Here is a 72,089-nt window from a genome sequence, read left to right as displayed (position 1 = left end):
GAGTAATATAGGAGTCGAGCAAATAGAAAACTTAGTGGATGCCAAGTGAATCCACAGTAGGTGTTGAGAATTAGTAAAATGTAGTTGATGCTGAGTAACATAGTATGTGCCAAGTACCAGAATTTCAATAGTGTTGGGCTACTGCATTATTTCAAAAGTTGAAGATTCACCAGATCTGAGCTGATAGAGTTGTTACCTAGAATTTTGTGCACTAGTTGGAGGATAAGGATGATGAGCTGGTGGCACAAAATTCTATGTAAACCATTTTTGAACAAATTCAAGAGGATTCTTCATGATGTTTCTAGAAGGAACAAGATGTGGGTTAGATTCAATGAATCCTACCTAATCTATTCGAACCAAAAGTAAAGGAGGGAAGAATCGAGTGGGAAAAGCAATTTTAGACTTCTATTCAAGAAGTCATAGACCAAGAAGCAAGAGTTGTTGGAGTGCCAAATTGTGTAGTGGTTGAAGGGTTTCAAGGAGAAGACATCAAGGAGAAGGAAGAATAGAGAACATAGACTCTACTTCAATAAGTGGTTAGAGAGATGATTGCACTGGTACATTGAGCATGAACACTCAAGGAGACAAAGCTTGAGAGGAGGACAAGCTATCTGAGCTATAGAGACTAAAAGCCAAGCAAAGTGTGAAGAGATGAAGAGTGATCTGAGATCTACAAGATAAGTTGTGAATTGTAATCAGGTCAAAACTACTTATTATTACTCTCTAGCAATTGTATCAATTAGAGTTAAATCCTATGGACTTAGGTTGGTTTAATAGCCATTTGTAAATCCTTTAACAGGGTGGCATTCCAAGTGAATGTGCTAAAGTCCTCTAACTAGGCCCACTTCTAACAGGGTGGATAAATCCTTTAACTGGGTCACATTTAATAGGGTGTTGTAGCCTTTAATAGGGTAGGCCTTTCACATGGCATCACTTCAGAATAGTGAGAATTGAGTAGCATGTTATTGGTGGTTTTTCCCAAATTGGATTTCCATGTAAATCACTGTGTTATGTGTTGATTTTTCATGTGTTATGCTTGCATGTTGATTTACAGTAACTTGCTAAGTATGAAAGTACAAGCTTGGATGAATGAATAGTTTGATGGGCACACTTTAGATGATAAAAGGTTTGAATTGAATATTTGGACCTTGAATAACTGATTCACCCCCCAGTTATTCTAAAGCATTTCTAATAGTATGCAACATCTTAGAGTATAAAAAAAGTGCAACAACCATTTGTCCAAATGTCTGGCGAGAGATGCCACTGAAAGGGATGTTATGATTGTATAATACTCAAAAAATGGATGACTAGAAACCTTCATTGACTACCATGTTCATTTAAATCGATCTCTCGAAGTCTCACTAGAGAAGTCAGTGACATCTTTCCAAATATGTCACAACTAAAGAAAATGCTTCTATTGAACAACTATCCTAAATCAAAACATTGAGAAATGTCATTCCACTCTGATCGACTATATGACTCCTTTCACAAAGTCAACAATTGCTCATCTCTCAATGATTGCCTCAATTACTTAGATCTATCAGACAACTTAATATTTGGCATCATATTGAATCTAGTCAAATAAAAAAGAAGATCAAAGGATTTGATTCTGTCAAATAACTAGCTAAACAACAAATATGGTCACATCTGTGATGCAACTAGATTTGTCAAGAAATATAGTAGAGGTTATATGCTGAAGAGTTTTGATAGTTGAAATAAAAAATATTGAGTAACTTTATTATTTTTGATTAAAAATAAATATTTTTAAATATTTTTTTGTGTTTTCTTATTTTCTATAAAGTAAAACTTAATACAATAATACATTGGAATTCAAATGGGAGACATATTTTGAGAAAGTGTATTTATGATATAAAATAATAATTTTTGTACATATATGTTTATGTCATTAAATCAATTTACACGTCCATATTCTATAATTTGAGAAAGGGACAAATGGGGTGAGGGGAGTTCAATATCAATCCACATTCCTTCAAATATTTATCGATCTTGTACATTTTGTGATATGTGAGAGGAACTAAATGGGCATTCTTAGATGCAAGTTTGGTTAATCTATGAAGAACTTTGTTTATAAATGAATGATTGATAAAATAGTAATAATATGAATATATTTAAACATTTATGAAAAATAAATTTAAACTAAAGAATGATGAAAATTTACCTTAATATACATATAATTTATCCTAAATTTGTCTTAGTATAGCATTTGACTTTTTAATTGATAGATTTTGGAATTAAGCTAAAACATTTATATTATTTAATCAATACATAAATCATAACTTAAACTTTTTTTAAAATCAATAAATATAAATTTGAAAAAAAAATTAAACAAAATGAAAATAGTTAACAACATATAAAATATAAAGAATGATGAAAATTTACCTTAATATACATATAATTTATCCTAAATTTATCTTAGTATAGCATTTGACTTTTTAATTGATAGATTTTGGAATTAAGTTAAAACATTTATATTATTTAATAAATACATAAATCATAACTTAAACCTTTTTTAAAATCAATAAATATAAATTTGAAAAAATATTTAAGCAAAATGAAAATAGTTATATATATATATATATATATATACATATATATATACATATATATATATACATATATATATATACATATATGTATATATACATATATATATATATACATATATGTATATATACATATATATATATACATATATATATATACATATATATATACATATATATATATATATATGTGTATATATATATATATATATCTTTCTAAATAAATAGATAAATAAGCCTTAAAATTAAAGCTAAAAATGTCCACAACAAGGAAAAAAATGTGGAATCTTCATTTAAAAATTAAAAGCTATGATGGGAAGAAACTTGTGCTCTCGATGCCTAATCAATATGCATGGGTAAGATTTTAATGTTTTCAACTTTTCCTATTTCAATAACAGACAGGAAGTTCTGCACTTTGCCTGATTTGGATTGTGATATGTGCATCAAGATCTAAATGGCTTAACTGATTCTTCATGCAGCAGAAATGCAAATTTCTATTGATCATATTCTAATGGACGATTCTACATCATTTGTGAGATCATTATATAAGATGTTTATACACTTGTCTTACTATTTCATATAAAAGTATTAACATGTATTTGATATTTCTTAACGATCATACTACTATTTTATATTAAATCCAATTTCACATCATCTTTATACAATTACGAATCTATATTGATATTTATTTTGCCTAAAACTAAAGAATTATGAGTAAAGGCTGAAAGATATGTACTATCATAATCAACAAGAAAAAACTAAATAATTAACATAAAACGTTCCAAGAAAAATGAAGCAAACTATGGTAAATCCCTATTACTAAATAATGAAAAATAAAGGGGGAAGAAATAGATGGAGGAAGGGAGAATGTCTTATTCTAAACAACTATTTTGGTAGCCTTTTTTCTCTGTGTAGTGTGCATTTCCAATGCATAGTCCTTCAATCATGTATGGGCACTTGGTTCTATTTAAAGGCCATTTGAAAGATGTTGTAGGTATGCAGTAATATCTCCTTGTTAGACTACAATAATTGCAAATTGGTGAAGTGATAACTTCAATCAGGATATGGGTCATTTTTTTTCAAGAAGTCCACGAGAATGTTCTAGTGGTGACAATCAACATAGCCACCTTGTGTCACTACTATGGAGAGTATTTAGATTGCTACATCAATAGCTTCATTACAAGTGGGCAACTACAAAGAAATCAAATTTTTCCAATGGTCATTCATTTACTTGTGCAAATAGCTCTACTGTTGATGGCATATTAGAGATTCTTGATTTTAGATAAGATCTATATGTAACTTTGATAAATCTAAAAAGAAGATCGACAAGTATATAGATAGGCAATATTTTTATCAGCACATAGTTGAAGTTGATTTTGTTGCCGACAATTTTGAATAAATAATATTGGCTGGTGGGGATTCCATTGATTTAGATGCCCAAACATCCTCTTAGGATTATCATCTAGTAAAACAAAAGAATTCAATTTCATTGCATCTCTATGAAGTAGGGGTATTGGGTCCTCAGCCACTCTGATGGTGTTTATTAGGACATAAAACAAGGTGCATGCTCTAGTGGTGGAGTTAGTGTTTGAGCCATCTTTATTCATGGAAATCCTAACATTGCAAAGTACCTATCACATCATAAATAGTCAAAAGATAAACTCATATTCAATGCATCTAACCTAAATTATTTCCAATCGGATCACATTATAATGAACGGTTAAGATTATTTCGATGGTAGTCATTATTTCTCCATGATTGGTGACTGTTGGATGGAGAATTTGGCTCCTCACATTCAAATAGGGAATGCCTATGACATAATAAGAAACTTTTAAATAGAATATTTTTATGTCCTAAATCAATCTTGACTTAAAGTTATTGGGTTTGACGTTATCTTAAATCAAATTTAAGGGAATGTTAATAGTTTTATTTTAATTGTTTGTTTCTCAGATAAATAAAATATATGGATTTATAGGTAAGAGCCTATAATACAACAGTAGATTGTGAGCCCTCTTATCAAAGAGGTCTTGGGTTCAAATCTAATCTGTTGAGATATGATTGAAAAGATCATTTGAGTAGAAAGATTGTTATTGTTGTAAGAAGTATTTTCAATCATTGTTTTGTCACTGATGTCAAACCTACTATATGTTGGTAAGATAATTACTTATATGTTTCAAGCACTATCACTCAGTTGATTGATGAAGAAAATTTGATCAATATGATGTAACAAAATTACCTAGAGGAAAGGTTGAGTTATGATTATGTATTGACGTGCAAGAATTAGTTAAGACAATGATAACATAATGTATTGATCATCTACTTAGGGTTACAAAATGTTTGGCTACACTTGGAAAGTTCAAATGAAAAAGGTTGGAAAAAGTTCATTTTCTAAGCTTGACCAAGTTGATAGAAGGTGCCAAGTAAAGTTAGTGCAAGCTGAGAAAAAAGTTAGTTGGAGCTGAGTGAAAGCAATTTCTAGTGGATGCAAAGCAAACTAATAGGTGTCGAGCAAGATAAAAGATGCTAAGTGATTTTTAGTATGTGCTGAGCACCAGTAAAATCTAGTTGATGTTGAGTAACATAGTATGTGCGAAGCATTAGTAAATTGATAATGTCGAGCTACTGCATTATGAAAAAGATCAAAGGTTCACCAAATAAAAGTCAACAAGCTTGTTTTCTTGGAACTTGTGAATCAGGAGGAAGATAAGATTGATGAGCTAGAGGCACATAATCTTATGTAAACCATTTTGGAGGTGAATTCAAGTGGATTATAGGAGAAGTTTCTAGAGAAGACAAGATATGGGGTAGATACATTGTATCCTACCTAATCCATCGAAAACCCTAATTTTTGAGATGGATAATGAATGAGAAAAGGAGTTATAATTCCCTATATGTAGAGATGACTACTCATGAAGCAAGGTTGGTGTGAGGTCATGAAAATTTGATGAGGTGAAGGAAGAGGGTTTGCTTCAACAATTGACAAAGAAGAGAAGTCTGCAATGGTGAACTAAGCAAGAAGGTTAGAGAAGGATGAATGCTTGAAGGGTGAACAAGTTGTCAAAATTGCAAAGATTGGAAGCCAAGCAGAGTTGAGGACTGAATAGTGATCTGTAATCTACAAGTAAGGTTGTAAGTTGTATTAGATCAAACTCTACTATTACTCTCTAACAATTGTATCAAATTAGGGTAAATCCTTTGGAGAAAGGTTGACTTAATAGTCATAGGAAAATCCTTTAATAGGGTGGCATTCCAAGTGAATGACCTAAAAAGTCCTCTAACAAGGCTCACTTTTAATAGGGTGATTGAAATCCCTTAACAGGGTCACATTTAACAGTGTGTGTTGTAACCTTTAACAGAGCATCACTTCAAAAGAGTGAGAAAGGAGTAGCATGTTACTAGTGGTTTTTCCCAAATTGGGTTTCCATGTTAAATTATTGTGTCAAGTGTACTAATGGAGGTGTTGTGTTTTATGCTTTACAGTTTTGCATATTAGTTAGACAGTAACATATCTGTTTTGGTTTACACACAATGAATGCATGCATGGTTAAGAATGTTATATGGGTTCACTGAATTGTGAAAAAGTTCTATTTAGACATCTGGACCTTGATTAACTGATTCACCCCCCCAGTTAATCTGAAAGAATTTCAACATAATCATGCTTAATAAATAACATTAATAATTAATCACAACACATAATAATTAATCTTGGCTTTGGCCTCTTACCAATGCAAATGTGTGTGTGTGTGTGTGTGTGTATATATATATGGATTTTAGTAATTCTCTTTTTTTCTGTTTTCTTTTGTAACTAGATTTTTATGTCTAAAACTCCTATAGATATATATTACAATGAAGCTCTAAAGTCTTTTCTTGAGAATCAAATGTGTAAAGGGATATCGATGTTTTTTCTATAAATATTATATGACTAAAAGTGATGAATTTCAACTATATATTGAATTAATTTAGAATTGCATAAAGATATTCAATTGATTTATGATCTTTAATTTGAATTAAAAAGGTTTTTTTTACCAAGATCGTTATTTCAAACCTTAGCTAGTTGAGTTTTCACAATTTCTATTTGTTTTCATGTAAGATTTTATTGAATATAGACCTAGGGTTTTAACCTCTTTAATGAAAATACCATTTTCTCTTAAATGGATTCTAAAGTTTGAAGGTCTAGGCTTTTACGAGAATCTTCACAAAACCAAAATCAACCACTCTTCTTCTCAATTTTCTCAAAATAATAGCAAAGTCCCAAAACAAATTTTATCTTTTAAAATGTCAAAGACATAACCATTCATTATTTTCTACCATCATATCAAGGACAACCTGACAAACACAAAGAAGACAATCCTTTCAAAAGGAGAGATTTACAAGGTTTCCAAACCCTACCTCAAATGAATAGTTGAATCTTGAGGTAATGCGGTTGACACACGCAATTTAGAATGCTTCCAAACTTTCAACAATTCATTAACTCTGATCCCCTTGGCTTCTCTCCCAAAAACTTGTTTATCTCTAAAATGACTAAAAAATGTCTAATAAAGAGCTCTAACCCTAACTAGGTTTTTCTAATTCTTTTTAATAAAAAAACCTCTTACTTTTAATTAAATATTAGATAACTTAATTTATTAAATCTTTTCATGCACACTCAAAGTATTTTTAATATAAAATATTATTTTCTTTCTTTTCTCCACTTTAATTTATTTTGCATGATACTTTTATAATCATAATTTGTTATTTTTAGTAATGTAATAATTAAAGTCCACTATTTAAATGCAACTCTAATTTAATTATTATAAATTAAATACTTATAATAATTTAATATTTACTCTTTAATATTTTAATTGTCTTTCTACTCAATTTTCTAATTTAGACTTTTAAATTAAGTCTTTAAATTAAATTAAAGCATATATTTAATTAATTTTTAAATCTATTAAGTATCATTACACTTTAATCTTTTCCTTTTTAAATCAAAATATTTAATAATTAGAATATCATAAGATTAATCCAAGCATCATATTAAACCATTTATCAAGCAAATCACATAGTCAAGCCCACATAAAAGTAACATAAGAAAAACTAACCAAATTCAAAATCAAACAACACACAAAGAAAAACTCACAGGTTTAAAAAGGGTAGTTAGTCAAATAAATGTCCTCCTTCTCAAGACAAGTAATTAGGCTTTGGCTAGGATTGGACTTGAACATTGTCTCCCCATTCTTACCATTGAGTTATTATGATAGGGTACACTCATCCTAGCAATTCAGAGAAGTTGATGTCTGATACCTACAATCTACATAAAAGATGAGCATGTACATGTGCATATATATCTAATCTAAATAGGAAATAATAGCGAGTGGTACATTGTGTAGATCCTAACTCGCATGTGACTACGACTCCCTCTCTTAACCACATTAGGCACATCAAATAGAAATATAAAACAAACACACACACCATACACATGCAAGTATAAAGTAAGTATAATTAATAAAGCATGACTGTAAATATCATCAAATCCTAACATATTCAACTCATCATCAGGAAGATATGGTAAATACCATTTGAAGATATATCATATGACATCATTATGAAAGTAGTCACACTCATTAAGAGAAATTAAAGCATCATCTTTGCAAGTAAGTAACCATTGTTATGTGTTGTAATCAATTATTCTACATAGCAAAGTATTGTATTTCAAATACCAACTAAGGGCTAACATGCTCATAGAAGAGTCAGATAGAACTTTAAGAATTAAGTCAACAATGATAATAATGGAGGGGTATTACAATCAACACAATAACAAGTTTAGTTACCACAAATGCTGAAAGTCACCAATCTCAAGATAAGCTTGCAACCAAGACCTCCAAAAATATCCAAGCTATTATAGATATAAGTGGGGAATTAAAGATGTGGAAAATAATGTAAAGGTGAATGCATAGAGATTAGAGGAAAATATAAAGAGTATGAGCCCCAAGGATAACAACATAGGAAAAGAAAGGGAAGTAAGCATAGACGTGGAGATAGATGTAATTTCTCTAGGAAACAAAATTGGCATTATGGATAAGCCCTTAAAAAATATAGAAGAAATCAGAAATGCCAAAAGAAGTAGAATTAAGGAAATAAAGTGAAAGCATTATAAATTCTAGTAAATAGAAAGCAATGATAGAAGTTTTTTTGAGGACATGGAATCAGAATTACCCCTTTAAAAAAAAGGGAAAAAAGTGAGAGACACAACAATAAGCATTCTGATAGAATTTGGTATGATCATAAGTAAATGTGGGTAGCTAAACCTAGAGGAACCAAATCAATTTTTAATAGAAAATAATCTAAATTGGGAGGAATTAGGAGTTCAAACATCAGCTAGTGGCACACTAGACCAACACTAGATGGAAGGATCTGAGACCCAAAATGAGGATGAAGAAGTAATGCCCAAGGATGAAAGTAATAGAGAGTAACATTTAAGTGAAATAATGATGGAAGAAATAAGAAATGAATAAGTAGATAAAGAATACTTATCAATAGTAGTCAACATCTTTAATGCAATTTGTAATATGGACAAGTTAGGCCTACCTGCCAATTTAGAAGGTATAGACAAGGCCTTATGTGGTAAGATCTCTAAAAAATGGGGTATTGAAATAAGAACTACTACAGGAATGACAGATAATCAAACTAAAATTAAGGATATCTTGAAAACAGGGAAGGGAAAGAGCCTTCCCAAGGAAACATGAAGCTCATTACTTGAATGCTTGTAACAAGAAGCACATTCTTAAGAGCAATTTAACTCTTTTTAAGGTAGAAATTATTCTACTACAGGAAACAAAATTTAATAAAGAAGAAGGAGAAAAGTTTTTTAAAAGATTGGGGCATTGGAAATGTGAATTATTTGAATCAACAGGTGCATCCAAATAACTAGGGATCATTTGGGATCTTAGAAAGGTGAATTATCCGCATTTAACAACAAGTAACAATTAGATGTTAGGCAATATTAAAAGTTTTGAAAATGACTTACACTTTAATATCATAAATATCTATGGACCCACACCTATGGAAGACAAAAAAGTAGTTTGGACAAAAATCAACAACTATATGGATAGAGATCCACTAGAAAATTATTTTATAGGAGACTTTAATGCTATATTAAACCTAAATTGAAAATCTAGAGGGCTACAATTAGAATCGCAAGTTATGTTAGATTTCAAAGAGTGGTTTATAAGGAATGCATTTTTTTGATCTACCTACAGTTAATGGAGTCTACACTTGGAATAATTGAAGAAAAGGTTTCTACAATATTGTAGAAAGACTTGACATATTCATCTTCAGAGTTGATCTAAAGTCCTTTAATTATGTAATGAACACATCAATTCTACCATATGTAGGATTAGATCATTACCATATTTAGCTAGATATGTTAGAGCAATAAAAGCCAACTAGAAATCTCTTTAAATGTGAAAAAAAATGTGGTTCCTTGACAACAACTTTCTAGAGAATATAAAGCAGTGGTGGATAGAAGAGGAATTTGAAGGCTCCAAAATATTTTTTTTATGGCAAGATTAAACACACTCAAAGCAAATATAATAAAATGGAACAATGAACACTTTAATAATATATTTAAATAAAAATGAACCAATGAAGAAGCAATAGAAAATTTTAATAAAGAAGTTATAGAGAATGGAATGGATAATGATAAATTTAGGAAAGAGAAAAAAATATTAAAGAAGAAAGAAACAATTTTTCTTTGATATAAAAGCAGCCAAAACTAGTTGGCTAGCCCTTTACAACAATGATGGCACAACTAGCAAAAACTAGCTGACAACTAGTAGAAAACCACACACACCTCCCTAATGAATTACATCAAAAACATAAGTAACAATCTAACAATAATTAAAAGTACTAGAGATCCTACCCTGAAAGCCAATAGAGTTTAACAATTTAACAAAATGCATATATGTGGTCATCGCATCGTACCACCTACAACCCATAAACAATTGTTAGATTAATAAGATATTGCCATATTAATTAAACCATTTTGATTTAATTATTAAGTCAATTATTATCTCTAGTTTACTTAAGCTAAACTTTAGGCATATAATAATTTATTATTATTATGCAACCTAGGATATTTATCGATTAGGGTTTTGATCTCCTTTATAAGGATTGATCTTTTTGTAATTTATTAATTCACTTTTGATAATAGAAATTTTTGTTTTTGCTCAAGAATGTCTCATCTATGGATCTAGGAATTCTAACCTCCATAGCTTTTGCTTCTCTATTTTTGTGATAGGTGTTTGCATGCAAGTGATTTTTGGGAGTTGTGGGCTTGATATTTCATCAACTTTTACACAGTATCAGAGCTCTAGATCTTCATGCCCCTGTTCTATTTATGAGAGGTTTGGCTTGGCTTTCAGATTTGTGCTTTTTCTTTTAAAGGGTTTCATTTTCTAGAGTTATTCTATATTGAATTTGGGGGGTCACTTTGAGCCCAAACAGACATCATCGTTGAGCTCACAGCACCCAAAAAACCCTTATTTTCATATAAAATTTGTCCAATTTGGACATAGTTGGAATTTGAGGCAAAATAATATTGCTTCCAAATTGGGCACATTTCCTAAGGCGATGATTTTTTCCCATGTTTCTCAAGGCTATGGTTTTCTAATTTTTGGCATGCAAATTGAGATTTTTGGTTCGAAAATTGATTTTTGCATGTTTCCTGAGGCAATAATTTTCTAGTTTTTGGTACAAAAATCAAGATTTTTAGTTTGAAAATCAAGAATTTGCATGTTTCTCATGTTAGAGTAAATAATTATTATTTACCCTTTTACTTAAGTTTACTTAGTTAAATGCATTTATTTATTAGTTGTAGTCTAGGAGTTGTTGACAACACGGCAGTTTGTTCCTATCTATGTCATACTTATCTGCTCACCTTGATCGAGGATATCCCACCTTTTGTGGATGTATGCCTAGTTATCAACCTTATCTCCTAGCACTTTCTAGCTTGTTCTACAAGCTTCCTAGAGGGCTTTATAAATAGGTTCTCCCTTTGCATTTTTGTACAGCAATTTTATTTTCACATTGTTGCAATATAATTTCTCTTTGTTGCTTCAAGCTCTTGTTCCTTCCTTCTTCGATTTCTCTTCAGCAGGTTATTTGCATATAGGTGATCTTGGTGCACTGTGAAGTTGGCTTTCATAAACTTTTACATGGTATCAAAGCCTCCCTGCTACTTCTTGATTCGAAGGATTTTTGAAGTCGCGATTCAGAGACACAAACCCTAGTTTGTTTGTATTTTTTCTTCAATTGAGAGGAAGAGCAATTTTTTGGGGCACTTTGGGCCTAAATAGATGTTGTTGATGAGTTTATAAGGCTGGTTATAGTCAAGATTCATATAAAATTTTCCATTTTTGGTTTTCGTAGCATCTGGCCAATTTTTTTAACCCACTTGGGAGGTCTTACAAATTGTATGGACACAAAAACATCAAAAAGAAGCCATTGCCATAGCAGCACCATCATGTCACTGCGGTACCAACCACACAACACTACAATTGGTCATGCCACCACAGTGACATTGTGGTGCCACCTACCTATGGCCACCACTCCACATCCACTATCATGCAACTCTAGCATCTCCACCATCGACTGTGCCATCGGCATTCTCTGCCTGGGTGCCACCTTCACCAATGGTGCCACCACCAGATACCCTATGCAAGCTTATGTCACTCTACAACTAGTGACATCATTTTTTGGTGTGTGACATCAACTTTTCCAACTGCCATGTCAAGATTCTGGCCAACCACATTAGTGTGATGTCATCAACTCGATCTACTTTGCTAACATCATTTTTCGGCAAGGTGATGCCATATTCTAGCTATTGATGTTAGCATTTTGGCAGTTGCATTTTTTTGGTAATGTCCAGTTGATGTCTGTACTACTGTCAAATTTTTTGGCATGCCTATATTTTTCTAATGAGCTTGTCTTTTGGAGCAGCAGTTGGTTTTTTGGCCATAACTTGAGCATACAGAGGTATTTTTCCAATCTGAAAGAAGTGTCAAAAAGCTAATTCAGAGACAGAGACTATGGTGCTAGTTTCATTTCATCATAGATTTTTTTTGAGCTCCCATTTTTGGTGTTGAAGTTGAGGCTTCTATTTCCTCCTTTGCATCTAGAATCCAAGTTCTTTTTTCAGTTTTTATGCTTTCTATGGTTGTTTTCTTTAGTATTTGAGGGATATCTTTATTAGTTTTGGAGGTGCATTTTATTTTCTATAATTTACTTTAGAATAAGACCCTTCTACTTCCATCTTCTTCTCTTAATGTTAGATCCTTCTATGACCCATCTCACACCACACAACTATCACACCTACAAAGCACAAATGACTAGGCTTCTCATGTCACGAGGTCTATGGTCATGTCTGGATGAGAACCAACCTATCCTATAGTGCCTTTTTGAGGTTTTTTAGTATAGAAAAAAATTGGATGAGGCCATGGGATTGATTGCAATAAAAATTTTAGATAGTCTATTGTTTCACTTAGATGGTTTGACCACTCCACGGGCTATTTGGACCAAATTTTAGATGTTGTTTGGCATAGTGAATGAGTTCCAAGCACTTCATCTTGAAGCAGAGTTGACTTCTTTGTCACTAGCCAACTTTCCCACCATTGAACACTTCTTAATGAAGTTCAAATATTTGTGTGCAATTTTGCAAGGATGTGGGGAAAACAAAACAGATGATGAGTGTATTTTTTAGATACTGTCAAAGTTGTGAGGATAGTATCAGATCTTCTCTTCCACTTTTTACTCCACTATGGATACCTTGGGTAAAAAACATCAAATTCCTTCATTTGAGACATTTTGTGATCAGTTGATATGGGAACAAACAAAGATCCAATAGGTGGATGCCTCTAGCTCTTTTAGCCAAGCATTGGTTGCCCAATATTCTAAAGGGAAACCAAAGAAGAAAGCCAAATTGAAGAAAGATATACTAAAACTTGATCCTACACCTCCAACTAGCCCTCTAAAGGGTAAAGATTCTTTGAAGTCTATTGAGTCTACTTCCAAGACCAAGAGGAAATCAAGTGAGACCTATAGTTTTTGTGGCAAGGATGGACATCCTATTTCTAGGTTTTGGAAGCATTTGGAGGCTTTAGAGGAAGCCATGAAGGAGTATCATATATTTTCTCCTAAGTCATTATCACACCTATAGGGAAAGGTCATGCTCTTTCTGCTTGAGCTTTGACTTTAGAGCCTACCTATATTCTTGATTTTGGTGTCTCTCACCATATGACAAACACTTTGAATTTTCTTACTTCACTTGCTCCTTGTGCTACCTCATAGATTGATGTTGGGAACTCATCATAGTTATGGGTTCTAGTTCTATTGCACTAGTTAGGGGCTCTCTTCAGGATGTTCTTTGTGTCTTTTAAATTTTAATGAACCTCTTATCCCTCTATTAGATTTGCTACTTTGGCTCTGGTAAGAAAGTTGAGTTCTCACCACATGATGTGGTTATCTAGGACTTACATGATTCTAAGATGATTGTAGCTACTAGGAGTGTTGACTCTGCATCTCACCTCTATAGATTTGATGGATTTGAGTCTTCTAATGACATAGGTTCATGTCTTGTTGCACATTAAAATTTAGTAAGTAGAATTTTGCATGAGTGTTTTGGCCATGTCAATTATAGATATCTTCAGTAGATGAGCACACAGGCACTTGTTCTTTGGTTTCCCTAGATTTCCTGTACATATGGTGTTTGCCAGGGTTGTGCTCTTGGCAAGTAACATAGGGGTTCTTTTCCACATGGATGAGCCACTCGTGCTTTGGCACCTTTGGAGTTGATTCATAGTAACCTAATTTTATTTCCTAATCCTTCTTTTTTGGGTTCCAGATATGTGCTTACATTCATTGATGACTTATCTAGATGCACATGGGTGTACTTTCTAAAGTACAAGTCTAATATCTTTGATTCATTTTGAGTCTTCAAGACATTTGTAGAGAAGTAGTCTAGTCTTTCTATTCAATGGATATGTATGAACAATGGGGGGGAGTATGTGAACCAAGCTTTCATGGATTTTTCCTCTAAACATGGTCTATAGCATCAATTTTGAGTGCCCTACACTCCTCAATAAAATGGTGTGGTAGAGAGAAAGATCATAACATTTCAAGAGATGGCTAATTGTATGATTTAGTCCAAGTCCATGGATTCATGTTTTTGGGTAGAGGTAGTCAATTGTGCCAATTATATTTAGAATTAGATGCCTCAAAAGGTAGTTTGACATATGACTCCTAAGAAGGCTTGGTCTCATGTCAATCCTGATGTATCGTCATTCTGAGTTTTTGGGAGTGTAGCATGGGCATTTGTACCTGATGCTCAGAGAAAAGCAATGGAATGGAAGAGCTGACCACTCATTTTTGTTGGCTATTGTGAGGATGTTAAGGCTTATAGGTTGTTTGATCCTGATTCCAAAGAGGTCCTATTTTGAAGAGATGCCTAGTTTGATGAGACCCCTCGTACAATTCACACCTCACCTCTAGCACCTACTTCACCTCACACTACTCCCTCCTCTCTTCTAGTTTGTCTCATGGATGACGAGGATGATGATCTCAATGATCCCCATTTACCTTTACCATAGGATCCTCCCTAGATGCCTAAATTGTCTTGAGATATAGTTGAGGCTACAGGATCTCTAGCTGGTGACCCTTCCACTTCCTGTCGCACTTGTTCTCATACTGTAGGTTCCAGTCTTCTTAGTCATGCTATTTGTGATGATCCTTAGACATTTTTAGAGTCAACAAGACATTCTAAATGGGGTAGTGTAATGGAGGAGCAATATTATTCTTTGATGAAGAATCATACTTGGGATCTTTGTCCTCTTCCTAAGGGAAGAAAGCTAGTGCAATGCAAAGGGATCTATCGTACTAAGTATGATTTTGATGGTTTGATTGATAAGCACAAGGCTCATCTTGTTGTGAAGAGTTTTTCATAGGTTGAGGCTATTGAATACACTGAGACATTTACCCCTATCACCAAGATGAACTCTATTCACTTTGTCTTATTCCTTGCAGCTTCACAGAGATGGCCTATTTTTCAAATGGATGTGAAGAGTGCCTTCCTAGGTGGTGATATCACTGAGGATATTTACATGGAGTAGCCTCTGGGATTTATGTAGGATTCCTCCTTTGTTTTTAGACTTCAATGCTCATTTTATGGTCTCAAACAAGCCCCTTGAGCTTGTTATGAGATGGAATATTTTCTACTTTCTATAGGCTTCACCCGCTGCCATTCCAATCCTATAGTGTACATTCAATTTCTTGGAGATGAGATCTTGATTCTTGTCCTATATGTTGATGATCTTATCCTCATGGGTAGCTAATCCTCTATGCTCAAGGATGTTAACCATGCATTGATGGACTAGTTTGAGATGACTGATCTTGGTTTGCTACACTATTTTCTTGGTGTCCAGATTGTTCAGTCCTCTACTAGGGTATTTGTTTATCAATAGAAGTATGCTCTTGATATGATCCAATGCTTTGACATGCTTAATTGCAAGCCTACTCCAACACCTTTTTATTCGAGTGTCACCTTGTCTACCTCCTACTTTTCACCTTCTATGGATGCTACTTTGTATTGGTAGTTGGTTGGCAACTTCTTTTACCTTACACACATTCATCCTAATCTCTCCTTTGTAGTTGGTCTTGTCTCTTAGTTTTCTCAGGACCCTCACAAGAGTCACTGACAAGCTGCCAAGTTTATTTTGAGATAAATTTAGGGCACACTCATGTATGGCATTCATTACACCATGGGGACTCCTCACATTTTTGGCTACACTAACTCAGATTGGGCCAGTGATATCGACGATTGGAAGTCTACTTTTGGATTTGTGTTTTTTCTTGGCTCTGGTCCTATCACATGGTTGTGCAAGAAGCAACATGCTCATGCACTTTCATCTATAGAGTCTAAGTACTAGGCTACAATACTTGCTATTTAGGAGGCTTTATGGCTTTGATAGTTGATGAATGATTTTGGTTTTCCTCTAGCTCATCCTGCTATTTTATGGTATGATAATCAGAGTGTCATTCACATTTCTCACAAACCAATGGAGCATCAATGTACCAAGCACATTGAGCTACATATGCACTTCATCTATCAGCTGATTTAATATGGTGTTACAGCATTAGAGTGCATTCCTATAAATGCATAGGTTGCTAACATCTTCACTAAACCTTTTGCATAGCCATACTATCTTTAGTTGTGGTCTATGGTTGGGGTTATGAAAGTTCTCCTTTGGGGGTCTTGTTGAAGCCTTCCTTCCTTCATGTTTTTTCAGCATGTTTGTACTTACCTCTTTTTGGGGAAGGGCTTTTCCCATGTGGTTTTCTCTCTTTCCCCATTTTTAGAGGTTGCATTTCTTTTCATTTGTTCATGGGTACCTAACATGGCCTAGTTGTCAAGACCCATTCTGCATTTCATCTTAGTTCTTAAGCTTAAGTGTATTCCTCTAAGTTGCACTTAAGGGGGGGTGTTAGAGTAATAATTATTATTTACCCTTTTGCTTAAGTTTACTTAGTTAAATGCATTTATTTATTAGTTGTAGTCTAGGAGTTGTTGACAACATGGGAGTTTGTTCCTATCTATGTCATACTTATCTTCTCACCTAGATCGAGGATATCCCAACTTTTGTAGATGTATGCTTAGTTGTCAACCTTATCTCCTAGCACTTTCTAGCTTGTTCTACAAGCTTCTTGGAGGCCTTTATAAATAAGTTCTCCCTTTGCATTTGTTTACAACAATTTCATTTTCACATTGTTGCAATATAATTTCTCTTTGTTGCTTCAAGCTCTTGTTCCTTCCTTCTTTGATTTCTCTTCAGCAAGTTATTTGCATGCAAGTGATCTTGGCACACTATGAAGTTTTCTTTCATCAACTTCTACATCTCGAGGCATCAATTTTCTAATTTTTTATGCACAAATCAACATTTTTCAATACACAAATTGAGAATTTTGCATGTAAATCAATATTTTTGTACACAAATTGAGATAATTTTTGTACAAAACTAGCACACTTTCCAATGTAATTTATGTTTTTGGTGGAAAGTCAATTCGATGCATTTGGCACAGATCCCAAGCTAGTAATTTTATTTTGGGCCCTTCCCACTCTGTTTTGACCTGCATGTGGATTTTTAGCCATAACTTGCTCATCCAGACTTCATGTTTTACAAATGAGATATCATTGGAAAGATGGTTCTAAGCCCATCATGATGATGTATTTTATTTAGACTTTTGATGCTATTTGGTTTCTATTTTATGCAAAAAAAATTAGAAGTTCTATTTTACACTCTGGGAGACATATCTTGAGACATTCTATTTTTGAGATTCTATTCTAGGCACATCCCATTTAGTTTTTAATTTTTTGTATTGTGATGGATATCTTGGTTATTTCAAGTCCAAAGATAAATTTTGTTGTTTTAGATAATTTTTCATGGGTTCTACTATCTATTGTATCAACCTTATGTCTCTTTTGATCTTTGTTGACATCCTTTTGTAGTATTTTTGCAAACACACTAGGATAAAGTGCCACTCTATTGCATTTCAAGGTCTTGCACATTTTTTTGTTTTTTTGTACTCACACTACATTATAAAGTGCCTTGGGGGGTTTCATGTTGGTTGTATTCACCATCTTCCTTTTTCAAGTGAATGTTCCTTCCAGACATTAGCCTCATGATGTGTTGATGACACGGCCATTGTAGGTGTTTGTACTTCTTTTGCACTCTCAATGTTCCTACTTCTTCTTTTTGTAGGAGATATTGCATTGATTTTCAATGTTCATGTCTTACCTCTCCAAATTATAGGGGGTTTATGTTGGTTCTATTTTCTTCTTGGTTCAATGGAGTGAGCTATGTATTTAGTATTTGATCCTATGTATTAGATGATTGCAGTGGCTAGATACCTATGCATTTCGATGAGATGGATCACTTACCATATAGACATTATTTCATTCATTTTTTTTGGAGGCCATGAAGATACCTTCCATATTTGATTTATTATCTCTTCAAACTTAGTCTTCTCTACTTGGTCATGTTCTATACAATCGAGGTTCTTTAGATTAGCAATTTGGTAGTGTTTGCAACTTCATGTTTTAGTGGTGTTTTTCATTCATCACCTATTGTTCCTATCTTCTAGGACATTCCATAGTTTGGAGGCTTCTTCAATCCTTCACTCTGTCCTTTTAGCATTATTTCCATCTCTTTTTGGAGTAGGGTTTTTTCCATGTGGTTTTCTCTATTTCTCCTCTTTTCAGAGATTTGGTTGTGCTCGGGTACCTCATAAAGCCTTGTTGTTAGGACCTAATTTTACTTTCAGTAGTAGTTTCTAGGTTTTTAGCTACTCCCTAAGTTTATCTTTAGGAAGTGGGGGTGTTAGAGTAATAAGATATTTCTTATTAATTAAATCATTTTGATTTGAATATTAAGTCACTTATTATCTCTAGTTTACTTAAGCTAAACTTTAGGCATATAATTATTAATTATTATTATGCAACCTAGGATATCTACCTATTAGGGTTTTGATCTCTTTTTATAAGGATTGATCTCTTTGTAATTTATTAATTCACTTTTGATAATATAATTTTCTCTTTTTTCTCATTGAGAATGTCTCATCTATGGATCTGGGAATTTTAGCCTCCATAGATTTTGCTTCTCTACTTCTATGATAGATATTTGCATGCAAGTGATTGTTGGGAGCTATGGGGTTAATCTTTCATCAAATTTAACAATAATTTTAGCCAAAAAAGAAATTTATTGGAAGCATAAATCAAGAGAGACATGGTTAGGTTAAGGAGACATAAATACAAAATTCTTTCACAAATGCACATTGAATAGACGTAAAATAAATTGAACTAACAAAATTAAGAATAATGATAGACTAGAAACCAAAAACCCCAACCATATAGCTGAAATATTTGTTAAGTATTACTCAGATAACCTTAATAATTATGAATACTCAGATCTAGACACACAAAACAAAATGATAAGATCAATTTCTAGGATACTTACTAATGAAGATAACAAATATCTCAATAAAAAAAATTCTATGGAAGAGATTAGAGAAGCACTCTTCTCTCTTAACCTAGATAAATCACCTAGACTATATGGGTTCTAGCCATTTTTCTTCTTTAAATGCAAGGATATTCTAGGGAAATACTTATGGGAAGCCATAGAAGCAACTAGAAACTTAGGATCATTACTATTAGAGATTAATAACACCTTTATTACATTGATCCCCCAAAAGTCAGAAGTATATTCTCCTAGAGATTTTAGGCCCATAGCACTCTACAACACTATTTACAAAATATTATCAAAGGAAATGGAAATATGGCTCAAAAAGGTTATCCATAAATTAATCTCAAAAGAACAAATGAGCTTTGTACCCAATAGATATATTTATAATGGAGTAATCATTATCCAAGAATTGGTTCACTCAACACAAGAAAATAACCAACCTAGTATGTTGATGAAGTAAAACATTCGTAAAGCATATGACAAGGTGTACTAGAGGTTTTTGTGTAAACTTCTGAGAGCCCTTGGGTTTTTGAACCAATGAGTTGACTTAGTTTTTAACTGTATTCAAATCCAAAGATATCCTTGTTTATCAATGACACATTGGAAGGCTTTTGTAATATCTCAAGAGGCATTATAAAAGGAGACCCTATATCATCCTTTCTCTTCATAATTATGCCCGACACCTTTGGTAGGGCAATAAAAATAGCCCAAGCAGAAGGAAAAATTAAAGGTGTTGAAGTAACTAATGATGTGGCATATATTACTAATTAAAAATTTGTCGATGACACAATCCTACCAAGAGAAAGCACCAAAGAAGAAGCACATCAATTCAAAAACATTATTTTACTTACACGGAAGTCTTAGACCAAGAAGTTGATACAAATAAATCTAAGATATTTTTCCTTTATATGAACCTGAACCTTGAAAGAAACATATGCAACATCATGGGATTTTAAAAAGGGGAGTTCCCATGCAAATATCTAGGTATATATTGTTGAAAGGAGATTTTTGAAGTGAAAAAGATTGGTGAAACCTATCATGGAACGATCATTATTTTGTCACTAATGTCAAATATACTACTTGTTGGTGAGACAATTTCTTGCTTTGGTCTGAATGCTATCATTTGATTGATTGATGAAGAGGATTTGAAAAGAAAGGATAACAAGAGAACCTAGAGAAAGGTTGAGTTATGTGGTGTATAAAAGGAGCACTAAGACCAAGAAAGATATTGGTGATATAGTATGTGTTTTATCTACTTAAGGGTATAATGAAAGGATACTTGAGAAAAGAATAGAAGAAGGATAAGTAAAGAAATGTGTCTACCAAGCCTGACCGAGAAAACAGTGGAAGTCGAGTAGAAAGTCAGTGTAGGTAGAGCAAGAAGTTAGTTGAAGCCAAGTGAAGGAAGTTTAATAAGTGATGAGAAAAGAAGGCACTGAGTGAAGCAATATTAGTATGTGTTGAGCATCAAAAGATGGAAATAGTAATCAAGAAAAAATAAGTGTATGTCGAGCAACCTAGTGTTGGTCGAGAGTCAGTAGAATTTTTTTTTGAGAAAATAATTAGTTATTGTTAAGTGAAGATAAAATGAGTTACATCAAAGATTTGATGAGTCTAAGATAAAAAAGTTGATTTCTTGAATTATGTGAAGTGTGTGGAAGATAACTATGATGATCTAGTGGCACATAATTCAAGATAAAATATTTTCAAACGAATTTAATGAGGATTATAGAGGAAGTTTCTAGAGGGGAATAAAATGGAAAAGATAGGTAGATTCAATGAATTTGAAGACCCTAAAATGGATGATTGTGGCTAAGTGGAAAAAGATGATATAGCAAGATAGAAGCAACTATGTCATGTGCAAGAGCTTGAGAAAGACAACAAGTCTAGGGTGTTGCTTCATATGGTGGTCGAATGAAAGAGTTTGCAGTTGGCATACTAAGAAAGAAGGCTTAAGGAGATGAATGTTTGAAGGGTGAACAAGCTGTTAGAGATGAAGATGATGAATGCCAAGAAGAATGGAGGACTAAATGTGAGTTCTTTAATATACAAGTGAGTTATTTTATTATCAGATCAAGTCCTCTTATTACTCTCTAATAATTGCATCAATCTAGATAAATCCTTTGGACTAAGGTTGACCTAATAGTCATTAGTAAATCCTTTAATAGGGTGACAATCTAATGGAATGTTCTAAAGTCCTCTAACAAGGCTCACTCCTAATAGGGTGATTGAAATCCTTTAACTAGATCACATTTAACAATGTGCATTGTAACCTTTAAAAGGGTTGGCTCCTCACAAGGCTCACTTCAAAAGAGTGAAAATTGGTAGCATGTTACTAGTGGTTTTTGCCAAATTGGGTTTCGATATTAAATCCTTGTGTCAAAATGTGTGATTGATTTTGTGGTATTGCATGTTTACATTTCTACAAAGTTATTTTGACCTAGGACAACAATATACAAAAGTTTAAGATATTGGATGATCAATGCATGCATAAGTATATGTTGAAGTACTAAAAAGTTTTAATTGTACATTTTAACCTTGGATGACTTATTTACCCCCCTCCCTTTTAGTTATTCAAACATTCCAACAATTGGTATCAAAGCATCAAGTGCTTGTGAAAGAAAAAGTTTGAAGGTACTTAAAGCTAAAAATCAAAATGTATAGAAAGGAGGTTGATGAGTCCAAAAAATGCCTTTATTTTGTTATGTTTAAGATACTTTATGATACTCCATTTATCCTTGTTTTAACACTTATAAACCTATGTTTCATAAACCTTTGATGATTTATGGGGTAGAAAAACTATGTCATCCTTTGCCTAAATTATATCTAATATGCAGTATTTCATATAAATATCCAAACGTGTGTTCTTATGCTTGAATTTAGTTTGATAGATGTTTATTTGCAAATATGTCTTATATCATAACTAACCTGATGATAAGGATTAAAGGATGAGCGGAAGAATCCAGAAGTTGGTTGCCGATAGCATTCAAAGAGAAACGAGCATCAAGGAACAACTACAAAAAGGAAGGTATAACCACTCCAGGAAACATGGCAGCGAATAAGGAGGAGTTTTTATGAGCCATTACCTTCTTTGCATTTACATTGTAACAAGTGGATGCCATGACTTCATTGCTCCCTCCTCAATTTTGTTATCCTTCCTTTTCGCTTTCAGTTATTCTCCTATATTCTCTCCTACGGACTTAACTCAGGATGGTTACTTTTTTGTTATGTAATAAAGAGTAGATTCCCTATATATGTCAAGATCAACTCCTGTGTGTGAACTTTTTTAGTTTTTGGTTTTTGATAAGTTTTATCGAGTAAGAGAGAACACTAATTCATAGTTTGTTGTAGTTGTGTTTTACAATTCTAAATTATGTAATGACTAATTAATGAAATTAATTAGTTCTCTTTAGTTTCTATCCTGCATTGGTAGATTACAGAAGCTAACCAAGGGGGCCCACTTGGAAGGTGAATTAGATTAGGATAGAATAGATTCATTTTACTAAGCATTAGCTGTATTTTAAGTAAGACGTAGCTAGTTAATTCCTTCCTGTAGCATCACACTTTATGAACATTCCTACAGCATCTGCGAGAACAGTCTAATGGATGAGTCAAGATGGAATCTCTGTTATCTTGTCATTGTGTTTTCAACATTCATAGATTTAGTAGTTTCCTTTCCACAGAAGTAGTGTAGTTTCCTTCCTTTGCATTTTTACTTTCCTGCAGCACAAGTATAATGACTCATCAAGGTACCTAGTGCACATACTGTGCCGACCATTTCAAGTATACATCCTTGGGTTGACAATCTAAATACACCTCATGGTAGGGGAAAAGTAGTCCTTAGCTTGAATAGATTATTCCTAAGCCAGGCCTAGCACATGACTATGGAACACCTATTATGAGGTGGTTCATTTTTGGCACCACTACCAAGGATGGTGTCAAGATAGGAGCATTTTTGAGTCGTAGTTTTTAGATTAAGTTCTTTTTACCAGTGTGGAAATTTTAGTTGCATGCATCGAAGAGGAAGACGACGAGATGAATATGGGAGATTTATTCCACAGGGATCTGTTAATTTGAATGAAGAAGTTGAAGAAGAAGTTGAGTTGCCCTTTGAAGATGCAAGTCCTATTTTCCCCATAGTATCATCATCAAGAGCTGAATCCCTAGATATATCTGGTCTCCAACCTTTCACTGAAATATTGACCAGTTTTCTTGATAACACTACCTCGAATCCACCAGCTATTAATCACCCAGTGCCTAACATTCCTTTTTAGCAGCAACCTCATAATCTAGTCCCACCAGTCATGGCACAACCCACTTTTCCATTTCCACTTCCAAGTCTCATAACCAATGCCAATCTCAAGAATATACCTCCCACTGCTCTTCCGAAGTTCTATGGCCTTGCAACTGAAGACCCTGATACCTTTTTCTTTGAGTTCAACATCTTTTTTCATAGTTTTGACTACAACACTGATGCCCATAAGCTTAAATTATTTCCAGCCACATTGAAAGAATTGGCTTTACGATAGTTCATGGGCTTAGGAGCCAATGCAGCTATAAATTGGGATGAAATGCAAGCCTTGTTTTTGGAAAAATATAAAGAATATTGCAAAGCATCTGGCACAAGAGGAGATGATATCTTTAGGATATCACAGAAGGAGGAAGAGACACTAGAATACTATGTTTCTCAATTTTTATATACACTACAAAAGAATCCTTAGCACACATTGTCTGAAGATTCCCAAAAACTAGTCTTTCTAAGAGGAGTGAATGAAGATTGTTTGGAAGCATTGGACCTGATGGCTGGTGGAGATGTATATCAAGCTCAATGGGATGACCTCAAAAAGATATGTCAGAACTACTCAAGGTCAACCATGAAGAAAGGTCAAGGACCCCATTCTACGGTTACAAAAGGAATTAGTCAAGGCATTTCAAAACTTGAAATATCCTATTTTTTGTCATATTTCAAACAAGACATCAGTAATGATGTCGCTACACAGTTGGATACAATGACTGCAAAGAAGAAGCAAGTAGAGGCTGAGTTACAACTAGCTGAGTACTGTCCTCATTGTCGAAAGCAAAAGAAGGATTGCCACTGTAAAATGGTTGCAAGCATGGAGAACCAGCATCTTCCAACTAAATATGTAAAGATAGATGGGGATGATGAGAAAGTATTCTTTGTTGCTCAATGCCGACCATGGGCTCAACGTCAAGGTATGCCTCAAGACCCCTTGCAAAATTCAAATTCATATGGTAATCAATGGCAAAACTGCAATACCCAAGGTCCTCCACAAAACCAACCCAATTGGAATAATGCTAGGAAAAATAACCCACAACAGTCTTAATGGTCTCAAAATTTCCAACAACCTTGGCTTAACCAATAGAATAACCAATGGCAACCACCCCAAGGGAATTGGAAATCTCCAAACCAATGGAATTAGCAATCTCTAAACCAATGGAAGGGATCTCAACAATGGCCTAACCAAAATATTGGTGTTCCACAATTACCCCCTCCAGCTCAACAACCTACTTTAATGCCACCACCTACAAATAGTGGACCTCAAAAACAAACATAGCTACTTGCACAGCCTCAACCAAATCCAAATAGAAAACCACAGCAGCCCATGTATAGTACTGATACCCATCACTACCTTGCTTATGCCCTAGATATCATAGATATACATTTGAGATCTGGAACAACCTTACCAGCACCAAAGCCACCTCTTATAACTAAAGTATCAAACTCTCCTGTAGCATCAGAACCTTTGGTTGATGAACCTGTTGACCCAACTAATGTTACCATACCAATACCAGATCAACTAGTAGTAGAGCCTCTTTTTCTAGACCAACTAATACAAAAGGAACCTGAACAAAGCAAGGAACAACCCTTTGACATTGTTAATCAGTTGAAGAATATGCATGTCCGAATACCTTTGTTTCAAGCTATTAAGGACATTCCAACTTATGGAAAATCTATAAGGGAAGCTTGTCTAAAGAAACCTGGAAGGAAGAAGAAGGATCCTACCATAGTTCATGTTGTTGGACATTTAGCTGATATCATGTTAGGAAGAGTGATTTCACCAAAATATTCTGACCCAGGGAGTCCAATAGTAAGTGTCAGCATAAATGGTCAATTTTTTAAAAATGCCTTAATAGATTTGGGAGCTGCTATAAATGTGATGACTAAAGAAACTATGAAGAAGTTACAAATAGAAGGATTAAGGCCCTCACCAACTATTCTGTAGCTTGAAGATAGTTCCACTATCATTCTTGATGGAATGATAGAAAATATTGTTGTGACCTTAGATTCCCTAGAATATCCTGTGGACTTCATGATTTTTTCCCCTAAAGTAAACCTATATGGATATCCTATCATTCTAGGTAGACCATGGTTGGCCACAACAGATGCAAACATAAATTGCAGATCAGGGAATATGACCATATTAAATGGCCAAGCAACCAAGCAATTTGATCTATATCCTCCTGCACAACCATTACCAGATTTGAGTACAACTTTTTGGCCAGATTTAGGAGATGAAGAACAAGAGATAAATTCCATAGTACAACTTATGATGTTACATAGGCAATATTTTCTAAAGTTGCAAGAAGAAGATTCAGTAATCCAAAGCATCCTTACCAACACCTGTGTGGTAGGAAAAGATGTGTCTGAAAGCTCTGTATTAGAATTGATTACATATGAGGAGTGTGATATAAGTTGTACTTTACTTAAGGAACCTGAAAATCTTTGTTCACTACTTCCCTATGAATTAGAAGGAAGCCCAATCTCTAAAATTGCTATGGTAGAATCTACTATTCCTATTAAACTGAGTAAAGGCCATAAACTGCATGTTAACCCCAAATTAACATCTGTACAGATGGAACAATTAAAAGAATTTCTTTAGAAGCATGAGAAGACTTTTTCTTGGGATTATGATGATTTGAAAGGATTAAACCCTACATAGTGTACCCATAGGATATACATTAATGAAGGTTGTCTACCACTTCGTCAACCTCAAAGGAGGATAAATCCAAGCCTCAGAGAAATAGTCAAAACATAATTGCAAAAACTACTTGATGCTAGCTTTATCTATCCTATATCTAATAGTAAATGGGTATCACCACTGGTTATAGTACCTAAGAAAGGAGGAAAATGGAGAATTTATGTAGATTATAGGGAGTTGAATAAGGCTACTAAAAAGGATTAGTTTTCTTTAACCTTCATAGATCAAGTTTTGGATACACTAGCTAGAAAGAAGTACTTCTCCTTTTTAGATGGATACAGTGGCTATAATCAAATCAGTATTTCTCCTGAAGACCAAGACAAAACTACATTTACCTATCCATGAGGTACTTTTGCATACTCTATTTTACCATTTGGTCTTTGTAACGCTCCTGCAACATTTCAACAAACTGTAATTAGTCTTTTTGCTGATATATCACATGATTGTATGGAAATCTATATGGATGACTTTACAACATTTGGAGTTACTTTTGAAGAAGCAATGATAAATCTTGAAAAAGTTTTGGTAAGATGTCAAGAACATAATTTGGCACTAAATAGTGAAAAGTGTTTCATGCTCATGCAAGAGGGTGTGGTACTCAGTCATTTCATATCTACTGCAGGTATACAAGTAGACCCAGCTAAAATTGAGGTAATTCAAACATTACCTATATCCACTAAATTAAAAGATATCAGATCTTTTCTGGGACATGCTGGATATTACAGGAATTTTATAAAATACTTTAGTAAAATAGCCAATCCCTTGTACAAGTTGCTCACAAAAGAAGCTGAATTCAATTAGACACCTGAGTGTGATAAAGCTTTCCTATAGCTTAAGCAACTTATTACCACAGCCCCAATTTTACAAGGCCCTGATTGGAACCTACCTTTTCACATATATATAGATGCTTTTGATTATGCCATAGGTGCAATTTTAGCACAGAAACACTCAAATCTTGAGAATGTCATTTATTATATTAGTAAGAGTCTTCATGGTCCAGAACTAAATTACATAGTGACTGAAAAAGAATTTTTAGCAGTAGTCTATGCTCTAAATAAATTTCAGCATTACATCACAGGTTATCCTATCTATGTTCATACTGATCATGCACCAATCAAATATCTCATGAAAAAACCTGCTATAACTAGTAGGTTAGCAAGATGGTTACTATTGTTACAAGAATTTGACATAACCATAGTAGATAAGCCTAGAAAAACAAATGTCATAGCTGATTATTTGTCAAGAATCAATCATCATGATACTAACACTACTCTGGTAGATGATGCATTTCCAAATGAACATTTTTTTCATATTATTTTTAAAGTTCCATGGTATGCAGATATTGCTAACTACATTGCAACTAATAAGACACCAGCGCATTTTTCTTATAAGGAGAGAAAGTTGCTCATACAGAAAAGCTTCCATTTCTCATGGATAGACAATTTTCTGTTCTATACTGGACCTGATCAAGTTATGCGCACATGTGTAAGAGAAGATGAGACATATGATATTTTGCATGCATGTCATAATGAGCCCTACGGAGGACATTTTGTAGCCAAAAGAATAGCTTTCAAAATCTTAGCCACTAGTTACTATTGGCCTACCCTTCATAAAGATGCAATCAATTATACAAGAAAGTGTGACCAATGCCAAAGAATGGGTCGCCCAACCAAAACAAATCAAATGTCTTTGAAACCTCAAGTGGTGTTAACACCATTTGACAAATGGGGAATGGACTTCATCAGTCCTATTGATCCTCCATCCAATGGGAAGTCTTATATTCTAGTTTGTACTGCCTACCTAACCAAATTGGTTGAGGTTAAGGCTATGAAACATGCCCGTGATGAAAAAGTTGCCGAATTCTTGTATGAAGAGATTTTTACATGTTATGGAGTTCCTAAAGAATTGGTTACTAATCAAGGCACATAGTTTACTTCCAACCTGATTTCAAAATTGATGAAACAGTATAACATCAGGCATCACAGATCCAGTCCCTATCATCCACAAGCCAATGGACAAGCTGAAGTTACCAACTGTGAGCTGGAAAATATTCTAAATAAAATAGTCCATTTGCATCGTCGGGATTGGACCAGTCGATTACAAGAAGTTGTTTGGGCTTATAGAATAACTTGGAAAACCACTACCGGATTCACACCATTTCAGCTTTTGTATGAGAAAGTGGCAATGCTTCCAATTGAATTTGAACACAATACTTTAAGAACAGCCTTGACCTTAGATATTGATCTTCCTGCAGCACAAAGAGAACATCTCCTGCATCTTAATTCTTTGGATGAAATGCGCAAGACTGCTTTAAAACACACTAAACTGGTGCAAAAATAGAGAAAACATTGGCATGATTCTCATATCCTCAACAAACAGTTCAAAGTTGGTGACTGGGCATTATTGTATGATTCTCGCTTTAAGGAAATGCCAAGGAAGCTGCAGACGCAATGGTTAGGACCGTATCAAATCATCCATGTCTTTGACAATGGAATAGTTCAACTAACCACAATTGATGATATGCCTTTCAAAATTCTAATCAACGGTCATCGACTTAAACTTTACAAATAGCCTCAAAAAAAAGTCGACTTCATGCAATAGTTCAAACAACTAGATCCAACAACAACTCAAGTATCTCTTCCTGCAGCCGAAGGTGAAAACCTTTCACCTGCTCCTCTTCAACATTAATTCTAATTTGCATGTCCATAATAATAACTTTATGTTCGCATAAAGTCCATTTTCTTTTCATGATATTCCTTTCCATTCATATCTTAATCTTCCATCCACCCACCTCACTTCATTTTTTAATCTTCCATCCACTCACTTTCTACGTACTTACAGTTTTGTATTTTCAATCAAATCTGCACACGCTAATGGATGCTGCCATTTAGATTACTTATGCCACCTTTTTTTGTTTGGAGCATGTGACAATCCGCTTGGCAGGTATAAACATGTTCAAACTATTATTCATTTATAAGTTTGCAGATTTTGTTAATTATATATAATACTGCATAGTCTCTATAATTACGGCATATTCCTGTCTGTAACCCATACTAATCTGACACATGTGGACACTTGTCGTAAAATTAGCAGGGGGCAGGGGAGTGTCATACTAATCCAATGACATGCCTAATTAACTGTGATGATTTTTGAAAATCTTCGCATTACCCTTTATTAATGAGAACTTTTTGCCATAAGTATGCCATGTCAAGTGTTGTACTCCCACTTTCTGAATGAATTTTTCTTTGTTCGTGCCAAATTTTTTATGCTAAGCCATGATGTGACCTATTTTTAAAAAAAATTGGCATTTGAACCATGTTTTCGGACGATTTCCACAAAAATTCATGATTTACTTTTACCTAAATTTTAATTATGGCACATAACAATTGGTTATGGCAATTAATGTTCCCAAAAAGAAGCGATAAAGTGTTTGAGAAATAATGCAGAGTTTTGAAGTTTGCATTCAGAAAGGGAGAGGGAAATAGAGTAGCAGAAGTATCAAGAAATGGGAGGAGGTTTACAGAGAAAAGAGTCGATCGAGCACATTTTTTTGCTCTCTGACATAGAAGTAATAAGAAGATTCAATGCATGCGGGTGGTTAGGTTATTGTTTGAATTTAACAGCGTATGATGAAGAAGCAGCTGTAGAATTCACCAGGACATTTGATGAAGATGAAGCTTTTGTATGGGGTTTGACAATAATTGTGACAGAAGAATGAATTGCAAAAGTAACAGGGTTACTTCTTGTTGGAGAGCATTATCCGAGCTCGCATGACGCTAGGTCAGCAAGGGCCCAATTCACTACCCCACATGACCCTCCATTGGATGTTACAAAGAAGGGGTGCAAGAGATTGTCTTTGTCGCCTCCATACCCTGACCTAGCAATTCATGTCATCAGGTATTTTACTTGTGAAGGTAGATTTTTTCACTTACACGCACACCATTTTAAGTTGCTTGGTTGTATAAGGCACAATATTGCTATGAATCTTCCAAATTTTTTGTATAATATGCTCTGTATTAGTGCGGAAGAGACTCAAAAAGGGAAAGATAATTTTGTCACTCACCATGCCTTGATTAAGTTGTTAATAGAAAGGTCTCTTAGGGATTTATCCCCTTTGACATGGGATGACTTTGTGAAATTTAAAACCCTACAACCCCAAGTTGACCCTAGTGAACAGCAGGGTGAGAAAAATGTAGTTCCCAGTAGTGAGCCTACAGAACAAAATATTGAGGGAGCTGAAACAGAAAATGCACAAGGGATTGAACCAGAATTTGCTTCCACTCAAGAAAATGTGCCTTCACCTAAACAGGAAATCCCTAAACCCACTAGTAGTCAAGCTAAAAGGAAATGGAAGTCACCAAAAGAAACCGTTGCTCAACAAAAACCTAGTCCTGCAATTAAGCAACGGAAGAAAACAAAGAAGGTTCCTGCAGCAACTAATCCTGTAGCAGTGATACTGAAACAGAAAAGTAGGTAAAAGAAAATAGTACAAGAAGAGACTCCTTTGCGAAGAAGCCCTAGAATCAGAGGGCAGATTTTTAAAAATCCTATATTTTCTAAAGCACCTGCTCTAGAGTCTCCTATGCAGATAATTTCTAATTATTCTCCCCTTCACACGGAGATGACAAAAGCTTCTGGTAGTCCTCTTGCAGCATGTGAGCAAGAAATTAATGAAACCTTAATGGATTTACCAGGTGTTTCAAGCCATGAGAATGAAGTAGTTCCTAAATGTCATGATTCGAATACTACCTTAGTCCCCTATAAGTCAACATGGATCAATAGTTTGGCAAAACATCTATGGCGGGAACAGAAAAAGAAAAAGCATTATGAAGAGGATAACAGTGCCGTCACCTTGCAAAAACTCCTTTTCCAACTATATGGATAGCATTTATTTTCTAAAGCACTATGAAAAGAGGAGAAGAAAAGAACAAGCAAGATCATAACATCACAAAATGAGGAGATTGAAGAATTGAAAGAATAGCTAGAAAGATAGAAACAATGCATGGAATGTGCACTTAAATTAGCTGATCAAGCTCTTGCTTGCAGACCACCTCCTCGAGAATATGCTTTTTGTTTGGAAGAACAATATCTTTTGTTTTAGTTGATGTTAACCCTCAGAAATGTAAAGTCAGAATTCAAAACCGCACAAGAGTTTTATGGGTTGTATCAAACCTTACCACCATGGTAGCAAAATCTATTGTGTGAGTTGTATATTCATAATTTTGTCATTCCTGCAAAAACTGAGTGGAATCCTTTGCTCTATATAGCAGATGTGCATTTGAAAGCTTTAATGTCATGGATGTCTAATGAGGTGAATTATGACAAACAACTTGTTAATTACAAAGATGAGGAGAGAAAAAAACCTTTACCCTTGAGGGCAGAAAGTAAATAACCAGAAGAAATGCTTCGAGACTGGTTTACATTAACCTATGGGAAGAGTAATCTAGACATTAGAAAGAAGGTATTTTCTGCTAGAGCCAAAGTATATGCTGAATATGAAAACTTGCCCTACTTTGCATTCTAGAGAGCTATGACTGGAGTAAGAGGTAGATGGGCAAGGTTACCTGATTCTCTCAAGAAATCAAAGCCACACAGTCCTATTAATTTGGAAGCATCACTATATAGAGTTCCAAAATATTTAGAACTGGGAAAGCAACTAAGGCCAGAGCTATGGTGTCCTTTAACCATGCAACCTCCAATACTTTTATGGCCCCTATATGATATTGATGTTGACAAACTTGATAAGTTGCAGGAAGACCATAGGCGAGAAGTATGGGAAAGGACCAGAGGATTCTATTACACCTTCAAGAGCAGCAGAAAGGGAAAGATAGAAGTTGGGGAGCTCAGATCTTTGACAAAGAAGTGTAATGCTTGAGGACAAGCATTAGTTTAGCAGGAGGCAGATGATGAGTCTAAAAAATACCTTTATTTTGTTATGTTTAAGATACTTTATGATACTCCATTTATCCTTGTTTTAACACTTATAAGCCTATGTTTCATAAACCTTTGATGATTTATGGGGTAGAAAAACTATGTCATCTTTTGCCTAAATTATATCTAATATGCAGTATTTCATATAAATATCCAAATGTGCATTCTTATGCTTGAATTTAGTTTGATGGATGTTTATTTGCAAATATGTCTTATATCATAACTAACCTGATGATAAGGATTAAAGGATGAGCAGAAGAATCCAAAAGCTGGTTGCCGACAGGATTCAAGGAGAAACAAGCATCAAGGAACAACTATGAAAAGGAAGTTATAACCACTCCAGGAAAAATGGCAACGAATAAGGAGGAGTTTTTATGAGCCATTACCTTCTCTACATTTACGTTGTAACAAGCAAATGCCATGACTTCATTGCTTCCTCCTCAATTCTTTTATCTTTCCTTTCTGCTTTCAGTTGTTCTCCTATATTCTCTCCTGCAGACTTAACTTAGGATAGTTACTTAATAAAGAGTAGATTTCCTATATATGTCAGGATTGACTCCTGTGTGTGAAGTTTTTTAGTTTTTGGTTTTTGATAAGTTTTATCGAGTAAGAGAGAACACTGATTCATAGTTTTTTGTAGTTGTGTTTTACAATTCTGAATTATGTAATGACTGATTAATGAAATGAATTAGTTCTCTTTAGTTTCTATCCTGCATTGGTAGATTAGAGAAGCCAACCAAGGGGGCCCACTTGGAAGGTGGATTAGATTAGGATAGAATAGATTCATTTTACTAAGCATTAGCAGTATTTTAAGTAGGACGTATATAGTTAATTCCTTCCTATAGCATCACACTTCATGAATGTTCCTACAGCATCTATGAGAACAATCTAATGGATGAGTCAAGATGGAATCTCTGTTATCTTGTCATTGTGTTTTCAACATTCATATATTTAGTAGTTTCCTTTCCATAGTAGTAGTGTAGTTTCCTTCCTTTGCATTTTTACTTTCCTGCAGCACAAGTATAATGACTCATCAAGGTACCTAGTGCACATACTGTGCTGACCATTTCAAGTATACGTCCCTGGGTCAACAATCTAAATGCACCTCATGGTAGGGGAAAAGTAGTCCTTAGCTTGAATAGATTATTCCTAAGCCAGGCCTAGCGCATGACTATGGAACACTTATTGTGAGGCAGTTCATTTTTGGCACCGTTGCCAGGGATGGTGTCAAGCTAGGAGCATTTTTGAGTCATAGTTTTTAGATTAAGTTCTTTTTACCAGTGTGAAAATTTTAGTTGCATGCATCGAAGAGGAAGACGACGAGATGAATATGGGAGATTTCTTCCACAGGGATCTGTTAATTTGAATGAAGAAGTTGAAGAAGAATTTGAAGAAGTTGAGTTGCCCTTTGAAGATGCAAGTCATGTTTTCCCCACTGTATCATCATCAAGAGCTGAATCCCTAGATATATCTGGTCTCTAACCTTTCACTGAAATATTGACCAATTTTCTTAATAACACTATCTCGAATCCACCAATTGTTAATCACCCAGTGCCTAACATTCCTTTTCAGCAGCAACCTCATAATCTAGTCCCACCAGTCATGGCACAACCCACTTTTCCATTTCCACTTCCAAGTCTCATAACCAATGCCAATCTCAAGAATATACCTCCCACTGCTCTTCTGAAGTTCTATGGCCTTAAAATTGAAGACCCTGATACCTTTTTGTTTGAGTTTGACATCCTTTGTCATAGTTTTGACTACAACACTGATGCCCATAAGCTTAAATTATTTCCAGCCACATTAAAAGAATCAACTTTATGATGGTTCATGGGCTTAGGAGCCAATGTAGCTGTAAATTGGAATGAAATGCAAGCCTTGTTTTTGGAAAAATATAAAGAATATTGCAAAGCATCTAGCACAAGAGGAGATGATATCTTTAGGATATCACAGAAGGAGGAAGAGACACTAGAAGACTATGTTTCTCAATTTTTATATACACTACAAAAGAATCCTCAGCACACATTGTCTGAAGATTCTCAAAAACTAGTCTTTCTAAGAGGAGTGAATGAAGACTGTTTGGAAGTGTTGGACCTAATGGTCGATGGAGATGTATATCAAGATCAATGGGATGACCTCAAAAAGATATGTCAGAACTACTCAAGGTCAACCATGAAGAAAGGTCGAGGACCCCGTTCTACGGTTACAAAAGGAATTAGTCAAGGCATTTCAAAACTTGAAATATCCAATTTGTTGTCAGATTTCAAACAAGACATCAATAATGATGTCGCTATACAGTTGGATACAATGACTGCAAAGAAGAAGCAAGCAAAGGCTGAGTTACAACTAGCTGAGTACTGTCCTCATTGCCAAAAGCAAAAGAAGGATTACCACTGTAAAATGGTTGCAAGCATGGAGAACCAACATCTTCCAACTGAATATGTAAAGATAGATGGGGATGATGAGCAAGTATTCTTTGTTGCTCAATGTCAACCATGGGCTCAATGTCAAGGTATGCCTCAAGACCCCTTGCAAAATTCAAATTCATATGGTAATCAATGGAAAAATCGCAATACCCAAGGTCCTCCACAAAACCAACCCGATTGGAATAATGTTGGGCAAAATAACCCACAACAGTCTCAATGGTCTCAAAATTTCCAACAACCTTGGCTTAACCAGTAGAATAACCAATGGCAACCACCCCGTGGGAATTGGAAATCTCCAAACCAATCGAATTGGCAATCTCTAAACCAATGGAAGGGATCTCAACAATGGCCTAACCAAAATACTGGTGTTCCACAATTACCCCCTCCAACTCAACAACCTACTTTAATGCCACCACCTACAAATAGTGGACCTCATAAATAAACACAGCTACCTACACAGCCTTAGCCAAATCCAAATAGCAAACCACGACAGCCCATGTATAGTACTCATACCCAGCAGTACCTTGTTTATGCCCTAGATGTCACAGATATACATTTGAGATTTGGAACGACCTTACCAGCACCAAAGCCACCTCTTATAACTGAAGTATTAGACTCTCCTGCAGCATCAGAACCTTTGGTTGATGAACCTATTGACCCAACTAATGTTACCATACCAATACCAGATCAACCAGCAGTAGAGCCTCCTTTTCCAGACCAACTAATACAAAAGGAACTTGAACAAAGCAAGGAACAACCCTTTGACATTGTTAATCAATTGAAGAATATGCATGTCCCAATACCTTTGTTTCAAGCTATTAAGGACATTCCTACTTATGGAAAAGCTATAAGGGAGCTTGTCTAAAGAAACCTGGAAGGAAGAAGAAGGATCCTACCACAGTTCATGTTGTTGGACATTTAGCTGATATCATGTTAGGAAGAGTGATTTCACCAAAATATTCTGACCCAGGGAGTCCAATAGTAAGTGTCAGCATAAATGGTCAATTTGTTAAAAATGCCTTAATATATTTTGGAATAAGGAATAAGGAAAGATTAGTTTGCAAAGGATATGCATAAGAAGATGGAATTGACTATGGAGAGACATTTTCCCCAATTGCAATATTGGAAGGAGTAAGAACTCTACTTACAAAGGCTTCAAATTTTATCAAATGGATGTTAAGTCAATATTTTTGAATGGTATACTAGAAGAGGAGGTTTACATTGAACAGCCTAAAGGATTTGTTGATCCAAACAATAAGAACATGGTGTGTATACTACACAAAGCTTTACATGGTTTAAAGAAAGCTTCCAAAGCATGGTATGAAAGACTTCATAACTATCTTGTGAAGATTGGTTTTGAAAAGACTAATGAAAATAGCAATCTATACTTGAAGATAGAAGGAGGTAAAGGAATCTTACTAACTAAAATATTTGTTGATGACATTGTGTAAGACATTTGCAAATCAAATGATGAAAGAGTTTGAGATGTCTATGTTTGGAGAAATAAAGTTCTTTGTTGGATTGCAAATATATGAGATGAAATATGGTATTTACATCACTCAGTCCAAGTATGTGAAGGAAATATTGAAAAATTTTGGTATGGAGGATTCAAAACCAATTAGAAATCCTATGGTGATAGGACACAAACTATCCAAAACTAATGATTCTGCTAAAGTAAATCAAACATTGTACAGGTCTATAATTGGAAAATTGCAATATGTAGTTGATAGAAAACCTGACATTGCACTAGTTTTTGGGATTGTTGGAAGATTTTTTACAAATCCTAAGGAGAATCACTTAATGGATGTTAAAGGATTATGAGATACTTGAAAGGAACAGAAGACCATAGTCTATACTACAAGAAGAATTACAAGTTTGAATTGAGAGCCTATACAGATGTTGATTGGGATGGAAACATTGATGATAGGAAAAGTACAAGTGGTGGAACATTTTTCTTATGAAAAATATTACTCTCTTGGACTAGAAAGAAACAAAAAAAAATTTCACAATCTACTGTTGAAGCTAAATATGTGGCTATTATAGTGAATTGCACAAATGTGGTATGGATTAAATAGTTACTTAAAGGAATGAAGGAGGAAATTATTGAACCTATGGTACTCTAATGTGACAATACAAGTGTTATAAACATATCTAAGAATCTTGTGATGCACACAAAGACAAATATCATTGCAATAAAGTATCATTACCTGAGAGAGTTGGTTTAAGACAAAGAAGTGAGAATGGAATATGTGACTACAAAAGAATAGATAGCTGATACATTCAAAAAGGATTTACCTAAGGATGCACATGAATACCTTAGAGGTAAAGTAGGGGTGATAACCCTATCCAAAGTTACTTAAGAAGTGATATTAGTGCCCTGCATCAACTAAGTTGAATGACATGTTTTACAACTTGATGCAATGGATCTTACTTTAGGACCTACCTAAAGTAAAGAAGGAGCTAAAATTAGAAATTTTATGGTCACATGTAAGGTGACAGAGGGGGAACCTAAATTGATTATATCTACATGTATATATGACAAGTATTTGGCATTTTTTTGAAAGAGGGAGAGATCAGAATGAGGGAGATATAAGAGAAATGCAAAAAATATTAGAGAGATATCAGATTAGAGAAGGAAGGAGAAAGATTGTCAAAGAGTGACAAGACTAGATGGGGGAGAAATCATAGGAAGCCACACATACTGATAGAGGGAGAGATTTAAATAAAAGCTATAAAGTTTCTTTTTGGTATTTTTGTTGGCATTGGTTTGTCATCAATGCTAAAGAGAGAGATTCTTGAAGTGAAGAAGATTGGTGAAACCTATCATGGAACAATCATTATTTTGTCACTAATGTCAAACCTGCTACTTGTTGGTTGGACAGTTGCTTACTTTGGTCTTGATGCTATCATTTTATTGATTGATGAAGAGGATTTGAAAAGAAAGGATAACAAGAGAGCATAGAGAAAGTTTGAGTTATATAGTGAATAAAAGGAGTACTAAGACCAAGCAAGACATTAATGATATGGTGTATAAAAGGAGCACTAAGACCAAGCAAGACATTGATGATATAGCGTATTGTTTATCTACTTAAGGATATAATGAAAGGATACTTGAGAAAAGACTAGAAGAAGGCTAAGTAAAGAAATGTGTCTACCAAGCCTGATTGAGGAAACATTGGAAGCCGAGAAGAAAGTTAGTGCAGGTCGAGTAGAAAGTTCATTAAATCTAAGTGAAGAAAGTTCAATATGTCTCGAGAAAAGAAGGTTCTAATTGGAGAAATCTTAGTATGTGTCGAACATCAAAAGATGGCAATAGCAACTAAGCAAACTAAGTGTATGTTGAGCAACCTAAAGTTGGCCGAGCATTAGAAGACAATGTTTTTTGACCAAATAGCTTGTTATTTTTGAGTGACAATAAAATGAGTTAGAATGAAGATTTGATAAATCTAAGATGACAAAGTTGATTCCTTGAATTTTGTGAAGCATATGGAACATAACTATGATGAGTTGGTGACACAGAATTCAAGATAAATCATTTTGAGATGAATTCAATGAGGATTGTAGAGGAAGCTTCTAGAAGGGAATAAAATGGAAAAGATGGGTAGATTCAATGAATCTAATCTAACCCTAAAATGGAAGATTGTAGTTAAGAAAAAAAATACTAAATCCTCTATATAAGGAGATAGCAGGCTAGAAGCAATTGTGTCATGTGCAAGAACTTAAGAAAGACAAGAAGTCTAGGGTGTTGCTTCATATGGTGACAAAATGAAAGAGTCTATAGTTGGCATACTAATCAAGAAGGATTAAGGGGATAAATGCTTGAAGGGTGAACAAGCTATTAGAGACAAAGAGGATGAATACCAAGAAAAATGGAGGACTGAATGTGAGATTTGTAATCTACAAATGAGTTGTTGTATTATCAGATCAAGTCTTGTTGTTACTCTCTAATAATCGTATCAGTCTAGATAAATCCTTTGGACTAAGGTTGACCTAATATTTAATTTACCAAAAACCTTAGTCCAAAGGATTTATCTAGACTAATACAAAAGTATTTCGTATTTCGTACCAAAAACCCAAAGGTTTTTGATCCATTAGGTTGGGTTTTTGGTACCTAAAGGATCAAAAGTATGGGAATTTATTTCAAAATTAATATTTAATTCTTAATAACCTAACCTAGGATTTAGGAAATGGTCAAGATGCCTTATTTTGGGAATACTCATGGGATGGTCTTTCCTTCCTAGACAAAGCCAATTTACCCATAAATATTAAGAATATACGCAATCTAAAATGGGGCCCATGTGTAAAAGATTACATGGAGGCAAGGCTAGGAGGATGACAATGGAAGAAAGAAGAAAGAACATCCCTTACTCATGAAGATAAAATACTATTTAAATTTTTTTTTCATAACATAATTATAAATAAAAAATCTAGGAATCACAAATTAATCTGGGGGGGCTAAAGATGGAAAATATAGCGTTAAAAAAATTAATGATCTTATTATAAATTCTCAAGGATGGGACAAAATAGAGAGTCCCCTAAATCTATGTTGGGATCCAGCCTACCTGCCTGAGGAAGATATTTTTCTTTGGTGGTAATGCTTTACATAATCCTAACAATTAATAGATCTACAAGATTAGGTTTTGAAGGCTTTCCTACAAATGTATATTGTGTGAAAAGGATTCTGATATAGCTGGACACTTATTATATGACCATCCCTATGCTAATTATGGTTGGAAATGGCTCTACAACAAGTTAAATTGGAGCTTAGCCCTTTCTAATAACCTCTGGGACTTTTTTAAGAGTTGGCCTCAACATGGATTCAAAGTATATAGGAAAATTTGGTGAGTAGCCTCATCTATCCTCCTCTAGGAAATTTGGAAAGAAAGAAATTGGAAAATCTTTACTAATTCAAAAATGGATATAAAGTCTTTGTTAAATAAAGTTGAAACCTCCATTATAGAAGTGACAAATAATAATTTAAGAAACTCATTTAAATAAGAAGGCTCCTTCTCTTATTGGGATGTAAAAATGATGAAAAAATGGTTGAATTTAAGTATCCCTATGATGTATCATTCCAAAGCCAATAAGAGTGCAAGAGCCTCTTGAAAATGGGAACCACCTCCTAGTGGTTGGTTCAAATTAAATTTTGATGGAGTAGTGTGGGGTAACCCTAGTAAATCCTATATAGGATGCATTATAAAGAATGACGTAGAAATTTGGCTAATTAAAAGAGCTAAACCCCTAGAAAAAACCTCTAATAATTTAGTTGAATTAGAAGCTTTGAAGGAAGCTTTAAACCTAAGTCTAAAGGTAGGCATCAAAAAGCTATGTATAGAAGGAGATTCTCAAATTAATCTCTATGTTTTAAGGAAAAGGAAGACACCTAATTTGATTTTAAATTCCAAACTAGAAGAAGTCATTGAAATCCTAGACAAATTCAAGGAAACCAAAATAGATCACATTTATAGAGAAGGTACTAAAGAGGCTAACACTCTAGATAAAAGAGGAGAAAAAGAAGAAGATATCACTTTGACTCATTTGAATCTCAGAACTCTAATTGTACTAAGTTGATCATTATATACTCTTTTACACAAACCCTTGTGGAGTAATTACTTTCTCTGATATATAAATTATACTATAGTTTTAAACTAATATTAGTAAAGCTACCCATTTGAAAAATAAGAAGAGAGCCAAGGCTGAGACAAGGGAGTTTGCCATAGATTCAAACTCATAATTAGATGAGGAAATTATTATCATCAAGCCACATTGGAAGTAAGGAATATGTCATCTTTTTACCCATTTTGAATCCTTTCTATTAGCTATTGTGTCACTATTAATAGTAGGTCCTATGGGCTTCAAGTTTGGAACTTGTTAAGCTAGATGTTTTTTCCATCATTATCTTTGCTTCATTAGAATATATTTGTACTATAATTCTTGTCATTTACATGAACATATATTTATCTAATTCTAGAACTAGTCCTTGTTCCCTAGATTTTGTTATCTTTCAACCTTTAGTTCCCATTTATATGAGCATTTATGATCGATATCCCCAAGCTTCCTCTAGTTAGTTTTTGTCTTCAAGTTATAGTGAAGTCTTGAAGAATGTATCAATCTTTCATAATATAAATTTTGAACTTTAATCAAGTATTTTTGGGTTTATAATTTCTAAGATTTAAGGTTCATTGATCTATTCCCTTCTTTGTTCACTTTGGATCTTAGTTAATCTTCTCTCTCGGAGTCATTACCAATAGACAAACCCAATTAACTCATAATGCAATTATTGTATTAAGGATATTAATTAGCATGAAAATTTAATGAATTGACTCTACAACATTCATTTACAATCAATTTTTCTATTTAATATAGAATGTACGTCCAAAGTATATTTCAAGGTTAACACCAAGGATTAGTTGAATTCAAATAACCCTAACAAACTAGGGAGACTTATAAATAAAATCAACAGTAATCTTGGAATCAAGATAAACATAAAGTGTAAACAGGTCAAATTTCTAGTAATCTAGGAAAATCAATGTAGAATCTTGATAGTAGCATCCTTTTTATCTTATCAGATTAGTGTAGTGTTGAATGTACATAGATTTCTCAACATTAGTCATAGATTTAGTATCTTTGGATTTATTTTTCTCAAGACTTAAGCTTTCCTAGTGTTATTTCTGGTTGTGAATAATAGCTTCTGATTCAACTGTAATTAAGGACTATGAATTTTAAACAGTTTAAATTGTGTAAAAGGAAAGAATATGGAGATTTAAAGCATATTTATTTATGTAGGGATATGATTATTTCCACACTAACAAGAGGTATTGATTTGAAAAGTACATAACAAATTCATTTTGAAATTTAGATATTTCCCTCTATTCTTATGGTTCTTATACTTTGGTTTTTAAACCAAGACAAAGTTTACCCTAATACAAGTTGAAAGAAATTTTGGAAAATCCTTACCTCAAGTCAACTATTAAGGAGATAAGATATTTTGTTGTAGAATCAAGAATATAAATTCTAGAGATATAGGGCCAAGAATAGGTAATCCTACTAAGTTGTTAAATAGAGGCAATCTTAGATAGCTACATAGGTATGTTCTACATTATATATACCATATCTAAGCAATACCTCTAATTGGTTCCAAAATTATTTGAAATGCAAAAATGTTATCCTTGTGGAGAACCCATACTAAATTCTAATATCACTACATAATTAAATCATTAAGCAAGTCAATCAATTATTTTATATAAAATTAAATCTTAAATCTTAAATATGAGAAACTCAAGACATGAAAAGCTTTTATAAATAAATTAATCTAACTATACTGCTAGCTTCAAAACTTACAACCAGTTAAACTTATATTCCTCTTTCATTCAGTCTAAAGTTAAAGCAATTTCACTTGATTAATTTATCAAAACTTGTCCTTTGTTAATTAACTTTAAAGGGGCCAATAATTTTAGGGCCTAGAAATTAAGAAGACTATTGCTTCAAAATGATTGTAAGGATAAGATTCATAAGAATAGTAGTACTTTAAGTATTTGATCTAAATTTAAAATCCACTATTGTACTCAAACAACAATACAATCAACCCATCTTATTAGGATCTATCAAAAATATAATAAGTAAATTAGATAAAACTCCAATGCTAGGAACAAATTAATTATGAAATTCAAACCATTGTTACATACCTATAAATATCACAAATAATATCAAAAAAATAGATCCAGAATCCTCAGAATAAGAGTTATTTCCCTTTCCTTTTTCACTAATGACTAACAATTTAATGTAAGATTGAAGTTTCTTAAGAAGACAACTAAATGTAAAAGAATCAAACCTTATATATCTCTACAAGTAGTAAAATATGGCAAGGATTTAGAAAGAGGCTCAATTTTAGAGTACCTTTATTCATATAAAAATTAACAAATTGAACCTAGAAGATACAAAGGAAGGAATACCTCCAAAACCCCATCTAGGAGAAGCACATTTGAACACTAAACAAGAGAAATGATTTGTAAGCCTAATGATACGATGTAATCATGGAAATTATTTGTAAAGAAGGATATATCCTTTATTAGGATAGGAAAAATAGGGTATTCCTCTTTTAATCATGTACTATCTATAGGAACTTGGTCCTAGGCAAGACTAGAGTTTTTCTTTCTCCGCTCTTTCTTACAAGTGCCCATTTGAATGGAGACTTTGTAATTTTAATTTTAATAATATAAGCTATAGGGCCTCGACCTTTTATCGTGAAAAAAATAGTCACACATGATAAACAAATACTTATAATTACACATAAATTATAAATAATTACTAATAAATAATAATCACTAATAATTACATCATTAGTGAATTGATGAATCAATTTTATGTACTAACAAATAAAATTAAATATCCTAAACCAACCTATGTGTTTGGGTAACCCTTCAATGACATACTAATATTAAATATTAACAATATCAAAAACTTAAACTGACCTATTGAATGGGACACAACCCATCCTTCAAAAAAGGCACATATAAGGTCCAGTATAGAAAATACATAAAAACCACCCAAAGGGGCATAAAAAAAGAAGAGATATTGAGTTTTAATATAAAATAAAAATTAATAAAGAAAGCTGGTGAATATAGTTATAGGATTAGAAGAAAATAGTAAACCAATTTCTGGAGGACCTAAATTAATATCAAAGCTAGAGGAATAGGCTTTTATTTCTCACATCCATAATGAGGAGGGATTTTGTTCAAGCATGGTGAGGAGAAGATTCCCAAAATGGGCTTAGTTCATGAGGGAGCCTCTCAGAGTCTTTTTCCACCTAAGCATAAAAATTCTACCATTCGTTATGGAATATCGAACGACCAAGGAAGACCCATCTATTAAATTAAGTAGTGATCATATTTGGAAAAAATAATAGATCATCTCAATATTTATTAAATACTTGACTTGCCAGTATCATAGAGTGGTGATTCAACATGGGGACTAGAGTGATCTTAAGAATCCTAACAAGCAAGTATGGACAATACATATACTACAAATTAGCATAAAAGACTGGAAGTAATCAGCGAGTTGGTGATAAGGAATGAAGATAGAAATATATTAGAAACAATGAAAAATCAAGAGTGAGACTATATTTTTGTCATTCCTTCGCAACATGATTAAGTTTATTAAACAAAATAATAGAGGTACAATAATTAATTTCAAATCAAGCATCACACCAAATTTTATCATTTGGAGCTTAATTTATACTTATAAATCCCTAAAGAATTGGTTCAAAAATACACCAAATTCACTTTTATCTTCTCATCTATCCTTCTCATAACATTATCAATTTATTTATACAAAGATATAGTGTGAAACAAAATTGTATTCAAATGTTTGAAGCATTCCATTCATGAGGATTATATAGTTGATACTAGTTGATAAAATATAATGTCCATCATTTATCTATTATATCTTTCTCACTTCAACACTATTATATACACACTCAAAGATTATGATTGCTTAAACATTTTATCTAAAGTATATCATTAGCACTAAAGGTTTTATATTATTTTTAGAGGCTAAAGGAATCATACAAGTGTCATCATGAATAGTTTTGATATTCACTCTTTTCAAATTAATAATAGAAATACCTCTTATTACATTTCAAATACTAGGCCTATCAACTCTGTGATCTCCCATAGGTATATCAATGAATATTACATCAAATCCAAGTGGAGGATATTCAATGAATGATGATTACTCCATAAAAGGATTGTAATGCTTTAAGTGGCTTGTCAATATTGATGAATAATAACTAGATAGAATACGGTGGGAAAACAATGGGATAAGTGGTGCCACAAACCTTTTAAAGCACTTGCAACTATCAATATCTTCATATTTTTCCAGAGATTGGATAATATTTAGTATCTGTTTAGAGATAGCAGTGATTTGAGTGCACAAATATAAGAACAAAGGTCAAAGTTTGAGTACAAGGACATTCCATCAAAGGGAAATATTAAAGGAAATGTAGAAAATATGCATTCAAATATCTATTTTCCATTATTAGAAAGAGAGGATACATGGAAATATAAGGAGATTATTAATAAAAGGGGGTGAGATGAGAGATATAGAAAAGGGCATTTAATAAGATTTATTTAAGTTGATGAGAGATTAATTTTTAATTAAGAAATTATTTTTAAAAGATTATTCATAATTAAGGTAATTTATATATTTTTTAATTAGTAAAAAAAAGATGAAAGAGAAAAAAAGTGAAAAAGAAAAGAGAGCATATGATGAAAAAAATTTGTAAGAGCAGAAAATGCAAATAAGCACCATCATGAGATAATCCAAACATTTAGGAAATAAGCTTGAAATAGTGTTCAAGTTAAGCTACCACCTTTTATTAAACTAGTGAAAAATGTATTGTTGCTTGAGGACCAACAAATTTGAGAGGGATGGAGTGTAATGAAACCATAATTGAGTATTAGATGTATACTTATTTAATTATCGATATCATATAATTTATGTACATACAAATAAGTTTCTAAAAAGAATTTATTTATGAGACATTATCAATAAGACAAATAAACTATTAATATGAGATATAACAATTATTTGATAATATGTATAAGAAATAATTTATAATCAATTATATCATAATTAAAATATTAAAATAATTACTAGATTATCAATAGTCACACATAATAAACAAATACTTATAATTACACATAAATTATAAATAATAATCACTAATAATTACATCATCGGTGAGGTGATAAATCAATTCTATTTACTAAAAAATTAAATTAAATATCAAAAACTAAACTAGGTGTTTAGGAAACCCTTCAATGACATACTAATATTAAATATTAACAATATTAAAAGCCTAAACTAACCTATTGAATGGGACACGAACCATCCTTCAAAAAAAGGCATGTATAAGCCCAAGTATAGGAAGTACATAAATACCACCTAAATGGGCATAGAAAAATTAATAAAAATTAATAGATAAAGTTGGTGAATATAGTTATATGATTAGAAGGAAAGAGTAAACCAATTTTTGGAGGACCTAAATTCATATCAAAGGTAGATGAGTAAGCTTATATTTCCCATATCCATAATGAGGAGGGATTTTTTGAAAGGTAGAGTAATTCGAGCACAATGAGGAGAAGATTCCCAAAATGAGCTTAGTTCATGAGGGAGCCTCTTGGAGTCTATTTCCACCTAAGCACAATAATTCTACCATTCATTATGGAATGTCGAATGACCAAGGAAGACCCATCTATTAAATAGAGTAGTGATAATTTTTGGAATAAATAATAATTATTAGTGTGATGTTTAAATCATAATCTACTATGTTGAATTCATGATCTCTCATCTCCCACCTCAAATTCAATATGGAACAAGTGTGGGGAGAAATCATTACAAATGGTATTAGAGCATATCATGTCATCCTATGGATGACAGTGCAAACTAATCGATGGTGAGAAATCACATTAATAAAAGGATAATAGATTAAAAAAATCAGATCTAAAGTAATGGTAGAAGATATCATAGGAATCAAGATACACAATGAGACTAAGGAAAAGTAGTAAATAATCAAACTGGAAAACAATCCATAGAGTAGAAAATATATTAAAAATAAAACAAATTGTGACAATGGAATAAATAATAGATCATCTCAATATTTATTAAATACTTGACTTGACAATATCATAGAGTGGTGATTCAACATAGGGTTATGAGTGATGTTAAGAAGCCCAGTAAGCAAGTATGGATAATACATGCACTACAAATTAGTAGAAAACATTGGAAGTGATGTAGTACCCTAGTACCTAATTATAATAATACATTCTAGAGAAGGGAAACATAAAAAAAATACAGAAGCAAAAAACATATTTTGAAACTTGAATATCTTTTATTAACCAACCCCTTTCTCCATCACTTTGTTGCTTCTCAAATTACTAAAAATTCTCTAAATTTGAAAAAATAGAAAACTACCCTTCTTGGCTAATTTTAACAAATATTCATTTTTTCCATTTTAGGTAACCTTCAAAATTAACTCCTAAAAATTTGAAAATAAAATTGTAATTTCCTTAAGCTACGAAAAGTTGACCTGCCAACTAATCTTTGAATTTGGAAATGTCCATTCAAAGTTATTACAAAAAAAAACTCTAAGAAATAGACAAAAATTATGAAAGCTGAGTTTTGGGAGTCTAAATAGATTTTCTTGGACCTGAAAAATAAATTCTTTTGGACACAATGGAGTAGACCTAAAAAATATATTTAGTGTCCATCAAGTATTAAAATATATGTTGAGATATCCAGTCCTAAATAATAAAATGGAAATATAGTATCTATGTTATGATGGGTCAGGGTGAGGCCTCACATCCTCCCCCCTAGGCATGAACTTCCTCATGGAATTCATCAAAAAGATAGGGATACTATGTTGCATCCTCCCATGATGTAATGACCTCATCATAGCAGTTCCACTTGACTTTAACCTAGTCTAGCTCTCTCCCTTAAAGTGAGAGGGTCCGCCAAGCCAATATGCAAATGGGCTCCAAGGCTACCTGTCTATCTAACTCCACCTACAAGGCATCCCAATATATGAGGTAAGACTCATCATAAATATACTTCTATAATGTAGAAACATGAAATACATCATGGCTAAGCAATAGGCTAGGTGGCAGGGCTAGACGATAGGCGACTGGTTCTATCTGCTCCAAAATCTCAAAGGGTCCAACAAAATGAGGTGCTAGCTTAGAGCCCTTTCCATAACAGATTGGACTCTTATGAGGTTGCACTCTCAAGAATACTCTATCACCCACCATGTTCTCCCTATGTATCCTCTTGCATCTGCATACTTCTTCTACCTATCTTGGGCCTCTCTGAGTCATTGTCTAATATGTGTCACCAGGTGTTCCATGTCCTTGACCAACTGTGGTCCAATGGATACTTTGTCCTTGATCCAATCCCAACTCAAGGGTGTCTTCCAAGTTTTTTCATACAAGGCTTGATAGGGTGGCATACCAATTGAAGAATGATGCCCATTATTGCAGGCAAACTCAGCAAGATGCAAGTATTCTTCCCACTTAACTTGGTTACCCATCACATATATCTGCAACATATCCTCTAAAATTTGATTAACCCTCTCTATCTATCCATCTATCTAAGGATGATAAGAGGTGTTGAAGTTGAGCCTAGTGCCCAATGCTACCTATAATTCCCTCCAAAAGGTTGATGTAAACAAGGAATCTCTATTTGAGATGATCTTACAAGGAATGCCATGAAGTCTGACAATGTCTCACAAGAACACCTATGCAACTACAAGGGTGGTGAAGCCAGTCCAAACCACTAAAAAATGGGCAACTTTGGTCAAGGTATCAAATGTCACCATGATGGCATCATGGCGATGAGAAGACATCAGAAGACCAATAATGAAATCAATGAAAATAGTGTCCCACTTCCACTCTGGTATCTTATGGGGCTACAAGAGTCCACCTAGATGTCCATGTTTTTATTTAACCCTCTAACACTCAAGACATATGGCTACAATATTATTAATCTACATCCTCATAATCGGCCAATGATATAGCTATCTTAAGTTGGCATGGAGTTTCTTAACTTCAGAATGTGTTGCATAAGGTGCTTGATGAGCCTCTAGAATAATGAACTCATGCAAGTCACCTATGGAGGGTACATAGATACACCCTTTATGTTGTAACAATCCCTCAAAATCCAATGAATAATCAAAAAACTTACCCTCAAGGGGTCTCTGAGAGTGGACTATCTGGCAAAATTCTACATAGAATTCATCCTCTAGTAGATGGTGCAAAATATGCTCCCTCAAATCTGTGCCTGTAACCATGGAAGCGAGCTCATGCCATCATCTACTCAAGGTATCTGCTACTACATTCTCCTTAACCTTAATGTAATGCACATCAAACTCTTACTCACATAGGAACTCCATCCATCTCCTTTGCCTAGCATTAAGATTTGGCTATGTGAAAATATACTAAAAGCTCTGGTGATCTTAATGAGGTTCAAATTATTTCCCTATAAGGAAATGATGCCATCATGTCAATGCATGGACCACTACTATGAGCTCAAGATCATGATTAGGGTAATTGATCTCATGAGCCTTAAGTTTCCTAGACTTGTAAGCTATGGTTCAACCCTCTTGCATAACAACAACTCCAATTCCATCGAAGAAAGCATCTGTGCATACTACAAAGTCCAATGAGGGGTCATGTGTTGCTAAAATGGGTGCACTAGTGAGTGCCCTCTTGAGCTTCTAAAAGGCCTCCTCACACTTTTTTGTCCACTCAAAATTCTTTCCCTTTCTCTAAAGAGAGGTAATAGGTTGAGCTACCCTAGACAAACCTACCACAAATGGCCAATAGTATCTTGCCAATCCCATAAAACTTCTAACCTCTATGACACTGGTAGGTGTTGGCCAATCTATGATGGCTCAGATCTTGGATGGGTCCACTAAGATCTCATCCCCTGATATCACATGGCTTAGATAATTCATGTCCTATCTGAAAAAGGCACACTTTGACATGCTACCATAAAGCTAATTCTCCCTTAACTATTGCAATACCTATCGTAGGTGCTCTTTGTGTTTCTTCTCATCACGAAAATAGACCAATATATCATCTAGGAACACTAATACAAACTTTTCTAGGAATGTATGGAATACACCATTCATGAGGCTCATAAATATAGCCAGGGCATTTGTGAGACCAAAAGGTACCATTGTGAACTCGTAGTGACCATATCTTGTATGGAATGTAGTCTTGTGGATTTCACTTTCCACGATGCACAACTAGTGGTATCCTAACTTCAAATCTATTTTGGAGAGTACTCAGGCACCCTTTGATTGATCAAATAGTTTGTCGATCCTAGGTAGTGGTTATTAGTTCCTGATAGTTACCTTATTCAACTGTTCATAATCAATGCACAATCTGAGTGACATGTCCTTCTTCTTAACAAAGATCATCAGTGCTCCCCAAGGTGACACACTAGGTTAGATATGTCCCTTCTCCAAAAGTTCCTCTAGCTAAATCTTAAGCTTATTGAGCTCATGGGTGGTCATCTTGTAGGGTTCTCTAGATACAAATTCAACTCTTGGTACAAGATCAATATGGAAATCAACTACCCTCAGTGATAGCATACTAGGAAGCTCTGATGGAAACACATCTGCAAACTCCTGTAATATCAAATAGTCATCAAGGGAAGGTCCCTCCTCTACATCCTCCTCTCTATCACTAATGGTGATGGAAAATAGCTATCACCCCTTCTGCATGCATCGCTTAAGCTACATGGAAAAAATCATATCGAGGGATATTGGCCTCTGAAATCTTGAAATCACCCTAGGTGTATCATGATCATCTACACACTCAACCCTCTTCTATCTCCAATCCATCTTGGCACTATGGGCACAAAGCCAATCCATGCCAGGGACTACATCATAGAAACCCAAGGGAGTAATACATAAGTCTAATGTGGTGAGCATGTCTCCAATTTGAATCAAGCACTCATTGATCAAGGAATCAACTAACACCCTAGCCCTTGAAGCTAACTCCATCTCCCAGTTAACATCTTGTCTAGCTACCACTAGCCTGCATCGCTCCACTACAAAAGGGGATATAAAAGAGTTTGTAGCCCTAGAGTCAAATAGTATAGTAACCTCATATCCTCTACTCATACATGGAGACTCAATTACTTTGGCCTTGTGCTCAACCTGGTAGTTATCAACCGCTACAAACACCCTGTGGGATCTACCCATATCACCTACTATAGGCTCAGAGGTGGCTCCTTGCTAACTACCTGTTGTGGAAGCCTGTGGACACTCTCTCACAATATGACCCATACCACCACAAGCATAACATGGCCCATGGGCCTAAATCTACACTCCCTATGGCCTAGACTATTGTTGACCCTCAGTCCTACTAGATCCACTAAAACCTCCCCTAGAGGACTGTTGCATCTTGGTTGGTTGTGTATATTGGTCTATGGCCTCTAATCATACTTGGGGCCCTATGACTACCACTATTTGGGATTAGAGCCCTGATAACCTTGAGATGACCTCTATTTAGTGTCTTGTTGGCTTCTCTCCTGTGTTTGTGGGGCCTTTGAGGACCCCACCGAATTACTTTGATTACCCTTTTGAGAGGGATTCTCTTGTCTTGGCTATTGGGAGGGATACTGATTATGGGACCTATATTGAGATTTTTGTCTAGTACAAATTTCTTTGGCAACCAATGTTGTCTCAACTACCTCTCTGAAAGTGGTAAGGAATGCCAATTGCACTAATCCCTAGAGAGATAACATAAGGCCCTTAATAAACCAATGGATGTGTAGCTTCTCATCTCTTATGTACTCCACATAAGAAAGTAGCTCCAAGAACCTACTCTCATATTGGGCCACTGTGAGACCCCTCTGCTAAAGATCATGGAAATTCTTAACCTGCCTCTGTCTAAAGTGCTTTGACAAATATTTATCTCTAAAATGGTCCACAAAGGACTCCCATGTGAGTTTCTCTATGTCTACTCTCCCTACAGTCTCCTCCTACTACCACCAGTTTGAGGCATCCTCTCGTAATAGGTGTATGGCTAGTCATGCCTTAAAATTACTCTTGTGGGTATGCAATCCAAAGCACCTTTGTAAACTCTATAGCTATGCCTCCACATGTGTGCCATCTATGGTACTGATGAAAATGGGTGGTTTGAGTCATAGTAACTCACTAATCTCATCCCCAATATCTCAAGGTTCTCTCACTAGTGCTCGTTCTAATGCAAGAGGTGGCTCTATCTAGTGTACTAATGCTTCCCCCTGATCCTCTGTAAGTCTAGGTGGGGGGCTCCTACTTCTCTCCCTAATATTGGCCCCATGCCCCTCAGCACCTTGTTGTCCTGGCTGTGGAATGATAGGTGGTAATCTCTACTACACTACCCCAATAAGATTATTGATAGCATTCAAAACCTTATCAAGATTTGGAGGTTGCCTCGATGGGGGTCCTCCCACATCCTGTCCTAGCTACCTCTTGGCCTATTGGGTTTTCTCTAGGACCCCTAGCCCTCCAATGACCATTGCGGTGACTATGAGCATCCTACACAAAGTTGCATATCATAGGTTAGACGTAATGGGTTAGGCTCCTAGTGTTGTAACCAAAAGCTCTGATACCAGAATGTCATGCCATAAAATTTATGGGGCAAAAACACAACTAATTTTTTTTTTTAACAATTTATCGATCATCCTTAATCCACTTCAACCATTTTGGCAATCTATTGATTAGGTGTTACAACTACATCCTAGTTGTTAATCAATTATTGATTTGTTATATTAGTTGATTTTATTATTTCTTTTATTCTAAATTGCTTGTTTAATTATTTATTCCTTTTCAATTTATTAAATTAAACCACATCATATCTATCCACAACAATCCATTAACCTAGGTTTGCTATGACATTTTCCAATATCGACTTAAGGCTTCCAACCCAATTTCACTATCCCTTTTTTTCAATAAGGATTCTCCTTTAATTAAATAAAATAATAATAAAAATAAATACCTAATAAATTCACCATCCATTAATCCAACCTTGGTATTCTCAAATTCTTAAATTAACTACCCATATGTCTTCCTTTATCTAGCTGGACCATTTCATAACATACAATAAACAAATACATAAAATAAAATCCCTTACCCTATTGGTTACTAATCCCTTTTACCTAAGCCAAGTATTTTATCCCATAAAAATAATTCCCAATTAAATTATCCTATAAATATCCTACCACATCTGCAACTACTTTTTCCTACATTCTACACAACCTTTTTCCCCCTTCTTCCTAAGTCCACCCACATCCCCAAACAACATCCTTTCTCTTTCCTAGTGAATTTACCAAGGAAATTCTCTCACCTGCCCCAATCAAGTGGGATGTCACAAGCCCCATTGCCTACGGATCAACTTGGAGGCATGTGGACATGGGATGTTTAATTTTCAAAAGCAGCATGCATTAAAACAAATTTTAAATTGCTTGAGACATTTCCCAAGAGCTCCCACTTCTTCCTAGTCATGGAGGATGAGTAGTTTGGGTTTTTTTATTATTTGTTTTACATCTTCCAAGACTAGGCACCTAGGGAGGATGTCTATCCAGTGTTAGATATAGCATGTTTTCCTTTTAATTCATCACCCAAGGTCAACCATTTACATGTCTGCCTAGTGGGGATTCCATCATAATTTACTTTATTTAATTTTTTCTTGGGATTTCTTTTAGTTAGAATGTGATCTAGTTTATGCCTAGGTGAAGGGGTTAAGTTAGAAATGTATATATATGTACTACCTTTATTTCATATGTTGCTCCAAGTTAGGATTATAATAAAAATTTGTTTTTATCCCTTTCTTGTTTATATATATATATATATATATTCTCTTTCCTTGTTTTTTCACTTATTAATTGATTGCTAACATTGTACTAGGTCCCCTCAAGTTGATTATCCTCTTGTAAGGTAATGTTATTATGATGGGTGAGTTAATGTCTTTTTTCCAAAAATATAATAGTATTGGTAGGAAAATGCTATTTTATTTTGATATTATTATTTTTTTGACTATATTATTTGAGAGACTTTTGTTGAGTTTCCATACATTTTCCAACAAATAAATATGCATCTATAGGCTTCTTTTGAAGTTAAACTTTTTGCCTAGTTTCTTCATGCATTCCTTGGAATTGTTTATAATTGAGCTTGATGAAATTGAACATTGTATCATGCATTATAATATCTATTCTATAAAGCAAATCTAATGTATAACAACTATAATATTACTAACAAAATCTACTTGCAAGATACACTAATATGGAATGTAAATGAAATCTTTTGCTTATAATTTCACAAGCATCTAATATTCAATTTACATTATTGACACCCATTACATGAATATAACTAAGGTAAATTCATTAGACACTAATTTTCACATTCTACATTCATCTAAATGTCCCAAGATTGAACATAAAATGCATTCATTTGTTTAATTGAGACTTGTGAGAGATGGAATAACAAAGAGATAATCTCCTATTCATTCTTCTAATGTATATCATAGTACATAATTCATTTCCTTCAACACATTTCTATTCAAGGTAATGAAACAACATCATCAATAGAAATTAAATTCTCCTTCATGTTCCTTACAAGACTTGCATTCAACTCAAGTATCAAGCAAGAAACTAGGATGGTGAAATCATCATATCAAGATATACACAATGGAAGAACCCTTTTACAAGCATAGATGGTTCACAATCTCTCTATTAGCATATATATGAGATCAAGAACAACAATCCTACAATTCAAATGAATTCACATAATAAGATGGAGTTTTCCACCATTTCAATACAAATACAATAGTATTCTCTCCTTCTATACAAAGGTAAGACTTCACAATTTCCAAATGTCCAAGGACTCAAACAAAAACTTGCATGTAAGAGACAAAATGTAGAACCATGGAGGCTCACCTCCCAACCTAAGCCTCAAGGAGGCCACCCACCAAGCTTGGAGAAATAAGGCACAAATGGTTGCACACCTTCACATTCACATATCATGCAAACTATAACAACACAATTCAACACAACACTATACAACCAATCCCAAGGCTTGCACATATATTCCACCATAGAATCAAGATATAGGGTGAAGGTGGGCTCTCACCATGAGGAGAATTTCAAATCCATGAATCTCATAAAATCATATATTCCCATAAGTAACATGCCCTTCGAGGCTTATCAATATCTTTCCCCTTCATACACCTCCTTATACCTCCCAAGAATGCAAGTAATCATGAAGTCCATACTCCATTGAAACATGTCAAAATCATCTCCACACATGGGAGAGTTTCTCAACTACATGGGTGAGCCCAACTAACCCCTTCACCCAAGCATATCTTCCCTCCCAAGGGTGAGTGATGCTTCACATCCATTTTACACAAACAACCAACATGAACAAAACAAGATTCAAGAAAGAAATCTCATAAAACTTCTCACATTCAACACACATACCACAATATTATTCACAAAACCATATCTACTCCATAATAAATCTACAATGCAATGAAGAAATGCCATATGAAATCTATAATGAAATGAAGAGACACCATGGATCATGGATACCAACCTTACTCCAAGAAATGGAAAATTAAATTTGTAGTGGAGCTCCTTATCCTCTTCCTCCAAATCGTAAATGTCTCTAAAGTTAGAGAGTGGGCAAGTGGGTTTCTAGTTTGGCCATGCCCCTATATATGACTCTCATTTTCGGATTCAATATAAAATGCATTCTTTTTTGGATCTCCTAGGTCTTCTAGGTACCCTAGTGGTCACTATTAGTCCCCTAACTTAAAGTATCATCATGGGTAGGGTTAATTTTCATCACAAATTCACCTCAGAGCTACTTTTTGGGTGCTAGGTAAATTCCAATTCCAATTCTTACAGGTAACCCTTGTTTCCCTTACTAAATCAAGGCAATTAATTCTAGTTCTTAATTAAGTAATTTAACTTGAGATAAGGTGGCTTCATGATCCATCTTCAAAGAACATGTAATTTCCACATAACAAGTACAAGTGTCAAGTGACACACGCAAAATTTCACTATACATCACACATGACATGTTCTGAATCAGCTCATGAAATACATACTACACACACACCTCATGTTTACAAAATAAACACATCACAAAAAGGTTTATGAATCTTCCAAAGATTCACCTTGGTAGTGTCATATTAACATGTGTTTATACCTTGTTTTCCCGTTATGTTTCCATGGTTCCTTTCCTGCACACTAAACTCGAGCATTAGTAATCCAATGAATAGTCCCATATAAATACATATGAAAGCAAAGATACATGATAATTTATTATTCTACATTTCATAATTAACTTTCTATTCTCCATCATTTGCTTACATACATCTAATCATTAAACCTCAAAATCTAAATATTATTGAATTTCCTAACAAGATCAATTTAAGCATTTTGAATCACAACATAATTCCATTTTCTATCATAGTAGTGAAGTATTGAATAAATATCCATTAATTCATTGATTATGCCAAATTAAGTCCTAATATAGATCATAATAGAAAATCACAAGGTAACTATCATCAAATAAGTAGCAAAATTTATTGTCCATCAAGTATCCAAATATATGTCAAGATGTCCAGTCCTAAATAACAAAATGGAAATATAGTATCTATGCTATGATGGTTCATGGTGAGGCCTCACATAAATCATCATCATTTTCATACAAAGCCTTAATAGCATCAAAACCAGTGAGCTCTATTTCCATTGTGGTTAATAGTGTAGCATGCATTCTTAAGGCATCAACAGACTGATTTTGTTTTCTAGACTTATGTTTTAGAACAAAGGTATATCCCTGTAAGAAAGATACCCACTTGGCATGTCAACTATTTAATTTATTTTGTGTATTGAGATATTTAAGATCAATATGATCAGTAAATAGCACAAAAATATGTAAGACTAGATAGTGCCTCCAGTGTCTTAATGCTTGAACAATTGCATAAAACTCCAGATCATAGGTAGAATAATTCTTTCTTAGTTGATTCAATTTCTTGCTAAAGAAGGCTTCCGACTTACCTTCTTGGCTAAGAACAATGCTATCCCAACATATGAAGCATCACACTCTACTTCAAAAACTTTGTCAAAAATTGGAAGTGTCAAGATAGGAGCTTCAATTACATTTTTCTTCAATAATTTAACACACTCTTTAGCATCCATTGTCCATGTGATCTCCCTTCCTTTTGTATAGTCTATTATGGGTGCTACAATACTACTAGAATTTTGGATAAACTTTTAGTAAAAATTTTCAAACCCATGAAAACTTTGTACTCCTATTATACTAGAAGGATTGGGTCATTCTAGGATTGTTTTTACCTTTTCTAGATCAATCTGAACACTAACTTGAGAAATGAAAAAGCCTAGAAAGGTCAAACTAGTTTGCATGAATCTACACTTCTTCAAGTTTGAAAATAGCTTCTCCTTCCTTAATACACTCAAGATGATCCTTAGGTGTTGTAAGTGTTCTTCATTGCTTCTACTATAGATTAGAATATTGTCAAAATAAACTACAATAAACTTACCAATGTAAGGTCATGACATTGTATTCATCAACTGCATAAATGTGCTAGGTGCATTCAAAAGCCCAAAAGGCATAACCATCCATTCATAAAAACCATATCTTGTCTTAAATATTATCTTCCATTCATCTCCCTCTCGAATGTGGATCTTGTGGTAGCCACTTTGGAGATCAATCTTACTGAAATACTTAGCCCCCATTAATTCATCCATCATGTTCTCTATTTGAGGAATAAGAAACTAGTACTTAATGGTGATCATATTAATCACTCTGCTATCAATGCACATCCTCCATGTGTCATCCTTCTTTGGAGTCAACAATGCAAGTACATCACATGGACTCATGCTTTCTCTGACTAGACCCTTTTGCATCAATTCTATCACTTGTTTATTCAACTCTTCATGTTGTGTTGGATTCAACTGATAGGCTGCTTGATTAGGTAGAGTTGCTCCAAAAAAAGATCAATATGATGTTGAATATCTCTTTTTGGTGGGAGATCATCAAGTAGTTCATTAGGAGAAACATCAACAAACTCCTCTAGCACCTTCATTGCCTTAAGTGGCATCATTTTTTCTTGTTCTTCTCCTCTTTTTAGTACTAGTGCATAATATCATCTAGTTACTTTCATTTCTTTGACAACTTATTTTTCAGACAACGTGGTTTCATTCTTCTTTTCATCCTTAAGTGACAATAGAACTACTTTAGAGCCATCCTTCCAAAATGTGTAAGTTTTTTTCTCCCCATCGTGTATGACCTTCCTATCATACTACAATGGCCTTCCCAACAACATATGGCAAGCATCCATAGGGATAACATCACACCATATTTCATCCTTATAAAATTTTCCTATGGTAAATCTGACTAAACATCTTTTATCAATTGTTACTTCATTTCCTTTCTTAAACCATGCAATATGGTAAGGATGAGGATCAATATGGTAAGGATGAGGATGCTTTTCACATTGTAAATTTAATTTCTCTATGATTTCTCTAGATACCATATTCTCACAACTACCCCCATTAATAATAGCTTGACATACCTTTCCACCAGAAGTGCATCTAGTTCTAAAGATGTTCATCTAGAGCTATGAATCATCAAAGTTCTTTGCAGGAACTTCATCTTTTTTTGGAATGATCATTGATCTTCTCATCATGAGGATTTCTCCCACATCTGGTGAAACTTCTTACTCCTCTTTTTTTCTAAACCAGGCTCACTCTAGGTTTTCTTCCTTGATTTATTTCTGGCGTGTTATAATTTGAGCATTCAAAGGCTCTATGTCTAGCCTTCTTCGCCACATCTAAAATAGTTAAAGGGCCTATGTTGGTTTTCTTACCCTCCTCTACTACCATAACCTTGTCCTCACAAAAATCCCCTTCCTCTTTCCTATTTTGTAGGATCTTGTCTAGAATTTGTATTTCTTTCAAATCCTTTGGAGGATTCTCCTTGATTGTAATTAGAACCTCCTCGAAATGGTGTTGAGGGACCCCTTCTTCCTCCTCTATTCCTCTAATTGTATTTTTTATTCTATTTTTCTTTAGTCTTCAGGGCTAGTTGGTAGGCTTCTTCCATATTGCTAATATGATGCATGCTCAGCTCATCTTGGATAGAAAACTTTAGGCTATTTATGTACCTAGCATCCATCTACTCATCATCTTCTTAATGCTCTATTCTCATCGATAATGTATATAACTCATTTGTGTACTCTTGTACAGAGGAAAATTTTTGCTTCAAATTTTGGAACTTGCGAAAGAGGGTTTGTGAGTAATCCAAGGGTAATATCTTTTCCTAAAGTTTTTTCTCCCTCTTGCTCCATGTTTTGATCTTTTTCTTTTCTTTTTTGGTTCGTTCCTTTTAGAGGTGATCCCACAATATCATTGCATGCCCTTTTAATTTTGTGCATGCAAACTTCATCTTCTTTTCCTCTTCCATAAGTTTTCATTCAAAAAATTTCCCCATCTCATTTAGCTAGTCTATCAATTCTTTTGGCTTAAGAATACTAGCATAGTCTGAAACTTCGATCTTGATCCCTTTGTTTTTACCTTCTAAAGCTCAAAGCACTATATCTTCATAGCTCATCTCTTCCAACCATTATTCTTCACTTTCTTCCTTTTTATGAGCACCCCTTCAGTTTCCCTCTTCATCTTATTCATTCTCTCCTTCTACTACTAATATTCCTTGATTATCCATCCACTCATTCAGTTGTTCAATCTACCTCTACATATCCAGCATCAATATTTACATTGGAGTAACACCTCCTCTTCCTCTTCCTCTTCCTCTCCCAATAATTTTCCCACCCTGATACCAAGTGATGTAGTAACCAAGTACCTAATTACAATAATACATTCTACAAAAGTGAAACATTAAAAAAATATAGAAGCAACAAACATATTTTGAAAATTGAATATCTTTCATTAACCAATCCCCTTCTCCATTGCTTTGTTGCTTCTTAAATAACTAAAAACTCTCTAAATTTGAAAAAATAGAAAATTACCTTTTTTGGCAAATTTTAACAAATCTTCAATTTTTCCATTTTAGGTAACCATCAAAATTAACTCCTAAAAATTTGACAATAAAACTAACTTTCCTTAAGCTATGAAAACTTGACCTACCAACTAATCTTTGAATTTGGAAAATGTCCATTCGAAGTTATTACAAAAAAAAAAACTCTAAGAAATAGATAAAAATTACAAACACTGAGTTTTTGGAGTCTAAAATTTTTTTCTAGTACCTAAATAATAAATTCTTGATTTGGACATAGTGGAGTAGAGTTGAATTTTTAGGCCATCAAACTCCCCCTTCCAAAACTGTTGTAAAAATCTGAGAGAAAACCTAGGTCTAAGTCAAAAGTTATGACTCCCAAAAGTTGATGCATTAGGAAGTAACTACTGATTTGGTGATAAGGAATGAAGATAGACATAAATTAGAATCATTAAATTATGAGTGAGATTGTATTTTGGTCATTCCTTCACAACATGATTAAGTTTAGTATACAAAATAATAGAGGTGCAATAATCAATTTCAAATCAAGCATCCACACCGAATTTTATCATTTAGAGCTGACTTTATACTTATAAACCCCTCAAGAATGGGTTTAGAAATACACCAAATTCACTTATATCTTCTTGCCCGTCATTCTCATAACATTATCAATTTATTAATATAAAAGATATAGTGTGAGACAAAATTGTATTTAGTTGTTTGAAGCATTTCATTCGTGAGGATTATATAGTTGATAATAGTTGATGAAGTATAATGTCCATCATTTAATAATTATATCTTTCTCACCTCAACACTATTATATACGCACTAAAAGATTATGATTGCTTAAACATTTCGTCCAAAGTATATCATCAGCACTAAAGGTTTTATATTATTTTTAGAGGCTAAAGGAATCATACAAGTACTATCATGAATATTTTTGATATTCACTCTTTTCAAATTAATAATAGCAATAGCTCTTATTAAATTTCAAATTTCAAGCCTATCTACTCTATGTGATCTCTCATAGGTATATTAACTAATCTTACATCATATGCAATTAGAGGATATTCAATGAATGAGGATTACTCCATAAAAGGATTGTAATTCTTTAAGTGTCTTGTCAATATTGATGGATGGTGACCAAATAGAGTACGGTGGGAAAACAATGAGATAGTTGGTGCCACAAACATTTTTTAGCACTTGTATCTATCAAGATCTTCACACCATGTCAAAGATTGGATAATATTTAGTATATGTTTAGAGATAGCAATGGTTTTGGGGAATGCACAAATATAAGAACGAGGGTCAAAGTTTGAGTGCAAGGGCATTTCATTAGAGGGAAATATTAAAGGAACTATAGAAAATATCAATATGCATTCAAATATCTAATTTCCATTCTAAGAAAGAGAGGATACATAGAAATATAAGGAGATTATTAATAAACAAGGGCACAAAAATATATGAGATGAGAGAACTAGAAAATGATATTTAATAAGCATAATTTAAGTTGATGAGAGAGTAATTGATAATTAAGAAATCATTTTTAAGATATTATTCATAAATAAGGTTAAAAAAAATTCTAATTAGTAAAAAACAAGATGAAACAGAAAAAAAAGTGTAAATGAAAAGAGAGCATATGATTAGAATTTTGTTTATGAGAAAAGAATTTTAAAAATTTTAAATCAATTTTTTTAATAAAAAATGTTCATTGTTACATAAAAATATAAAAAATAATAAAGAAAGATGAATTAGAGCCATGATTATCATGCTGGAAAAAATGCAAATAAGCACCATTATGAGATAATCCAAACATTTAGAAAATAAGCTCGAAATAGTGTTTCAGTTAAGTTACCACCTTCTTTTATTAAATTAGTAAAAAAAACATATTTTTGCTTGAGGACAAACAAATTTGAGAGGGGTGGAGTGTAAAAAAACTACTATTAAAGAATAGTAGTAGATGTATACTTATTTCATTATAGATACCATATAATTTATGTGCATACAAATAAGTTTCTTAAAAGAATTTATTTATGAGACATAATCAATAAGACAAATAAACTATTAATTTGAGATACAACAATTATTCAATAATATATTGAAGAAATAATTTATAATAAATTATATCATAATTAAAATATTAAAATAATTACTAGATAATCAATAGTCACACATGAATAAAAAATACTTATAATTACACAAATTATAAATAATTACTAATAATTACATCATTGGTGAGGTGATGAAACAATTCTATTTACTAACAAACAAAATTAAATATCCTACACTAACCTATGTGTTTCGGTAACCCTTCAATGCCATACTAATATTAAATATTAACAATATTAAAAACATAAACTAACCTATTGAATGGGACACAATCCATCGTTCAAAAAAAGGTATGTACAAGCCCAAGTATGGGAAGTACATAAACACCACCTAAATGGGAATAGAAAAAGAAGAGATATTGATTTTTAATAAAAAATAAAAATTAATAGATAAAGTTGGTGAATATAGTTATATGATTAGAAGAAAATAGTAAACCAATTTCTGGAGGACCTAAATTCATATCAAAGGTAGATGAGAAAACTTATATTTCCCATATCCATAATGATGAGGGATTTTGTGAAAGGTATAGTAATTTAGGCACAGTAAGGAGAAGATTCCCAAAATAGGCTTAGTTCATAAGGTAGCCTCTTGGAGTCTATTTCCACCTAAGCACAATAATTCTACCATTCATTATGGAATGTGGATTGACCAAGAAAGACCCATCAATTAAATAGAGTAGTGATAAATTTTGGGATAAATTATAACTATTAGTGTGATGGATAAATCATAATCTACTATGTTGAATTCATGATATCTTATCTATCACCTCAGATTCAAAATGGAACATGTGTGAGAAGGAATCATTAGAAGTTCCCTGGTGATGTATAAATCCTCTCCCCATTTGTTGTAAATCATGTATCGACCTAACTAGATTGGGTCAAACTTTCCATGCTTATCCTTATCCTCTAGTCTGGCATTCCAAAGTAGCACCAAGTCATTAGCTTCAAACTTTCTCACTATGGATTTTTTGTCATACAAATGCTTCACTTGCAATTACAGGTTTGCATTCTTGGTAGTTGCTTCTCTTCTAGTTTTATCCACCTCAAGGATATCATGTATTCCCTCTTGCATATCATCTACTCTATTATCATCATATTGTTAAATGAATTTGTACATTCCAACCAGATTATTTTGTTGGCTCATGATTTAACAATGTTTAAATAACCATGAAGCTTAAACCAAATACATCTATGGACTAGCTAATTCCTATGATTGATGCAATTGAATAGAACCTAAGCCAACTAACAAGGCAACATTCCTTATGCACTTTAGGCTCTATAAAACCTAGGCAGGTAGACCTTTAGATTCATCAAAATAACCAGTGCTAGAACATAGATTTGAATCTAAACAAAGTAGATTATAAACCCAAATCTTCTATACTTGTGCAATTAGATAGGTCTGAAACAACTAACTTCCCAGTCTATAAATCCACAAGTTAAGTGAGGGGCATCCTTCCAGATCTTCAACAAAAAGGGAAATAGATTTTTGATATTTGATATAATTTCAACAAACACCATGAATCTATTGGAAGCATGAATGCTAATGATATTCCTATGGGAGAGTATTTTAGATACATGGCCAGATTCTTATCATGATGATTTGTTACATTCATGGTTGTGTTTTTCATTGATCTCAACATAGTAGTTTTCTATGATATCTAATAGAAGAACAATAAAAAGATCAAGTTGGTATAGATAGCTAATTGATTATTCTCACTATCTAAGGTTTTGGGAGATACTTTTAAGTATCTAGTACATGTAGTTAACATTGGGCGAAGAAATGTTAAGTCTAGAATAAGTTATGTAAGTTTTGGTGATATCTATTATGAGATAGAGTCTACAGAGGTATGTTCTGGTATACTTGTTGTATCTCTTAGAAAAAATTGTTCTTCTAAGAATCAAGGTTGAAGATGTGTAGAAGAATTATTGAGTATGATGTGGTTAAGCTCACTTACCATAATATTTCACATATCAAAAGTTATTCAAGTTTCAAGGCAAAAGATTAATCTTATCGCTAACTGTAACGTGTTCTTAATGTGCTCCTATAATAATTAATTGAGAAGGTCTAACAACTGACTTAGGGAATTTTTTTGTGGATTTGGTATAAAGGAAGAATATTTTCCTTTATCTTAGAAGAATTATATGAAGTATGACATGAGATGATTATAAGCAGCACAAGAGCAGAATGCAAAGTTGAGCAGAGCAAAGCGAAAGTGAAGGAAAATTCATTTCCAAGGTTTTATTGCATGATCCAAAGTTGGATACTTAGATCTGAGGTTCATGACCTATTCTACAAGGTCTAATAGTGATTGGTTTAGTTGATAGAATAGAGGAAAGAGGAACTTAATAGTAAATTATGTGTTTGGGTAGTGAGCTCTTCTTATAATTGAAATTACATGTTTGGGCAGTGGGCTCTTCTTGCATACATTGTACTACAACTCCTAATAGGGTTAGCACAACTCCTAACAGGGTTGAAATCTCCTAATAGGGATTCAAAGTCTCCTAATAGGGACTCTATGTACTAAATGTGGTAATAGACTCCTAATAGGGTCCATCCTCTAATAAGGAATATTTATATTAGTACATCATCTTGTGGGCATCATTCCCACCAAGGTTTCCCTAGTCAACATATCTAGTGTAATTGTCTATATGCATCTTGTTATGGTTGTTTATTTTGAATGAATGGATAAGATTACTTAAGCTTAATAAATGTTTTAATTATTGGATAATTGATTCACCCACCCACCCCCCCCCCCCCCCTCCCTTAGCTATCTTGGTGGACTTTTGTTTCTAATAATTGGTATCAGAGCACAGATAATTAGAAGAGGCTTAACAGCTTGAGTAATATCTCTATGGATATGGAATAGTTGATGAAGAACCTTGAAGAAGCACTTGAACAAATTGATCTCTTTACTAAAGAAAGAGATAAGCTGAAGGATACATATGAAGACTCCAAAGTATATATTGGACAATTGAAGGACAAGATTGAACATCTCAAATCCAAGCCTAAATCTACTGAATCTTAAACTAGTGATGATGATTATTGAAAGTTGAGGATAGAGTCCAAGATCTTGAAGCATGAATTGAAGATTACCAATATAAAGTTGACTTTGAAGAATGATCCTAAAAAAGTTGAATCTGATTTAAAGATGATATATGTGTTATGGTTGATATAGATTTTACTTATATTCAAGTAGTAGAACCTCAGGAAACATTCCTTGATCCCTTAGGTTATGAATTAAGTGATGGTATAGCAACTAGATACATTGATTTATTGTTGAACTCTGAGAAGGACGAAGCTAAGTGTAGATTAGGAACTTATGATGAGATTACCCAATTAGCTCATCAGGCATCTTTAGAAAAAGCATCTCACAATAAGATAGAAACAATAATGAAGAAAGCTTTATCAGAGGCCGATATGAATGAAAGTGAGTCACAAGTGATTAGATAGACTATAAAAAAAGGTATAACAAATGTGCAACCTTTGTCAGTGTTTATTGTAGAGACATCTTTAAAACAAAGCATTCCATATGCAACAATGGTAGATGTACAGTCAAGTGAGCCAAAGAGGAAATCAAAAAGGTTAGTGGTGTTAAAGTAAATAATTAATTAATAGTTAATTATTTATTCTATTTACTTAAGCTTACTAAGGTTAATGCATGTAGTTAAGGTTAGTTGTTGACAACATGGGAGTTTGTTCCCTTTAGCATACTTATATTTTCCACCTCTTGTGGATGTGTGCTTAGTTGTCAACCTTATCTCCTACCTCATTCTAGCTTGTTCTACAAGCTTCCATGAGGCCTTTTTATTTGGTCTCTCATTCATTATATATTTATTCCATTCACATAGCAATTCTAATTTCTTATTGTGAAATATTCTCTTTTGTGGTATTTCCTTCAAGCTCTTTGCTTCTTAGGTTTCTCTTCAGCAAGCTATTTGCATTGCAGGTGATTTTGGTGCATTTTTGGAGTTGGATTCTCAACTCCTACATGGTATCAGATCTCCCTACTACTTCTTGTTCAAAATATTTTTGAAGCCATAATTTGGAGTCACAAACCCTAGTTTGTTTGTGCATTTTTCTTCAAGTCGAGGCTAGAGCAATTTTTTAGATCACTTTGGGGTCAAACTGATGCTGCCATTGGATCTGGAAGGCCATTTGCAATTAGGTTTCATATAAAACATTTCATTTTTGGACATAGGGTATTTTTGAAATTTTTTAAGGTTCCCTGGATGCTGCCATATGGACTGTACAGACGAGAAAAGAATTTTTTTTTTTTAAATCATGTCGTCGTAGCAGCACCAAAGGACCTCCCAGTGGCCACCCACGCACAACCACAAAGAGGTGGCACTGGCCTCACTACACTAAGGCTTTGCTGCCACCTGCACTTACTTTTCGACGGCACCACTGGGTCACTCCACTGTGGAGCCACAAGAACTCACTACCTATACCTAGTCTCCTCCATCTTCTCTGCTCTGAAAGCTTGTAAATGTTGCTAATGCATGGATTCACCTCTAATTGACATGTGGACACTTACGGATAGACTTGCTGACATCATTTTCTGATGCGCTAACATCATTTTTTAGCAAGATGATGTCATCATCTTGTCTACTAATGTCATCAATCTGGTGACCAATTTTTTTCTGATGATGTTCATGTGACATTTGTATAGGTGTCAAATTTAACATAATGTCTATAATTTTCTAGCAAGGTGCATTCTTGGAGTAGCAGTCAATTTTTTTCACCATAACTTGAGCATACAGAGGTCTTTTTTCGATTTGAGAGAAGCATCAGAAAGCTAACTCAAAGATAGAGACATTGGTGCTAGTTTCATCAGATTTTGAGTTTGTTTGAGCTCCCATTTTTGGTGTCAAAGTAGAGGCTTATGTTTCCTCCCTCTCTACATCAACAAATCCAAGTTCTTTTCCAATTTTTTTCTTTTCATAGTTGTTTTTGTGGTATTTGAGAGATATTCTTGTATGTTTTTGGGGGCGTGTCTTTCTTTTCTATAATTTACTTCAGTTAAGACCCTTCTACTTTCATCTTCTTCTTTCTCTCAATGGTAGGTCCATCTGTGACCCGTCTCACACCACACAACTATCACACTTGGAAGGCACAAATGACTAGGCTTCTCATGTCAAGAGGTCTATGGTCTTGTCTAGATATGAATCAACCTATTCTTATGTGACCTTTTGAGGTTCTACAACATAGGAACAAAATGGATGAAGCCATGGGATTGAATGCACTCAACATTTTTGATAGTCTACTATTTCACTTGGATGGTTTGACTACTCCACGGGCTTATTGGCAAAAATTTCAAACTGTGTTTGGTCAGGTGAATGAGTTCCAGGCACTTCAGTTGGATGAAGAGTTGACTTCTTTGTCACCAAGCAACTTTCCCACCATTGAGGACTTTCTGATGAAGTTCAAATCCCTATGTGCAGTTTTACAGGGATGTGGGAAGAACAAAACTGATGATGAGTGCATATTCTTGATACTATCAAAGCTAAAGGGGGAGTATCAGATTTTTTCTTCCACTTTCTACTCCGCCATGGATTCCCTTGGAGATAGACATAGGATGCCTACATTCAAGATATTTTGGGACAGGTTAACTAGGGAATAGGCAAAGATCCAATAGGTGGATGCCTTTGGCTCTTCTAGCCAAGCATTGGTTGCTCAAAATTCTAAGGGGAAATCAAAGAAAAAAGGAAAATCAAAGAAAGACACATCAAAATCTAATCCTAAGCCTCCAACTAATCCTCTAGCAAACCCTGCCAAGGGTAACAATTCTTCAAAGTCGAGTGCGTCTACCTCCAAGACCAAGAAGAAATTGAGTGAGAACTGCAATTTTTGTGGGAAAGATGGACATTTAGTTTCTAGGTGTTGGAAAATATTGGAGGCTTTAGAGGAAGCCATGAAGGAGCATCACATTTCAGCTCCTTAGTCTTCATCTCCACCTATAGGGAAAGCTCATGCTCTTTTTACATGAGCTACGACTTTAGCACCTTCATGGATTCTTGATTCTGGGGCTTCTCACCACATCAAAAACACTCCTAAGTTGCTTACCACACTTTCTCCTTGTGGCACCACACAGATTGTAGTTGGGAACTCTTCACAAATTTTAGTTTTAGGTTCTAGTACTATTGCTTTGGTCGAGGGCTCTCTCTAGGACGTACTTTGTGTTCCTGATATTTTGATGAACCTTCTATCTATCTATCAGATTTTCCACTCTAGCTATGGGAAGACAATTGAGTTCTTAGCACATGATGTGGTTATTTGGGACTTGCATGATCCAAAGATGATTGTGGCCACTAGGAGTGTTGACTCTGCATCTGGCCTCTATAGATTTGATGGATTTGAGTCTTCTGATGACATAGGTTCATGTTTAGTTGCACATGAAAATTTAGTAAGCAGACTTTGGCATGAACATTTTGGGCATGTCAATTATAGATATCTTTAGCAGATGAGCACATAGGCACTTTTTCTTGGGCTTCTCCAGATTTCCTGTCCAGATGGTGTTTGTCAAGGATGTGCACTTGGCAAGCAATATAGAGATTCTTTTCCACATGGATGAGCCACTCATGCTTTAACACCCTTGGAGTTGATTCATAGTGGCCTCATGTCATTTCCTACTCCTTCTTTTTCAGGTGCTAGATATGTGCTTACATTTATTTATGTCTTCTCCAGACACACATGGGTGTACTTTCTTAAGTACGAGTCTGATGCCTTTGACTCATTTCGAGTTTTTAAGGCATTTTTAGAGTAGTCTGGGTTTTCTATTTAGTGGATACACATAGACAATGGGGAGATTATGTGAACCAAGCTTTCAGATATTTCTATTCTAAGCATGGTCTTTAGCATTAGCTTTCAGTGTCCTACACTCCTCAGTAGAATGGTGTGGCCGAGAGGAAGAACAGAACCCTTTGGGAGATGGCAAATTACATTATTTATTCTAGGTCCATGGATTCATGTTTTTGGGTAGAGGTAGTCAATTGTGCCAACTACATTTAGAATTAGATGGTGCATAAGGCACTTCAACATATGACTCTTGAGGAGGCTTCATCCCATGTCAAGCCTAATGTATCATCATTTAGATTTTTTGGGAGTATGGCATATGCATTTTTACTTGATTCTTAGAGGAAAGCAATGGAACTGAAGAGCTAACCACTAATTTTTGTTGGCTACTATGAGGATGTAAAGGCTTACAATTTATTTGATCCTAATTCCAGAGAGGTCCTGTCTCAACAGGATGTCTAGTTTGATGAGTGCCCTCCTATAGTACATTCCTTGCCTCCAGTGACTCCTTTAGCTCCCACTACTCCCTCTTCATTCCCAAATGGTTTCATAGATGATGAGGATAATGATCATGGTGATCTCAATATACCTCCACCATAGGATCTTCCCCAAATGCCTAAATGGGCTCAAGGTACTGTTGAGGTTGCAAGATCTCTATCTAGTGACCCATCCACATCCTGTCGCACCCATTCTCACACTGTGGGTTCCAGTCTCCTTAGTCATGTTGTTAGTACTGATCCTTAGATATTTGCAAAGGTGACAGGACATTTAGAATGGGATAGTGCAATGGAGGAGGAATATTCTTCTTTGATGAAGAACCACACATGGGATCTTTGTTCTCTTCCTAAGGGGAGAAAAATAGTGCATTGTAAGTGGATTTACCGCACTAAGTATGCTACTAATGGCTCCATTGATAAGTATAAGGCTCATCTTGTTGCGAAGGGTTTTTCACAAGTCGAGGGTGTTGATTATTCTGAGACATTTTCCCCTATCACCAAGATGAATTCCATATGCCTTGTCTTATCCCTTGCAGCTTCACAGGGATGGTTAGTTTATTAGATGGATGTGAAAAGTGTCTTCTTGCATGGTGATATCATAGAGGAGATTTATATGGAGTAGCCTCTAGGCTTTTTGCAAGATCCCACCTTGGTTTGCAGGCTTTGATGTTCATTGTATGATCTCAAGCAAGCCCCTAGGGCTTGGTATGAGAAGATGGACTCATTTCTACTATCTACAAGCTTCACTCACTATCATTTCGATCCCACAATGTACATTCAGTGTCTTGGTGATGAGATTCTGATTCTTGTTTTGTATTTTGATGATCTTATCCTTATAGGTAGTTTTTCATCCATGCTCTAGGATGTTAAGCATGCACTGATGGACTAGTTCAAGATGATTGATCTTGGTTTGCTTCACTACTTTCTTGGTCTTCAACTTCATCAGTCTCCTATTGGCATTTTTGGGTATTAGCAGAAGTATGCTCTTGACATGCTTCATCACTTTCACATGCTTGATTGTAAGGCTACTCCTACACCATTTCAGTTAGGTGTCACTTTGTCTACCTCCTGCTCCTCACCTTCAATAGATGCTACTTTGTATCGGTGGTTGGTTGGCAGCCTATTGTACCTAGCACACATGCACCCTAATCTTTCTTTTGTAGTTGGCCTAATCTCTCAGTTTTCTTAGGACCCTCATGAGAGTCAATGGGAAGCTGGCAAGCATATTTTGTGCTACATTCAAGGCATACTCATGTATGGCATTCACTATACTATAGGGATTCCACACATTGTTGGCTACACTGACTCAGTTTGGGCCGGTGATGTCAATGATCAAAAGTCTACTTCTGGTTTTTTGTTTTGCCTTGGCTCTAGGCCCATCACATGGCCATGCAAAAAGTAGCATGCTCGAGGACTTTCATCTATAGAAGCTGAGTACAGGGCCACAGTTCTTGCTAGTCAGGAGGCTTTATGGCTTCGTTAGTTGATGACTGAGTTTGGCTTTCCTCCTAATTGTCCCACTATTTTGTGGTATGATAATCAGAGTGCCATCCACATTTCTCGCAACCCAGTAGAACGTTAATGTATGAAGCACATTGAGTTGCATATGCATTTCATCCGTCAGTTGATCTAGGATGGTGTTATTGCATTGGAGTACATTCCTACCACTGGTCAGGTTGAAAACAATTTCACTAAACCTTTTGCATCGCCACGCTATCTTCAGCTGTGGTCTATGCTTGATGTTTCAAAAGTTGTCCTTGGGGGGATTGGTTGAGGCCTTCCTTCCTTCACTTCATATATTTTTTGAGCGTGTTTTTTTCACCTCTTTTTGGGGGAGAGCTTTTCCCATGTGGTTTTCTCTCTTTCCCTATTTTACAAAGGTTGCATTTTCTTGCATTGTACTTGGGTACCTAAAGTGGCCTCATTGTCGGGACCCATTTTGCATTTTTTCCTTTTATTTGTGAGCTTAAGAAATTCCCCTAAGTTGCACTTAAGGGGGGGTGTTAGAGTAAATAATTAATTAATTGTTAATTATTTATTCTATTTACTGAGCTTACTTAGGTTAATGCATGTAGTTGAGGTTAGTTGTTGACAACACGAGAGTTTGTTCCCTTTAGCATACTTATCTTTTCCACCTCTTGTGGATGTGTGCTTAGTTGTCAACCTTATCTTCTACCTCATTCTAGCTTGTTCTAAAAGCTTCCATGAAGCCTTTTTATTTGGTCTCTCATTCATTGTAAATTCATTCCATTCACATAGCAATTCTAATTTCCTATTGTGAAATATTCTCTTGTGCAGTATTTGCTTCAAGCTCTTTGCTTCCTAGGTTTCTCTTTAGCAAGCTATTTGCATTGCAAGTGATCCTGGCACATTTTTGGAGTTGGATTCTCAACTCCTACAAGTGGAAGTTGTGACCACCAAGACAAAAAGATTCAAGCAATAGGCCACTAGACCAGGAAAGAGACAAAATATATTGTTGACAATTGTTGAATCTAGTGAAGAAGAACAAGAACAAGAACAAGAAGCTAAATAGAAAGAAAATAACTACTTCAAAATAGTCAACAAGTAAAGCTCAGCAACCCTAGAAGTTGAAGATAGAGAAGATAAATTTAGCCATTGCCAATGAAGGGAACTTTGTTCAAATGAACAAATTTTATGATTTTTATAATGATATTTAGAAAGATTAGATTGATATCTCTACTGTGAGATATATAATAGCTAATAATCTAAAACTTAAGGATATTAAAGGCACTGCAAATTATAAAGTCTATGACAAAATTATTGTAAAGAAGGAACCAACTCAAGAAGAGGACATAGAACTTCAGAAGTCTATGATAAGGACAATATGTAAAACTAATGATGAAGAAGAAGTCAAGAACTTATTGAGCAATCTGGTGTTGGATACAATTGATTAATTTTGTATTTTCTTTGATGTTACACAAATTTCATATCATTATTAGTCAGTGCATGCCAACCTCACTCGAGCAGTGAATGTAGAAATTATGAAAACCAACTTCACAGATCGCCAAGAAAACCTGCATGCAAATAGCCTGTACTAAAGAGAAACCAGAAAGGAAAAAGCATAGCTTGGAAAATCTCAACTATATCAGAGAAAAATTGTATTCCAAGTTA

This window comes from Cupressus sempervirens, chromosome 2 (assembly GCF_028749045.1).
Source record: "Cupressus sempervirens isolate cs-2001-9-10 chromosome 2, ASM2874904v1, whole genome shotgun sequence".
NCBI lineage: Eukaryota > Viridiplantae > Streptophyta > Pinopsida > Cupressales > Cupressaceae > Cupressus > Cupressus sempervirens.
The sequence above is the reverse complement of the archived record's forward strand: the minus strand, read 5'-3'. Positions refer to the sequence as shown.